Source organism: Diaphorina citri, unplaced genomic scaffold (genome assembly GCF_000475195.1).
Source record: "Diaphorina citri unplaced genomic scaffold, Diaci psyllid genome assembly version 1.1 scaffold134, whole genome shotgun sequence".
Classification (NCBI taxonomy): domain Eukaryota; kingdom Metazoa; phylum Arthropoda; class Insecta; order Hemiptera; family Psyllidae; genus Diaphorina; species Diaphorina citri.
In genome coordinates this window covers 7,568-79,656 of record NW_007377571.1, presented here as the reverse complement: position 1 = coordinate 79,656, position 72,089 = coordinate 7,568, and the positions used below count along the sequence as shown (strand labels likewise).

The 72,089-nt window shown below is 38.1% G+C and overlaps 4 protein-coding genes and 3 long non-coding RNA genes across 7 annotated transcripts in view; 3 read left to right on the top strand and 4 right to left on the bottom strand.

Moving 5' to 3' along the window:
- Window positions 1-1,067, bottom strand: part of LOC103525048 (round spermatid basic protein 1-like protein) — a gene marked incomplete at its 5' end in the record, with an annotated part of 11,602 nt that extends 10,535 nt beyond the window's left edge. The window contains 3 exons of the mRNA XM_017449848.2: window positions 211-353; window positions 754-894; window positions 1,038-1,067. Of these exons, the coding sequence (XP_017305337.2) occupies window positions 211-353; window positions 754-894; window positions 1,038-1,067 (314 nt within the window). The remainder of the gene's footprint in view (window positions 1-210; window positions 354-753; window positions 895-1,037) is intronic.
- A 2,588-nt stretch (window positions 1,068-3,655) lies between these two features.
- Window positions 3,656-6,242, top strand: LOC103525047 (E3 ubiquitin-protein ligase UHRF1-like). The gene has a single exon (XM_008490095.2). It carries the CDS (start codon window positions 3,808-3,810, stop codon window positions 6,100-6,102), a length of 2,295 nt encoding a protein of 764 aa, XP_008488317.1. The 5' UTR covers window positions 3,656-3,807; the 3' UTR covers window positions 6,103-6,242.
- A 1,537-nt stretch (window positions 6,243-7,779) lies between these two features.
- LOC103525046 (putative ankyrin repeat protein RF_0381) lies at window positions 7,780-10,340 on the top strand. Its single transcript, XM_008490093.3, has one exon. It carries the CDS (start codon window positions 7,838-7,840, stop codon window positions 9,770-9,772), a length of 1,935 nt encoding a protein of 644 aa, XP_008488315.2. The 5' UTR covers window positions 7,780-7,837; the 3' UTR covers window positions 9,773-10,340.
- A 2,229-nt stretch (window positions 10,341-12,569) lies between these two features.
- Window positions 12,570-14,203, top strand: LOC113465610. The gene is made up of 3 exons (XR_003390264.1): window positions 12,570-13,007; window positions 13,660-13,792; window positions 14,181-14,203. It is a non-coding gene; the product is annotated as an uncharacterized LOC113465610 (long non-coding RNA).
- Window positions 14,204-17,965: 3,762 nt separating this feature from the next.
- Window positions 17,966-18,347, bottom strand: LOC113465612. Its single transcript, XR_003390265.1, has 2 exons — window positions 18,268-18,347; window positions 17,966-18,178 (listed from the first exon to the last, which is right to left on the bottom strand). It is a non-coding gene; the product is annotated as an uncharacterized LOC113465612 (long non-coding RNA).
- Window positions 18,348-21,088: 2,741 nt separating this feature from the next.
- On the bottom strand, window positions 21,089-65,735 carry LOC103525056 (E3 ubiquitin-protein ligase UBR4). The gene is given in 53 exon segments (XM_026820258.1): window positions 21,089-21,142; window positions 21,379-21,718; window positions 22,499-22,737; window positions 23,170-23,388; window positions 26,697-26,888; window positions 27,471-27,563; window positions 28,764-28,847; window positions 29,186-30,547; window positions 31,103-31,325; window positions 32,173-32,411; window positions 32,891-33,123; window positions 33,658-34,468; window positions 34,641-34,797; window positions 35,320-35,426; window positions 35,729-35,932; window positions 36,169-36,205; window positions 36,689-37,729; window positions 37,911-39,135; window positions 39,282-39,503; window positions 39,638-40,877; window positions 40,879-40,914; window positions 41,129-41,619; window positions 41,666-41,977; window positions 42,022-42,868; window positions 43,075-43,503; window positions 43,506-44,822; window positions 44,855-45,017; window positions 45,280-45,440; window positions 46,168-46,381; window positions 46,544-46,729; window positions 49,541-49,685; window positions 50,198-50,511; window positions 51,072-51,244; window positions 51,603-51,658; window positions 51,937-52,030; window positions 52,391-52,621; window positions 53,269-53,418; window positions 53,832-54,054; window positions 55,033-55,271; window positions 55,976-56,107; window positions 56,665-56,895; window positions 57,460-57,677; window positions 58,022-58,211; window positions 58,890-59,141; window positions 59,144-59,922; window positions 60,201-60,249; window positions 60,668-60,827; window positions 61,101-61,282; window positions 61,938-62,134; window positions 62,419-62,691; window positions 63,733-63,851; window positions 63,980-64,110; window positions 65,517-65,735. Coding segments are annotated over 52 exon segments (16,995 nt in total). The 5' UTR covers window positions 64,090-64,110; window positions 65,517-65,735.
- On the bottom strand, window positions 36,155-36,705 carry LOC113465609. Its single transcript, XR_003390263.1, has 2 exons — window positions 36,600-36,705; window positions 36,155-36,205 (listed from the first exon to the last, which is right to left on the bottom strand). It is a non-coding gene; the product is annotated as an uncharacterized LOC113465609 (long non-coding RNA).
- Window positions 65,736-72,089: the final 6,354 nt, after the last annotated feature.

Genomic DNA, 72,089 nt, shown 5'->3' with positions numbered 1-72,089 from the left:
AATGGTGAAAAAGGGGGAGCCAAAGAAGTTGCCTTTAGAAGTAGAATGAATATCTAATAATGAATTGCCTTAGACGTGAGTTGTTTCCTCCTCAGTCGACACAACTTGAGCTATTCTTGCTGAAGTTTTAGAGGAGGAGGATTGAGTTCTAGGTTTATTGAGCCTGTGAAAGAAATGTTTGATGAAATAAAACAATAATAATTCATTTACCTTCGTCTGGTTGATTTGGTAGACGATTTGATTTCGGCCGTGGGTACCATTTGCTCTCCAGGTCTGATCCAGAGTATAGGGCCATCATTCGATTCCATGGGAGTCTTCATTTTGGCCGCAGCTAGGGGCCCCCAAGGCATTGTCTTTAGAGGCAAGAAAATGGAGATCAAGTAAGGAAACATTGTTTCGTGACGAGACTACACATTTACACACAAATTTTTATACTTATTCGAGCAGGATAAACAAGGTATGAATATATGACATGAATTTCACACGGACATGAATGCGTCACAGAAGATCCTAAGTTCAATTCCCGGGGGGAAAGGGAAAAAAATAGGGTGCCTTGGTTTTTGGGGTGCATTCCATCAGTGGGCAATTAGGTATTGCATATATTATTACAAATTATTAGTACTAAGAGTTAAGAGGGCTGTGGTACACACAGAATTTGCCCATTTTTACAGTGTCAATCACCACAAACAAACCCAAGATTTAGACCTGACATGTAAACAGTAAAGCAGCTACATTTTTTTCTTCTTTTTTTACCTTTTGAAGGAATGGATTGGCTTCGAGACGGCTCAGAAAGTCTGGGAAATATCCTCCTACTTCTTCGTTGGCTGTTCCCACGACACTGACAGAATTCAGAGGTCCGTACCTAAATGTTCCGCTAGAGAATGTTCTTACAACCTGGAAAAAAGGAGGTTCATTTGTGAAAATAAATATAGAATACATAGTAAATTAATATTAAAAACCTTAGCAGTTATACTGAGACGGTAGGAATGATTGTGAGAAGGAAGCAGTAAAAGAAAAAGGAAAAGCATTTCACTTACTTGTTCTCGATACTCGCCAAACGTGGTAAAATGAAAGAAAGTTAATCAACAATCATTTTAACGTGAATCTCTCAACCCAAACCTTGGACTATCGTTTAGAACAAAAGTCAATGTTTATGGCAAAATAGGTTTCTATATTTCTTAAACACTGTTGGGTTGTATTGAAACGAATATTCGAAGTTAGGAAAATGGAGGAAAATTTTATATGTTGAATTTAGGTGAAGATTGCTGATTTGTGACATAATACCACAGTTAAACAATTCTTTTAATCTTAATATTCAAAGTTAGAATGGACCTTCACAGAGTTACCGAGTCTTCAATCAAGTATTATTATAAACAGATAACCTCTCCTCCTTCTCTCATCGATTTGGCTCTCTCTCTCTCTCTCTCACTATCGGTCCGGTTCATCCAAAAATTTGAAAGTAACATTCCAATATCAATTTAGGAGGTGTCCTAAATATCGGAACACTTTAGGAGGTGTCCTAAACTTGGTAAACTAACTGTTCTGTTTCTCTCCTCTCTTCCAGAACTCTAACTTTTTTCAATATCACCAACCGTTTGCGGCCGAATTTTTTCAATATTGCGATAAATTTTTGATCCTTGATGTTAAAAGTCTTATCCCTGTTAATAGTAAGGAAAACATCACTCTATACAAATAGAATTAAAAATCTTCTGGGGGGGTTTTATTCAAATTAAAATACATAGAACAACGACTTTTTTTAAATTAATAAAATAAACTTTGAAAGTAATAAAATCTACGTAAGATATACGAAGTAAAAGTAATAAACATTATCAAGCGGCACATAACAATTACAGCAGAGAAACGGTTTATGCAAGAAATATGCATATGGGATGGCTATAGTAAAAAAAATGCAATGTGAACACTATACCTAGTGCTAAGTGAAACACAATTCCTTTAGTGACAATAGGTATCTATGGGTGGATGATATAGTGTAACCTAACCCTATAAAACACTGGTCACTGCTCATTAGTGACAGCTCCTTTTGCTAGCAATTTTCCATTGACATGACTTCTGAACAGGTACCATACTTTCTTCAAAATCACTTCCTTGTTGCAGAGAGTTTAAAATGATCAATTCTTCATCATATTTTTTAAGGTTAGAGAGAAATACTGATATTGCAATGAGTTGTGTCTGAAAATTTGTCAAAAGATAGATTTTCTTTACAGTCACCACTATTTTCAGTGTTTTTCAACAAATGGAACTTGTGCAGAAGTCACGTCCGTTGAATATTGCTACCAAAGGAACTGGCACAAACAAGCAGTGACCAGTGTTATTATAGGGTTAGGTTACACACAAGGAGTTTTCACAATTAGAGCAGTGTTTAGTGTTATTATAGGGTTAGGTTAAATACAAAAAGGAGCTTTTCTTTTCCACGGACGTGACTTCTGCATAATTCTGCGTGACTTCTGACAGTTTCATTTGTCCATACACGGTGGGTTTTGAGTCAGCTATGTGTGATACATTCCTAGGGTGTATCATGCCCATGATTAATTCACCGGGTATGGAGTTTGATATTCATACGCGACTTGAAAAAGTTCATACTGGATAAATTCATTTTGGCCGCAGCTAGGGGCCCCCAAGGCATTGTCTTTAGAGGCAAGAAAATGGAGATCAAGTAAGGAAACATTGTTTCGTGACGAGACTACACATTTACACACAAATTTTTATACTTATTCGAGCAGGATAAACAAGGTATGAATATATGACATGAATTTCACACGGACATGAATGCGTCACAGAAGATCTTAAGTTCAATTCCCGGGGGGGAAAGGGGAAAAAATAGGGTGCCTTTGTTTTTGGGGTGCATTCCATCAGTGGGCAATTAGGTATTGCATATATTATTACAATTTATTAGTACTAAGAGTTAAGAGTGCTGTGGTACACACAGAATTTGCCTATTTTTACAGTGTCAATCACCACAAACAAACCCAAGATTTAGACCTGACATGTAAACAGTAAAGATATCACGTTCACCTGAAATGATACTTTCCAAGGGAAAATCAAAAAAAAGATTAAAATAACAGTTTCTGACTGATTAAAAGGAGATTTTTCTTGATTTAAAATAGAAAATTGTCAAAATTGATAACTTTCTGGAAAATATTTTTGTTTTCATCCATAAACGCGGAATAAAAAAAATAACAATAGGTACCTATGCGACAAAAATGAATACTCCCCTCCCCTCCAGAAAACAGATTTCCCCTACTATCCCACATTTTTTCCTCTGTGATTGAGCGATTGAATTTTTCATTTTCTTTTATTAAACTGATTTTAATAGATTTCTAGGACATATTTTATGGGAAATTTGAAAGAATGAACTTTCGAGTAAAAAAGTAATAACTTGTATTGTACGTAGCTTTGGCTGTCTCTCTTTAAAAAAATGAAATCCAAATTTCTAGCTGCAGAACTCATTGGAGGGTTTGTGAACGCGGCTTTTTTCAGTCACGTACGCCACCACAGAGATTTTTAGCCTCACTTTTCCAGGTTCTGCTATCCATCGATTGTTTACATCCGGGAATTTAATGTCCTCTGTGCGAGGCGAAGAAGCGCGAAAACCTTTGAAACCATTTGAAAAACATAAAACGGTGTAGTTGGTAGTTGAGTTTGATGTTTGACCATTGACAATTTTTTATTTATTCAAGTACAAGTACATGGTGTAATTTGTGTTTTATATTTGAATTGATTGCTTTTTTCTCAAGTGATTGAAGTTGGGAATTCTCAAAACCTGTGTTAATTTGTTACTGTTTAATCATGTATGTAAAAATCAGATCTCTTGATGGCTCAAAAAATTGTGTCCTTGTTCTTTCTAAAAGAACCCTCATCAGTGATATGAAAACTCAAATAGAGAATACATTGGATGTTCCTGTAGACAAGCAACGTTTATTCTACAAAGGCAAGCAGCTTGAAGATGAGTATATGTTATTTGATTATAATGTGAACCTCAATGATGTCATTCAACTGATGATCAAAGCGGACATTGACAAAAACTATCAAAGTAGTGAAAGTAGTTCCAAGGAAAACATTCAGCCTAATGGACCTGCATGTAAGCCTAACATAAATACTGAGAACGCCTCTTCCAGTGGCAATAACACTGAGCCAGAGGACTTTGTTGACTTGAAACCAGCAGATAGTCAATATTACAAGGTTGGGGATTATGTTGATGCTATCTTAGAAACAGAAGGGGCTTGGTTTGAATCCCAAATCACACATATATTAGTTGACATAAACAAAGAAAAACCTTATGACGAGGATGATTTAATTTTCAAAGTTGTTCATTTGAAGTATAAAGATGATGGTAGTAGCACTATGAAATTTGATGATATAAGACCTTTACCAAAACACCTCATTACAGAGTTTAATGAAAATCTAATTGGGGTCAGAGTGATGGGAAATTATAATGCAGAAGAACCTAGGGAGAGAGGTTATTGGCATGACATGATTATAGAAAAGAAACAAGGAAAAAGACTTACAACAGAATTAATAGCAACTGTATTCATAGGAAAAAAAGGATTAGAGACCAGGTTAGAAAATTGCAAGATAAAGTTTGTAAAAGAGTTATACAAAATTGAATCTCCTAAGCTCTTAGCTGAAAGAACAGCTGAAGATGAAGATCACATGAGTACAGAACCAAAAACTTTGAGACAAATTGTACCTGAGTGTACAACATGTAATGATGTTGAGACAAAACATTGTAAAGATTGTGGTTGTTCTATTTGTGCAGGAAAAACTTCTCCTGATAAATTGATTGTGTGTGAAGAATGTCAACATTATTATCACATTTGGTGCCTTAAACCACCTTTAGAATCTGTTCCTGAAGATGATGAGTGGTTTTGTCCAAGTTGTAAGCGTGACACTTCTGAAGTGATTGCACCTGGTCAGAAACTGAAAGACAGCAAGAAGAAAGCTAGGATGGCTTCAACTAACTCTAAATCAACACGTGATTGGGGTAAAGGTATGGCCTGTGTAGGAAGAACCAAAGTCTGCACCATTGTACCATCAGATCATTTTGGCCCTATACCCGGAATAGAGGTTGGTCAATCCTATCTCTATAGATTTCAGGCTTCTGAGGCTGGTGTACATAGACCCCATGTATCAGGGATTCATGGACGTGAAGATGTTGGAGCTTTCAGCTTAGTGCTCAGTGGAGGTTATGAGGATGATGTTGATGATGGAGATTCATTTCTTTACACAGGTTCAGGAGGAAGAGATCTGTCTGGTAATAAAAGGACAAGTGTTCAAAGTTTTGATCAGACCCTCACACGTATGAACAAAGCTCTGGCTAGAAACTGCAATGCTCCTATTGATGATAAGAGAGGAAATGAAGCTGTTGACTGGAAGAAAGGAAAACCTGTAAGAGTTATGAGAAATTTTCATGGTGCCAAACATTCCAAGTATGCACCCAAAGAAGGTAATCGCTATGATGGTATTTATAAAGTTGTCAAATATTATCCTGTGAAAGGCAGTTCAGATTTTATAGTTTGGAGATTTCACTTGCAGAGAGATGATGAAGCACCTGCTCCTTGGACTGAAGAGGGGAAAAAAAGAATTAAAGATTTGGGCCTTCAGATGATCTATCCAGAAGGTTATGAAGAAGCACAAGCTGCAAAAGAAGCCAGCAAAGCTAACTTGAAAAGAAAAGTTTCTTCTGAAACTCTTGGTGAATCAAAAGTAAAGAAGTCCAAACAAGTATACACCCTACCCTCATCAGTGCTTGAACACATAAATAATGATACTGTGCATTCCAATGTTTGGGATGAGATAAAGGCACTTTGTAAAGAAGGCCAGAAAGAAGTTTTAGAACATATACAAGAAAAGTTCCTTTGTATAATTTGTCAAGAACTTGTTTACAAACCTATCACTTTAGATTGTGTACATACTTTTTGTCATGATTGCTTAAAAAGAGCATTTAAGATTGAGTCTGATGCATGTAATTCTTGTCCCTACTGTAGGAAAGAAATGAACAAATCTTGCTTAGAAACTCACTCAAATGATGCTTTACAAAGTATTCTCTCTACATTGTTTCCAGGATATAGTAGTGCTCGATAGCAATGTGTTCTGACTATGTAATTATTTTTTTCATTAACTTATTGACATCTTTTTAAATTTAGGACTTTAAGTATCAATATCTTATTTATTGCAAATTATTTTATAAGATCCAGTACCAACTTTTTCTGCCTTCCTTTTTGATGTTTTTACTATGAGATTTCATTTCCTACCCCATTACAATTCCTATGAGTTTGTAACAATAAATAAATTATTACTATGTCCTATGGTGTGTCCTTTGTTTTCCACAAGCCATTATTTACATGTCTCTTATTTTATTACTTAAATATAAATACATTCTAAATCTTGAAAGAAATTGTGTATTATTATTTTATTTTTTCTCTCAACTTGTCGGTAGGTACCTAGTTCTGGATTATTATTTTTATTTATTATTATTTTATTTTTCAAGTATTTTGCTTTAATTTTTATTTCCTGAGTATACCTAGTAATGAAAATGCTACCTATAGCCTCTTTGTGCTCAAGCTCAAAAAGTGTTTTGTAGTACTAAGTGCCCAATGTCCATTTGAATGGACAATTTTTTTTTTTTTTTTTTTTTTTTTTTTTTTTTTAATTTTTTTTTTGACAGAGGGTCTGTCGATAAAAAAATACCTAGTCCAACCTTTTATTTTTAGATATTCTTCTTATTTTGATAGATAAATTCTAACTTATCTACTATATCCTCTTCTTTACCCTTCATATTATATTTTGTTATTTTGTTCGATATTTATTTATATTATATGAATCACTGATTGTAAAAAGGGGATTAGTCCAAAAATGTAATTTTTCAGGAGAGACAAAAAACTGTTTTGTATGGAAACTTGTACCTAGACTAAAACAAATCAAATAAATATACATTACATTTTCACCGACTTTTTTTTCTTTTTACCGTACCCATTTAGAGTACAAGTCTGTATGATTATAATTTTAACTAGCTAGTGCCCTAGAAACAATGAGCCATCATTACTACTACCTTAGGAAATCAGAAGGGATAGTTAGTATTGTTTTTGTCATTTTTTTAAAACAGAAAAAATAGGCAATGACTGCAATTTCAAGAAAAATAGGTAGGTATACATGTTCTTTTCTTTATTAGGTATTTTTGAATAATTTTTAGTCAAATCGGTTTCAATAGGTACCTACTACTTTCCCTAGTAATTTTTTAGCCAAAATTAACAAGTTAGGTTTGTCAGACAACTCCCATTTTTACATAAAACGAAGACTTCTAGAATTAAGTAATCTCAGCCAATAACCCTCTTGTTTATATATTCAGGAGCATGCAAAGTCCATTGGTATCCATTCGAGCTAGCTTGCTGTGTAGAAATAACTACTTTAAGTAACCAAAATACAAGGATCTCTAGGTTCACAGTCACTTATTCATGGTGTTTCCAAAGTGCTGCAACAAGGGATACCTAACTTTTGGGTGGCTTTCAACAGGGAGAGAAAGGAAGGATTTCTGGACATGGACCAAGAGTAAAAATAAATATTAAATCAGTCTTAGAAGTACACTCTTGAAATTTGTTGCAAGGGTTTAAAGGCACCCTGTATAAGAAGGTACTAGATATTAAGCTTCTAATGATTAATTAGGTACCTCTACCAACTCCCTATTTTCGTATTTTCCATTTTAGTTGAGCAGTAATTACTATGTATATTAACATACTATTTCATTATTTTATTTTCAGGTTGCACTTAAAATTTGTAGACCTGTTTGTTAATTTCAATTTCTGAAAAACACATCAACAAAATGGAGAAGAGAGTAATCCTTGTCCCTAGACGTAGGTGTTATAAACGGATTGAAAGTCTGATGGATGCCATAGTATCAAATGATGTGGAGCTACTTAGAGGTATTCTGGAAAGTGGATTCAATGTGAATTTCAAATATGACTTACACACTCCCCTGACACTAGCAATTGAACTTGAAAACCTGGAGATTGTCAATCTTCTCATTCAGCATGGAGCTAATGTAAATTATAGGAATAGTGACAACCTGTCTCCTCTGTATATAACATGCTTTGCTAGCTATGACATTGCTGACATAGCCAAGGTCCTGATAAAACATGGAGCTGATTTGAATTTCAGAGACAAGTGTGGCTATACTCCCTTACATATGTCAGTCATTCGAAAACATGTGGTCATGTTTGATGAGCTAGTCCATAACTCATACACTGATCTCAATGCACAATCAACCAATGGAGTGACTGCAATAGCTTTAGCCACACAACGAGGCTATTATGAAATGGTATTAAAGCTTATGAAACAAGGAGGCAACCCAAACATTTGTGATATGAAAGGCACTACCCCCTTGTATATATCCTGCATTACAATGTGTAGCTATAAACAGATGATTATGGATCTGAAACAAAGTGATGAGACAAGCCCCAAATTGAGTGAACTCATTACTACATCAGAAGAAATTCTTAAAGGAGAACAGAAAACTCTTGCTGGAAAATTCAAAATCATGAAAGAACTTGTTGTGAAGTGTGGAATCAATAATAAGCCAGAGGATAAGTTCATGCCACTCCATGTTTGTATTCTAGGAGTTCTGCCTAATGATAGTAACTACTTTAGATTTCTCTATGAGAATATTACAGGGAATAACTTCACTCAGCCTCTTGAAAGCTATGAGTATGCATCTGGTAACGAACTGTGGTATTTGAATGAGAAAGTTAGGTTTTTACTGGAGCATGGTGCTAAGCCTAATGTAACAGTGTTAGGAGTGTCAACATTTCATTATGCTGCCTATTTTGGTTATACAAAAGTTATGGAATTACTGATTCAACATACCACAACTGAAGAATTTGGTGTCAACTATGCCATACCTCACAATGGAGCTACACCTCTTCATATTGCTTGTGCTAAGGGACATCATCAGATAGCAGAAATGCTCATTAATGCAAAGGCTAACATCAATGCAAAAATGAAAACCAATGAAACCCCACTATACTTTGCTGCCAAGAGAAATCACCCTGGTCTAGTTAAAGTCTTGCTTGACAAAGGAGCATTTATTGATTTGAAAATACATAATGTGAACCCCTTAACTGTTGCTAAGCAAAATGGCTATACAGAAACAGTAAAAGTATTAAACAAAGCAGAATGTTTTATAAAGGCTGTTAAGCGAAACCAAGTATCCCTGGTCAAGAAATACTTATTACTTGGGGCTCCAATCAATGTACGAAGTGAAAAGGCAAAGTCAGCTATTCACTATGCTGCTTCAAGAGATTATGGTTCTATGCTAAGTCTCTTGATAAACAATGGAGCTGAGGTAAACTTTGTAGATGAGTTAGACTATACACCCCTTCACTATTCTGCTAAACTTAATTCTTGTGATAATCTTAAAATATTGCTGAGCAATGGTGCTATCTATAATAAGAAAAGCTCTGTCACTGACAAAATGCCCTATGACTTGGCTACTAATGACAATAGACAATTTTTAGAACTAATTGATAGAATGTTCTTCAAAACAGAAAGAGGTGTCAAAGATGTTCTGGAGCTGTTGTTCTTGTTGAAGAGTAAGAACAATAGGGATGATCTCAACGCCATTCTGAATGCTGTTAATACAAATGAAGACACATTGCATCGAGTTGCTAGTAGTTATGGATACCATGAAATCTCGGCTGAACTCAATAGGCTGAAAATGCATGTATCCTCGAAATTCGATGACAATTCCACATGTGAATAGATATAGACTTCTAGAATTAATCTCAGCCAATAACCCTCTTGTTTATATATTCAGGAGCATGCAAAGTCCATTGGTATCCATTCGAGCTAGCTTGCTGTGTAGAAAGTCCCAGGTTCAATTTTCAGATTAGAAATTTGTTGTCAAAATGACATTTTAACGAGTTTGATTCTAGTGCTCTTGTCTTGTGTTGGAGCTAGAAACTAAATGAACCTCTTTTAGGTCCATCTAATGTCATGCTATGACACATGCGTTTATAGTTCTTATGAATGATAATTATTTAATTACCACTCTTGGCAGAATTTCGTAACTCCAGAAAAACTCGTTTATATTTGACACACATCCTCTATTGCTGGGTGAGAATGTACTATACATTCTATATGTTCATCAGGTTTCCTAAACAATATTAATAAGCTCGATTTTGATAACAAATTGCTTCAAAAGAACTGACTTCAAAACCAAAAATCTACATGTAGATACAAGACTCCTTTTTATTTATCAACAATACCCAAACCAACCTATGTCCTATGTGACCTAGGCTGGCAAATATTTTTTTCTTCCCTTTTGGAAACTATATAAATAAAATTCTAGATTTGTACATTCTATTTGTTCATCAGGTTTCCTAAACAATATTAATAAGCTCGATTTTGATAACAAATTGCTTCAAAAGTACTGACTTCAAAACCAAAAATCTACATGTAGATACAAAACTCCTTTTTATTTATCAACAATACCCAAACCAACCTATGTCCTATGTGACCTAGGCTGGCAAATATTTTTTTCTTCCCTTTTGGAAAAAATGATATACGTAGTTGGTTCCTAAAGTTTCCGGCCCGACCTAGATGGAAAAGGAAACTGCAAAATCTGACATAGCTATTTTTAACAAAGTCTTCCCTGACATCAATATACTTATTGGATCGCCTATCATCCTATGTACCAAACCGATACCCCTCAGAAGGTGGGCTGAGTCCCTGTCCTCCACATATCAAAAAACGATGTTTTGATGTCATTATTATTGGAAAATTTCCTGCCACGGAGCTCAGATTTGAATCCCTAGAGCAGATATTAACTGCTAGGGGTCTAGTCTGTACTATAGGGTGATGGTTGGAGTATATCTGTGAAACAATAGTCCAGCATGGCAGCCTTTGTAACGGCAGCGGTATGAACCGGAGTGCTGTCATGGAGAAGACGGACATTTGGGTCAGCTATCCGCGCCTGTTCTCGGTTTCACACGTTTCACCAACCTTCTTTGTTAAGCTTATACAAACCAAATGAACTACAACAGGTTTTTAGCTTAACAGGTCTTCTAGGCGCAAAAAATATTGGTGAAATCCACTGCTAATTTATTTTATTATTCTGCTTTGGGAATCGAACCAGTGCGGTGGGTGATAAAGGTAACTCGATTTGAAAATGAGTACACAGTTACCTAGCGACGATCGCAATATTTTTAATCGCAGAGGGAAATCACGCTGCTTTTCCCATGCTTTTCCGATGCGATTTAAGAAAATCAATTTCGGGTGCACTCATCAAAATCGCATCAGCTAGGCTGGCATAAAATCTGAGAAGTATTAAGACATGATATTATAATTTATAATACATTACATATACCACCACAGCGGATGAATAATCTTTTAATGAACTGATATTCTTGGTAGGTAGAAAGAGGTGCGTGACATTTTCGTGCATATTGCTGATGTCACGCACCTCTGCATGAGGGAATAAATGCGGGGAATTTTAAAAGCAAGTGGGACTTTTTTCTGAGTATCTCAAATGGCAACACTTTGGCTGGGATTTTTCCCCTTCAAAAAAAAAAAAGTTTTGGGGTGGGTTTCACACGTTTCACCAACCTTCTTTGTTAAGCCTATACAAACCAAATAATGAACTACAACAGGTTGTTAGCTTAACAGACAGGCCTTCTAGGCGCAAAAAATATTGGTGAAATCCACTGCTAATTATTTTATTATTCTGCTACGGGAATCGAACCAGTGCGGTGGGTGATAAAGGTAACTCGATTTGAAAATGAGTACGCAGTTACCTAAGCGACGATCGCAATATTTTTAATCGTAGAGGGAAATCACGCTGCTTTTCCGATGCGATTAAAATCAATTTCGGGTGCACTCATCAAAATCGCATCAGCTAGGCTGGCATAAAATCTGAGAAGTATTAAGACATGATATTATAATTTATAATACATACCACCACAGCGGATAAATAATCTTTTAATGAACTGATATTCTTGGTAGGTAGAAAGAGGTGCGTGACATTTTCGTGTCACGATGTCACGCACCTCTGCATGAGGGAATAAATGCGGGGAATTTTAAAAGCAAGTGGGACTTTTTTCTGAGTATCTCAAATGGCAACACTGTTCATGACTCGTGAGGTATAGGTAAATAAATAGGTAACTACAGTGATAAATTGATAAAATAGATTTTTTTTTAGTCCATTTGAATATCTTTTTACTTTTTCCTTTTCTTTTTCTTAAGTTTTATTTCAATCAGGAAGCAGAGGAACTTTGATTTTCCACTTTGGAAGAGAAAGAACTTTTTAATCCGTAACTTGTTTCAAGATTTCAATTTTCGTCTGTAATAAAATTCCCTATCGAGTATGTTTTGAAATCTGTACAAGTACCTAGGTACAAGTTTTCTCTCAAATTTTCTATAGACAGTCATCAATGTTGAATTTTGTTCCTAGATATTTTACTATTATAATTTACGCCTTTTTATCTGATTTTAAACTTTGCAAATTTAATAAATAGGTAACTACAGTGATAAATTGATAAAATAGATTTTTTTTTAGTCCATTTGAATATCTTTTTACTTTTTCCTTTTCTTTTTCTTAAGTTTTATTTCAATCAGGAAGCAGAGGAACTTTGATTTTCCACTTTGGAAGAGAAAGAACTTTTTAATCCGTAACTTGTTTCAAGATTTCAATTTTCGTCTGTAATAAAATTCCCTATCGAGTATGTTTTGAAATCTGTACAAGTACCTAGGTACAAGTTTTCTCTCAAATTTTCTATAGACAGTCATCAATGTTGAATTTTGTTCCTAGATATTTTACTATTATAATTTACGCCTTTTTATCTGATTTTAAACTTTGCAAATTTTGTTCAATTTAAACCAAACCAAAGTGCTTGTTAACATGAATAAGTGGTTTTATGAGTCAATTTATATTACATTTGAATGAATGTAGTCCAAAAGAATTTATCACATTTCAAATCATCTGTATTGTACATGTACAGGTAATTTAATTTCTCAAGCTATGATTTTTGTAATATCTATCTATCCTTCCTATTCAATATCTACCTATCTGTCAATAATTTTGATCCTCTTTTTTATATTCTTGTAGATAAGCACTCACCTATTAAAAAATTGATTTATTTATACAATCAATAAAAAGGGAGTGCTTCAAAATCAAAGATACATGAGATATTCTGTGGGTGTATTCTAAGGTGTTTTATCATTGTTTTAAGTACCTACCATTATAAAAGAAAACCCTTGGAAAATGTGCCATATTCATCATGTAGTTTAGTAATATGGTAAATCTTTTGTGAAAAATGTAAAGTTGATTTGTACACCCTAGTTCACAAAGGGTACAAGTGAATTTTTTGTGAAATCGAGTTATGTGTTAAAAAAGGGGTAATGAAAGGTTTATAAACACAAAGCACAAACAATACTTTGTAAAAATGGTACCTAGGTATACCTAGCTATCATTTTTATTTACCCATTTTAACACATAACTTGATTAACCCATTTTAACACAACTCAATTTTGCAAAAAACGTCACTTGTACCCTTTGTGAACTAGGGTGTACATTTCAGGATTGTAGTTTTAAGACCCTTCGAGGGTTCCATTCACATACCCTAATATTTTAAATTTATATCTCTATTCCAGATTTATATGATTTGCTCTGAGATCTTTCCAGTCCCAAGTACCTGCTGAATACTGCCATGGACAATAACCTATCCAAGTTATTCAACATCATTTCCTGATTATTCAAGTTCAGTGGTTGCTTGCAAGCAGAAAGGTAGGCAACTACTTTAAGTATCCAAAATACAAGGATCTCTAGGTTCACAGTCACTTATTCATGATGTTTCCAAAGTGCTGCAACAAACTTCAAGAGTTTTTTTTTTTTTTTTTTGGGGATATCTAACTTTTGGATGGCTTTCAACAGGGAGAGAAAGGAAGCATTTCTGGACATGGATCAATAAGTAGTAAAAATAAATATTAAATCAGTCTTGGAAATACACTCTTGAAATTTGTTGCAAGAGTTTGAAAGCACCCTGTATAAGAAGGTACTAGATATTAAGCTTCTAATGATTAATTAGGTACCTCTACCAACTCCCTATTTTCTATTTTAGTTGAGTAGTAATTACTATGTATATTAACATACTATTTCATTGTTTTATTTTCAGGTTGCACTTAAAATTTGTAGACCTGTTTGTTAATTTCAATTCCTGAAAAACACATCAACAAAATGGAGAAGAGAGTAATCCTTGTCCCTAGACGTAGGTGTTATAAACGGATTGAAAGTCTGATGGATGCTCACAGTGAATGACGATAGAATCTAGTCAAAGCCTTTTTATTTAGCAATTTTACGATTGAAAAAAAAAAGATATTTTTAATACTAGGTACCGCATGTGGTCGTATTTTCAGCTTTATTTTTTACTTTTTATTAATGAAGTTTTTTTTTGTATTAGCCCTCGTAAGGAAATATGTAAAACGAAAGGCATATAGGTAGAAAATATTGGATAAAATAAAGGAAGAAAAGATTGTGGCACCTAGGTATAATATAAACCTTGTATCTCTAGCGTTAATCCCTGAGACATATAACTTTCATTAATTCTATATTTTACATACATGCACATATTTCTATTTTGAACTAGTCTATATTGTTTAAAAATTTATTTTGAGTCTTGAATTATTCGTGGTGAAGCTTAGACAGCCTCTTCACATTTTTTGTGGGTATTACTTACAGCATTACTATGTCTTTCCTTTGCAAATAATTCTCTTTTTTCAATTAATATTTTTTCACACTGGTAATGATGCCACTGGTCGCACTCATTCAAAGTTGTACTCTCGAGGCCGAGTGCCCTCCCAAATTCCAAGCACATGGCCGAAAAAACTTGCGACTCCAAGCTCCGTCGGGAATCGATCCTGGAATCTCGGATGTGCAAACCGAGTGTGATACCCACTAGGTCTCGGAGATTGCATAGGTTAATATTTCCGGAAGAATATCTAAAGAAAGGGCAGCTATAGAGACAGTTAATAAAGTTAGTAAACACCTACCGACCATTTTTCAAACCATTAAATTTACTTACAAATTTGTGTTGATTGTCCAATAAATATTTTGCCTATTAAATTTGGAAAAAATAAATAAGTTCCAAGGCGTTTTTATGTATTTATTTTAGAGCTTTGTCGTCACCTTTGTATTTATTGTCCATCTATGAAGTAGAAAGAAGCCTACTGGAAAATTAAATAATTATGTAATTTATATCCTATATTAATTGATACATTTTGAATAGTACAGGGTGAGGCGCGGCAATTTCCTTTTTTGAAACGTCCAGTGTGCAGCCACACTTGTAATTAGACAAGTTATGACAAGTTCAGCAGATTCAAAAAAAGATGGAAATTTATGTTTCGATTTAGTTCAGTCCTTAAAATTGTTTTATCAAAGCAGCAGAAAGCATTTTATGTAGAAAGTTATTTTTCAAATGAGTCTAATAGTAACAATGTAGCGCGCGTTTTGTCTTCGTTATGGTGTCCTTCTCAGGGTTTGATGGGGCTACCTGAAGGCTGAAGTTTACAAAAATCGTCCGAGGACCGTTGAAGAATTGAAGCACAATATCCGACGAGAAATAGGCCGTCTACCTTTTGCAATGTTGGAGAAAGTAGAGAGAAACTTCAGAAATCACCTCCATCAGTGTATCGAGAATGGCGGTCGTCATTTGAATGGAGTACCGTTCGAAACCGTCAAAATTATTTTATCAAAGCAGCAGAAAGCATTTTATGTAGAAAGTTATTTTTCAAATGAGTCTAATAGTAACAATGCAGCGCGCGTTTTGTCTTCGTTATGGTGTCCTTCTCAGGGTTTTATGGGGCTACCTGAAGGCTTAAGTTTACAAAGATCGTCCGAGGACCGTTGAAGAATTGAAGCACAATATCCGACGAGAAATAGGCCGTCTACCTTTTGCAATGCTGGAGAAAGTAGAGAGAAACTTCAGAAATCACCTCCTTCAGTGTAACGAGAATGGCGGTCGTCATTTGAATGGAGTACCGTTCGAAACAACATAAAGTCAAATTTCCAACATTTTTTGATGCTAATCCATCAACAGAAGTGAAGAAGTATCACAGTTTTTTTTTTTTTTTTTTTTTTTTTTTTTTTTTAATATACATTCTCAAGGACTTTTTTGCGGTCATTTTCCATTGAAATTTTTAAAAATCGGCTTAGGAATAAGGCCCCTGGGGGGCCATTATAAAAAGTGGACTAATTCCCCTTTTACACTCAATTACATTTTCACCGACTTTTTTTTTTCTTTTTACCGTACCCATTTAGAGTACAAGTCTGTATGATTATAATTTTAACTAGCTAGTGCCCTAGAAACAATGAACCATCATTACTACTACCTTAGGAAATCAGAAGGGATAGTCAGTATTTTTTTTTTTTTTTTTTTTTTTTTTTTTTTTTTTTTAAAAAAAAAAAAGTTTTTTTTTTTTTTTTTTTTTTTTTTTTCATTTTTTTTAAACAGAAAAATAGGCAATGACTGCAATTTCAAGAAAAATAGGTAGGTATACATGTTTTTTTTCTTTATAAGGTATTTTTGAATAATTTTTAGTCAAATCGGTTTCAATAGGTACCTACTTTCCCTAGTAATTTTTTAGCCAAAATTAACAAGTTAGGTTTGTCAGACAACTCCCATTTTTTACATAAAACGAACTGTCTACCCATCAGGAATCTAAAACTGTAAAAAAGTCAAATTCGAAAATATGTGACTACTCCCCTTTTTACACTCAGCGATTCATATTATCAATTTATTATTTCTTTGTTCCGATTGTATCTTAACAAATTTACTTTTTTTTTAACAATCTCTCTCTCTCTCTCTCTCTAGGTATTGTAACATTTCTAAATAAAATCTATATATATTTATGTTTAAACTCGATTACATTTGTTGTTCATTATTTTTATGGTTTGATTAGTTCAGAACTAACATATTTTTTAGTACTGCTTGTTGCATCGAATTTCTAAATAACAGGCGTTGCTTTAGACTCGGAGATTCGTCTTTTTGGGCACTGAAAAATGCCTGAGGTTAGAATGAGAACAATGTTTATAAGAAAAAAAGGATAATTTCTTATTTATTTATTAGCTAACAGTTTATTTCTCTCGTTGCACAGAGGACAAGAATAGAAATATTAATAATTGATAATTTGAATACAATGCACTTTCAATGCATTGGGAAATAAGTAGAATTTAAGTTATTTGTTTTATTAATACCATAGTTTCGAAACCGCTTCGGAATATAAGCTGAAAGCCCAAATTTTACGGTCTATTTCAGCGAAGTAGAGATTTTGACACTAAATTTTGGGGTTTAAGCCCCTTATGTTCCGAAACTATGCCCACTTGAGATTTTTATGTTTTGATTATTTCAGAACCAACATTTTTTTTAGTACTGCTTGTTGCATCGAATTTCTAACTAACAGGCGTTGCTTTAGACTCGGAGATTCGTCTTTTTGAGCACTGAAAAATGCCCGAGGTAAGAATGAGAACAATGTTTATAAGAAAAAAAGGATAATTTCTTATTTATTTATTAGCTAACATTTTATTTCTCTCGTTGCACAGAGGACAAGAACAGAAATATTAATAATTGATAATTTGAATACAATGCACTTTCAATGCATTGGGAAATAAGTAGAATTTAAGTTATTTGTTTTATTAATACTCAAATATAGCCCAAGCACATTACAAATATCTGAAAAAGAGTAGAGCTAAGTATAAATTTAATTCAAGGACAAAAGTGATGACAAAATCATGAGTACTTGTTTCTGTATGTTCAAACTGATTGAAAATAATTTTTGAATATGAATCATGAACATCAAAGTTCACTGTCAGGTTAGATTTAAAAAAATATTTGGGAGGTACACAAATTCTAATTGAAAAATCATTAAATTACTAAAAGTTTCTAAATTAATTAAACAAAAATAATGGGATATGAAAAAATAAATATACGTTTTGAAAGAAAAAAAGAAAACAACAGGAAATGGTAGTAGAGGTACTTGAAATTATTATAGCTAAAATGAAAATTTGCATGTAGACAATACTCTGACTATGCGGTCATTGTCAATAACAGAACTATGCTTGACACTTCAAGTATGGATACACCCCCACAGAACACTTGAGAAGCAACGTTGTTATTACCTGGTTATGAAACATGTTGCTTCTGGGTTACACTCACCCTCGTGATAAAATACTTTGACTAAGTGGGGAATAGTATGCTAGGTTATTACCTGGTTATGAAACATGTTGCTTCTGGGTTACACTCACCCTCGTGATAAAATACTTTGACTAAGTGGGGAATAGTATGCTAATGATATACGTAGTTGGTTCCAAAAGTTTCCGGCCCGACCTAGATGGAAAAGGAAACTGCAAAATCTGACAGAGATATTTTTAACAAAGTCTTCCCTGACATCAATATACTTATTGGATCGCTTATCATCCTATGTACCAAACCAATACCCCTCAGAAGGTGGGCTGAGTCCCTGTCCTCGACATATCAAAAAACGATGTTTTGATGTCATTATTATTGGAAAATTTCCTGCCACGGAGCTCAGATTTGAATCCCTAGAGCAGATATTAACTGCTAGGGGTCTAGTCTGTACTATAGGGTGATGGTTGAAGTATATCTGTGAAACCATAGTCCATTATGGCAGCCTTTGTAACGGCAGCGGTATGAACCGGAGTGCTGTCATGGAGAAGACGGACATTTGGGTCAGCTATCCGCGCCTGTTCTCTTTAATTGAATCTTCTGTTTAAACGTGGATAATGAGGGAGAAGAATATCCATAAACACCACCTGAGCGATTTTCCATTTCACCTGGATTTTATCCCACTCTGGTGTAAAGAACTTAATCACTGCGCGATACTCAATTTTACACACTTTCAAAACCTATCTGACACGTCACCTTCTTTTACCCGCCAAACAAAAACCAGTTAACGTATTTGAGTGATTTCTTCAATAACCATCATTCAGAAGTCTTGTCAATGCAGACCTATCGTTGAAACTTCCAAAATATAACCCCTTAGGTCGGACCGGAAACTTTTGGAACCAACTGTTAATAGCTTTATTTTTACATTATTTAAATTTAGTATTTTTAGTTATTTATTCTTACTTGTTTTATCTTTGTGTTGCTGTTTTTTTTTATTTGCACTGATCAAACATTGATGTAATGTGGTTGAGATAAAGTATCTTTTTAAGTAGAAAACGAGAACTTATCAATAAGAATACTCGGAGAGATGCCACTTTCCTGAATTTTCTTTTCCACTATGAAATAACTTAAAAAAAAAAAACCCCGTATCGTGCCAAAGTGATAAACTGTTTTGAATCAAAAATTAAATCCTTATTTTTATGTCCTAATGTTTGAGTTATTCTGGTCCCTACACAAGTCGGAGGTGCCAAACGAAAACACTTTCGTTAGTTAAATGGCTGAGCCTCCGATGCTAAATTTCTTTTTCATCTTACTACCCATTTGGGCAAGTGACTACGTTCCCATTTCAATAACTTCTTCATTGAACAATATTATATAATTTATAAAATATATACGTTTTATTAACTAAACATTCGTTTTCCCGTTCTTTTACATAAATGAAAAGTTATCTCAAATATGCCATTATTTGTAAGCTATGAATAATAATTTAAATTACTTGTATATTCGGTCCATAATATTTTATTTTATGTTGTATTTTATCCTTTCTTTACATCGTCAATATGAGTTTCCCTATTTATATTTTAGTTTTATTTGTTTCTAGTTACCTACTTTTTTTAATTCGAGAATATTGTTTTATTATTTTATGTATTTCCTGTCTTGTTGAATAATATTATATAATACGTAACCGATGTTAGTTTCCATTAAACCCTTTGATTAATATTTACTTTTATGTATGTGCATGCAATATTTTGTAACAAATGAAAATAATGAAATGTAAAGAATCTATGTACCAGGGTTGGGGAAAATTTGCAAGGCCAAAATTAGATAAAACCAAATCTATAGTAGTACCCATCATGATTTTATGTATTTTTCCACAGTAAATAGTATGCTACAAACTAAATGGTTGTAAGCCAAGTTTTAATGGAAAAAATAAGCCAGAAATGAAGTTGGTTACAGATATATTTTTTGGGGGGGTAAAAAGTGGACTTTTAAAAGTAAATTATCTTTTAGAAACAAAAATAGAGATACCTAGTTCTGAAGATGTTATTAAAAATTTAAATTGTAAATCGCTTAATACTGGGGATCCTTGTTAACAAATGACTTTCTGAGGGATAAAAAACTACAACTGACAATCACTAATCAGTGTGTGCGAAATATTCCATTTGATTTCTAGCTATTGGTAGAATGTATTGTGTGCATATTTTCTAGTATAGCATGAGCTTAAACCAACTCATTCATTGATTTCTAAATACTTAAATCTTGCTTGGTATTTTACTATCTCTGAGCAAGTTTAATTAAAATTAAACAGAAAAAATAATGAGCTTTACTTTCTTTTGAAAGTTTATCAAGTATAACAATAAAAAATACAATTCAGCTAAAATCCAAAAAACACCTTATGTTTTGCGGTATTTCACTCGTATATTCTGAAATGACGAGTATTACTTTTTAAGGACATGGTATAAATTGATTACCTAATAATCTTTTTTAAATAAACATAGGGAAAACTTTGAAATTTTGAAAACTAAGGAACCTCGAATCACCATGTGCCTTTAGGTTACTGTATAAACATTAGTACAAAGAATTTTATTTTACACGCAATTTTGCTTTCATTGTTAACCCTAAAGCTATAAAAATTATAAAGACCTAAATAACCTGACATTAAACAAAATAATAATACAGTGAATTTACAATGGACGTAACAGGTCGGTCATAAAAGCGTCAATGTCAGAGATTTCTTTCTTCTCAGGATCTGCAACACAAATAAAATGATCAATAAATTAGATTTAATCTACCTTTGAATAATGTGTCGTTTTACAAGAGCTTGCGTCTACATTACAAACAACGGCTTTGACCGACATCGGTGTTTTTTTAGGCTATGTCCATCGACCATTGTGTATCATACGCTAGTTAATATGGTCGAATTTGAATCTTGAAATCCTTAGATCTTCACTTGATACCTGATGGGGGGAAAATGAAATTTTTACTTCTGATACAGGAAGGCCTAACCCCTGAAGCGCCTAACACATGAAGAACTCAAACATCTAGCAGCAGATCGAGACTCGAACAGAGCTGCAGTATCATCAGTTTTGGCAAGCAACGTTCTACGAAATAAAAACGGCGGTAAAACACTCATCTTTTTACTTTCTATTTTTTTTTTTTTTTTAATCTTTCACTGTGCTAAGTTACCACATACCTGTTCCAGTCGATGAATCACAGGAATACACCTATCAGCCACAGCCGTCTGCGTGGGTTCATGATCATAGGACAACCCGGTCAGCAAATACAGGACATACTTCAGCGCAGGTTTACTAATGAAATCCTTCCAATCATCCTGATCCGGCTGCGAGAACGAAATACAGGGTGATTTCATCGGCGCGTGGCTCAGAATATACTGGGTAGCCTTTTCGACGACTCCGAGGGAGACGATGTGATCTTTGAGGGTGTTCCCAAGCGGGGTTCGATCGATGCCGGCTGTCATGCTGCAGAATATGTTCATGAGACGAGACTCTTCCGATGAGTGATTTTGATCAAACCTGAAATCAGACATGAAATTTATTAGGAAGAGTAAAAAAAAAAAAAAAAAAAAAAAAAAAAAAAGGGTCTCGGAACACTCTTCATTCCAGTCTTTCAGAGCTGACAGCACAGCCAGTTCATTACGTAGCGGTGTATTCAGCTTGAGTTTTATAGTGAGAAGTACTTGCTGGGTGATATTGTCACATAGCTCACTTGTAGCCACCGGATCATCACATACTAGATAGCATATAATCTGCTTCACATCAAACTGATTCTCAGAGGTTCCATGCTTCAGACTATGATGAAGAGAGAAGAGGTACAGGATAGAAGAAAACCAGCCGTTCCGAGTTTTAAGTTCATAGAGGGAACTGCTAAGGTCTTATCGTCCGAAAGCGATGAGAGAAGGAGGACCAAGATAGGAGAAAGCCAGCCGTGCAGAAAACGAACCTAATATATTTTGGATGAAGTCCACCCTAGGCGAGCATTGAATCCCCGACCTAGCGCTTACAAGGCAGACGCGCTACCGTCTAAGCTAACTAGGCTGGCAAGCCATTTTAATTTTTTGTTATTATTATTTTTTGGCGATTATTGATTAGGTTTATATTAGACATCCTATGGCTCCTATGTATTGACATTATTGCTTACCGGCAAGTATCCAAAAACATATAACGGTAAGCAGTAATGTCAATTAATATTTTTTTTTTTTTTTTTTTTTTTTAATCAAAAAAAACACGTAGTTGGGTCCTTTTTTTTTTTTTTTTTTTTTTTTTTTTTTTTTTTTTTGTACTGGAAACACGTACTTCTCAAAGTCCAAATCCGGTATGAAGTATTCCGTAAGGAGACTCATCTTCTCCTTGTTTCCATACGTGAGGGCTGCAATAACGCGGTTCAAGTTCTTCATAATATTGGGCTTGATTCCCACCATGGTAATCCATTGGAGAAGCGATGCTACGTGATCTAGACCGCCAAATGTTTTTGAGAATTCCGCAAAGTGTTCGGGAGTTTCCAGGGCAACTTTGGAGATGGTGCTTTCCATGATCTGAAAATGTAGGAGAGAATATTATCAGACTTATAACCAAGGAAAAGTCTTTCAAAATGAACTGTAATTTTAATAACATACTGTTTATTAATTGTTATGCCATCAGTCTGGCTGGGGGACTTTAAACAGGGAGTAGACCAGCCTAGTCTGGCTGGGGGACTTGAGATCTTCGTGTTATTCTTAAAAAATTGTCAATAACATAATGTTTATTAATTGTTATGCCATCAGTCTGGCTGGGGGACTTTAATAAATAGGGAGTAGACCAGCTTAGTCTGGCTGGGGGACTTTAAACAGGGAGTAGACCAGCCTAGTCTGGCTGGGGGACTTGAGATCTTCGTGTTATTCTTAAAAAATTGTGGCTCAACCAAGAACGAACCCAGGCCCTTCTGCTTACAAAACAAGCTTGCCAAAGCAGAGACGAAAACAACTTACCTCAAGCAGTTGTTCAGTGAGGACCGAATACTCTCCTGCTACCTTGAGGCAAAGCTGGAGTACCCCTAGTAACACTCCCATTGCGTTTAGCTCGGGCTTGGCTAACACTGCCTGGTTGGATTTGACTTTGACACACAGGCGCAACAGTTTGAGGATCACTTGAAGCAGTTGTCTGTCGCGGTTTAGATCGGAAATGCGAGCCAGCTGTTCAACGATGATCTGAAAAGATAATTATATTGTGATGTTACATTATATTGCATTCAAATGAGGGCCCTTTCTTGCGGAAGACTCATGTCAATTTGAAAACGGAATTATATTGTGTTGTGATGTTACATTATATTGCATTCAAATGAGGGCCCTTTCTTGCGGAAGACTCATGTCAATTTGAAAACGGAATTATATTGTGATGATACATTATATTGCATTCTGGCTGGGGGACTTCAAACAGGGAGTATACCAGCCTGAATTTCCCTTGCTAAAGAAATAGCAAAGGTTGAGTGCGAAGGGCATCCATTATTTTACACGCAATTTTGCTTTCATTGTTAACCCTAAAGCTATAAAAATTATAAAGACCTAAATAACCTGACATTAAACAAAGTAATAATACAGTGAATTTACAATGGACGTAACAGTTCGGTCATAAAAGCGTCAATGTCAGAGATTTCTTTCTTCTCAGGATCTGTAACACAAATAAAATGATCAATAAATTAGATTTAATCTACAGATTTAATCTACCTTTGAATAATGTGTCAATTCACAAGAGCTTGCGTCTACATTACAAACAACGGCTTTGACCGACACCGGTGTTTTTTTAGGCTATGTCCATCGACCATTGTGTATCATACGCTAGTTAATATGGTCGAATTTGAATCTTGAAATCCTTAGATCTTACGTCAAGTTAATATTCGTAGATATTAATAAATTATACTTAATTTATTTCCTCTTACCTATGAAAGCGAAGAAGGATTCTAGAGAGTTGAGAGGTAACAGCTTGTCCGAGTAAACACTCATGACATCTTCAGAAGCTTTGAGTAGAGGTTCGTCATTGTTTCGAATATAATCCGCTAGAGCCGTGGGCCACTGGTCATCTGAGCCTTCAGGGACATTCTGCAATGTAAAGGAGGTTCACAATAGAAAATTATAGAAAAAAAAGAAGGAATTTTTAACTGTGTTAAGCATACTTCAATGCTTGTCACAAATATCGTTCCCTAATTATTACACCTAGATAAATTCGTAAAGGAGGTTCACAATAGAAAATTATAGAAAAAAAAAGAAGGAATTTTTAACTGTGTTAAGCATACTTCAATGCTTGTCACAAATATCGTTCCCTAATTATTACACCTAGATAAATTTTATGACCTGACTTGGAATCGGACTAACAACCTCCACATCTAAAGTCCAACGCGTTAACCACTGCACCACTGAGGTTGGTGCAAAGGCGACACTTAGTAATGCTGTGATATCCACAAAACTTGTTGAAAGGCTCTGCTTTACCACACAGTTAATTTAATTAATTAACAACCTCCACATCCAAAGTCCAACGCGTTAACCACTGCACCACTAAGGTTGGTGCAAAGGCGACACTTAGTAATGCTGTGATATCCACAAAACTTGTTGAAAGGCTCTGCTTTACCACACAGTTAATTTAATTTGTACTTACCCCGAAGGCGATGACATAAATCTGATCAATGAGCGCAAAGAATATGGCCGTGCCCCTGTACACTTTCCACGCTTTCACTTGCTTCTCCTCCGCGCTAAACGTTCGACTCATGGGCAGACTGTGGTGAACATTGCGCACATGACACGTGAACAAAAGACGGCGCAAGTGTTGCGCACGATGTTTGCGCCACTTGGAGTGAGAGTGAATGGCAAGAGAGAGCACGGCAAAGTAGTGAGGGCCCTCTGCCTCGTAGCAAGCGTCGATGAGCTTGTCTGTGCTACTGGTTTCCAAGTACGTGCTCAGGTTTTGATCTTCCCGCTTGAAGCTTCGGGTTCTGGAACAAGAGGAAAGCAAGATTGATTAATGTGTACTTTGGTTTAGGAAACCGAACCATTATCGAATTTCCGGCGGCATTGGGTTAAGATAGATTGATTGAGGTTTTACGTCATTGCACAACTACTACAGTTAAGGAAATTAGGATATATTGATGGAGGTTTTAGGTCCATCTCTCTATAACTAACTCAGTTTAGGAAAGCAAGATATTTGGTTGCTCCTTCCCTCAGAATAATTCAATTATGTCAACGCAACCGGGGTTTTGCTGTATAACTACTTCGGTTTAGTAAATCAAGATTGATTGATGAGGGCTTTGCTGTATAACTACTTCGCTACTTTGGTTTAGGAAACCGAACCATTGTCGAATTTCCGGCGGCATTGGGTTAAGATAGATTGATTGAGGTTTTACGTCATTGTATAACTACTACAGTTAAGGAAATTAGGATATATTGATGGAGGCTTTAGATCCATCTCTCTATAACTAACTCAGTTTAGGAAAGCAAGATATTTGGTTGCTCCTTCCCTCAGAATAATTCAATTATGTCAACGCAACCTTCATCTAGATTTAATGCGGCTTCACTCTTTTCCTATGTAAATGATTTCTAAAAGGTGTGTCCAAACATAGTCGAACGGCCGTTGATCGACGCGACGAGGCAGTGTGGACGGTTCAGTCGACATCGGTCGACGAACGGGCGACTATGTGTAAACACACCTTTACACTAGGTAACTAATAATCTCAGAGGCATTCACTTACGTATTAATCACATAGAGAGCCATATGGATGAGGTAGGGAATAAGGTGCATATTGGACTGAGGTCCACCACCGCCAGCATCTTCGTGGAAACTTTTCTCGTTAGCAAATCGCAGCAGGAGCAATTTCAAATCGTGGATCGTTGGTCCATACAGTATATCTCTGCAGGGAAAAATCAAAGCAAATGACGGATTAATAACTACAGATAAAAGTACTTTAACCTTGGTCCATACTGTAGTATACGAGTATCTCTGTAAAAGGAAATTAAATGTGAGAGATTAAAGAGCGAAATAGCGCCCCACCAAGTCAAAATTTGACCGCGCTACTAAGAGATATACGCCACAGACCAAGTAGCCGTTTCAGGTAGTTGTAGAGGAAATCACTACAAATGATAGTTAATAATATAAACAAGTCCTTCATCTTGGTTCCATTCGCAAATACTGTTGAGGACAAAATTCCATGACTCGGCTGGGATCGAACCCACATCCTCCCGATTACCGGGCGAGTGTCTTGACCATCGAGGCAGTTTTTTTTTTTTTTTTTTTTTTTTTTTTTTTTCTCCATTCTGGCTAAGGGACTTTAAACAGGGAGTATACCAGCCTGAATTTCCCTTGCTAAAGAAATAGCAAAGGTTGAGTGCGAAGGGCATCCACTCCTAAAATTTGTAGCCAAAACCAAATGTCTGCCCAAAGCATCACCCTAGTTAGGGCTGATTGAGAGGCTGACGAAAAACTCCGACCCCGTCTGCACACGGGAAAAGGCAAAGAAGAAGATTACACTTACATCTATTCCTCCGCACTCTGCCATCACGTTGGCCATCCGATAGACCTGCTCGTTATTCACTTCCTCTTCTTTCTTCGGGTCCAGATTCTCTATGAACTCTTCGGTAGCATCTCCCAGTAAACCTCGCATTCTGTACACGATCCTCATCACATCACCGTCACCACCATCTCCAGCCCATACTTTACGGTACACCTGATCGAGAAAGAAAAGAAACACAAGTATCATTTTATGAAGTCTAACTATAAAGTTCAAGGAAGAAGAACACAAGGAGGCGTCCCAAACTCGAAGAAAGGACAGAATAGGAGTTCCGAAACGAACATTATCTGTTTAGGATGAAGTTCGTCTAGCGTCGTAATCGAACCAACGACCTAGCACTAATAGGTATGTGTAAAGAAAAACAGGAAAAAACATACTTAAATTACGTTTGTAACGACTAAGTTAAGTTTTAACTTGACAGCAAATATGTAGATTGATTTTGTATCCAAGGTTGAATGGCGTGGGGGTAAGAACGGAAATGGGCTCAAGTTTCCCTCACTCTCCCTATTTTCTCAAATTATTTTACTATTTTACCTCCGGATAAGAATGTAATCTGCAAGCAATTATTATGAACGCAGAACATTTATTAATATGTCCTGGCCTTTCAAACAACGACAACTTGGTAGCAAAGTATTGGGATGCACGAGGGAAAATGACCTAATAGTCAACTCCGAGCATTTGAAAACAACAACAACTATTTTCTCAAATTGCCATTGAAGTACTGAGAACTCGTCTTACCTGTGTCACAGGCAAATCCAGACTGATGATCTTATTGTTGACTAGAAGTTCCATGCCATTGTCATCATCCAGGAGGGCTACGAGTTCACAATCCTTGTGTCGAGCCAGAGAGCTCGCAAACAGAGACTCAGGTACTTGGGGTCCCCACAGCGGCAGAATTCCATTACATTTGGTGTTGGCATTCTGAAGGGCGGCAGACTCCCACTCTTCCCGAGTTCTGGCCAATCTGTCGGGGAAGAAAACAAGTTCAATAATTTTTGTAATGATTCTTTATTTGTTTGTAATAATAATTTTACAAACACATATTAAATAATACAGTTTGAAAAACAAATGACTATTACAACAATACAATTGGCGATGATCTTCACATAAAAACCAGACAACTGTTATTCAGAGCTAGATGAATAGTCAATCCCATAAGGCTGCCAGGCCTAAAAACATTGGTATAGCCTTCTTCTTCCTAACCTTTTCCTACTGGGTCGGCGGTTCTTATCGGTCCCTTCCAGGCAGCCCTATTGTGTAAAAAAAAAAAAAAAAAAAAAAAAAAAAAAAAAAAACAAAAAAATAAAAAAGAAACGCTATCTCCTCCCTAAAAAAAAAAAAAAAAAAAAAAAAAAAAAAAAAAAAACAATAGATTATAAAGGAACGTAGTTCTGCTCCTTTTTTTCAATTTTATTTCGAGTCGGAAAATGAAAATCATTAGTGTAGGGCAGCCATCATATAAAAAAGCAAGTAATTATTATCACTTTCACATTTGTAACTTTTTTTATTCTTAACTTTCGTGGAACATGCTACCGAAAGCAAACTTTGGGGTACACCCACTTACCTCACAGCGGCCATATGACAGTCCGTGTGTACCACATTGAAGTGAGTCACGGTCGAATAGCCTACAGTCTTGCGAGTTTTTGATTCGTATTCCTCCACATTACATCGCTTGGTGAACGTATAGATGCCGAGAACCTTGTTGGGCTGATACTTGTAGCCTTCGCGACAAATGACGCACACCAGGCCCGTTTCTTCGCCTAGGTCTTCTAGTTGTTGCATGAGAGACGACGCTTGAGCGGTAACCTGGACAGAAAGAGAACAAGGTTAAGTTTAACGTTTATCATTTGATAGAAACCAGATTTAACACTTATTTCAGTCAAGTGAAGACCCATTTTTCTTCTTATTTAGTATAGTTTATCATTTGATAGAAACCAGATTTAACACTTATTTCAGTCAAGTGAAGACCCATTTTTCTTCTTATTTAGTATAGTTTATCATTTGATAGAAACCAGATTTAACATCACAATCCTGGCAGATCTTGTTTTTGATATCTCTCATCAGAGGCCCCAAACCAGGCTCCGTGCTCTTGTATGGGTTGCCCAACATTCGGCCCTGTAAAGAAATTAACGTTTAAGATTGGCTCTTCATAGATTCGTATAAGCTTAACCAATCCTTAGAGGCAGTTGCCCCTACACCTAGGTCTCAGAGTGGGCTCTTTGTGTGTGGAATTAAGCTAAGATCGACGCTTAAATGGGTTTGAGAACATTCGCTCTTTGTGACGGGAAAAAAATTATAAAAGTCATGAATGACTACACAATATTATTGTTACTTTTTTTTTTTAGTAATGGACGTAATAAAACGAAATTCAAAAGAACTTATCCCTTATATTGAGCTCATATATTTCAAGGAAAGAACACATTAGAGATAGAAGAATAATCATGATGGCTTACCTGTAGAAAATCTTCTTGTTGTGAATCTTTCTCGAGAGTCATGAGGAATTCTCCCACCTCGCTATCTTCAGGATGAATGATGGAGCAAAGCCTCTCGAACACAAACACAGGCGTCCTGATATCATTGGTAGAACAATTCCTTACTGTCTCGATACATATAGACATGAAGGATTTGGTCTCCTCTTCAGTCCCTGATGTCATCTCCTCCAGAAGTTCCAATAGTTTCTCCTGAGCCTTATCAACATGGTTTGTCCTCTGTACTACAAGTCGTCTGAGAGATAGATACCCATTCAGTACTGCAGCTACAAGACGACCTTTGAATTTGTTCTTCACGCTTTCCTCCTCTAGGAAACAAGCTACAATCTCTGTGAGACGATGTAGAACCAAACCTTGCGTGAGGTCAAAGTACAAAGTGGTCTCTTCTAATCCGTGTAAGATTTCGACTTCATATGTGAACAGGTCGGCTAGTTTGGTAAGAACGCCTTTGACAGCCATGTAGATTCTCCAGTGAGACACCACAAAGTATTCCATGAGAACCAGATACTCGATAGCAGAATCCCCTAGCTCAGTCAACTCATCCAGGAATCCTATCAACATATCCAGGATGTCTTTTTTCTTGTCTGTCGCCATACAGAAGATCTTGACCAGACTGCAAGCAGTTTCTCGTAGCTGAGGGGAATGAGGATTGAACAGGAGTTGTTTGAGCCAGTTCGGGTCTGGGAATTTGAACGCTAGTTGAGAACAGAAAGGATTTTTCCGTTCTATGATTCGTTTTCTCCACAAGCGCCAATATTTCTCCTGTATGTACAGGACATGCACTTCAGACGGGGTAGAGGGCAGAGGGAGCATCACTTTGTAAGGACATCGCTTCACCCAGGACTGATAGTGATAGTCAGGATCATTCTGTAACCATCGTACGAAATCTATTTCACATGCAGTTCCTACTTGTAGCATTCCCTTGGGAGAACCTTTGCTACCCAATACCTCATGTGTTGATCTGTTGGGATAGTTGACATCAGGGTACACGAGGTTGTGTATGATATCAAGTACATTCTGTAGATAATGCTCAATGCTAATGAGTGACTCTGGTTCCTCATTGAGTAACACGAAGAACAACATAAGTACACAACGGACTTTGATCTCGGAACATTCTTCATTCCAGTCTTTCAGAGCTGACAGCACAGCCAGTTCATTACGTAGCGGCGTATTTAGCTTGAGTTTTATAGTGAGAAGTACTTGCTGGGTGATATTGTCACATAGCTCACTGGTAGCCACCGGATCATCACATACTAGATAGCATATAATCTGCTTCACATCAAACTGATTCTCAGAGGTTCCATGCTTCAGACTATGATCATCAGTCAGTCACTCAGTCAGTCAGAAGTAATTTGAATTTAAACGGGGTAATAGACTCTCTTCCATTTTTGGTGTATGCTACTGAACAGCTGATTCAAGATCACAGTAAGGAGAAAAAAAACATTGCCTATTTTCTTGGTGAACCTAATGCTTTATTTTATTAATATTATTATTTTAATTTTTTCAAGATTTTTTACCAACCCGAGAGAAACGAGGATTTCCCTATACTTAATACCCAGGCCATCTTCGGATTGAACTCAATCCTGAGACAATCCACGGTGGTAAAACTCGACCTTAAGGGAAGACTCTATAGAAAAAGAAAGCAGATCTTTACCTTGGAACTATCCAGTGGTTCAAGATTCTTGGTGAACCTAATGCTTTATTTTATTAATATTATTATTTTAATTTTTTTAAGATTTTTTACCAACCCGAGAGAAACGAGGATTTCCCTATACTTAATACCCAGGCCATCTTCGGATTGAACTCAATTCTGAGACAATCCACGGTGGTAAAACTCGACCTTAAGGGAAGACTCTATAGAAAAAGAAAGCAGATCTTTACCTTGGAACTATCCAGTGCATTGTGAGCGTTGGTATGTTTCAAGATCTGATAGGTAAGTCGGACTAGAATTTCAGTCAGCAAATCGGGATAGCTCTCGAAAATATCGTTGGTGTGATTCTTGACGTAGGATTTCAAGAAGAACGGAGTGAAATCGGGCAGAGGCTGCATGGAACGCGGTTTAAGAACGTTCTTGACCGGGGTGTCTTTCTCTTCGCTTTCTTTCCTGAGGGAGGGCAGAAACAAAGGATTACATTAACCAGGGTTGAGTGGTAGTGACAGGATATACCTATCCTTGCCCTGGTGCATTCGACGGCATAACTACATTATACCATAATAAATACAGTGAGCTAAGATCTGAAGTAGAACGTTCTTGACCGGGGTGTCCTTCTCTTCGCTTTCTTTCCTGAGGGAGGGCAGAAACAAAGGATTACATTAACCAGGGTTGAGTGGTAGATATTGCCTCTGGCAACAATTTTGCCCTTTGCTTGAAATTATTGCATTTTGTACATGATGATAATCATAACCATCTTATTATTATTCGTCTTATTATTATTAACTAGACAGACGAACAAAGTCGGTCCTTATTTCCCTCTTATACTCGATCTTACCACAGAGTTTTCAGTTGATTGTCGAGCTTAAGAAATACTAGCCTATGTAAATCAAATGGGTGACGTCAAAACTCTTCACAATGTGTAAACTCTCAGAAGATCGACCATTATAGAAATTATGTAACCTAGGTAGGTAGCTTGGACGGTAGCGCGCCTGCCTTGTAAGCGCTACATTGCGGGTTGGATTCTCGCCCGGGGCGGACTTTATCCTAAACAGATGAGGTTCGTTCTAGGAACGGTTGGCTTTCTCTTATTCTGTCATCCTCTCTTTGATTTCGGGACGATAAGGCTTTCGCTATTGCAGTTCCCTCCATCAAACCTCTTTGAAGAGAGAGAGAGAGAGAGAAAAAAATCACCTGATTACATTACTTTCCTTGACACGATTACAGTACCTTCCTGCCTATAGAATAAGGAAAGTAAAAAGGTACTTCGTACTTCTTTATGGTACAAGATTTAACTTACTCTCTCCAGTATCGCAGTAGATCAGACAGCTGATGTTTGCTGAGACTCAGGAAGCCCTGTCTGTACAGCTTGGTAGCCGTCATCATGGCTGTGTCATTGCCACTCTTGTTCTTAGACCGCATCATAAGGACCGACAGGAATCGAAGCAGGACTAGCAGGGATTCGCGCTCGTTCTTCATGGAGGGCGTGACTATGTCGGAGAGCATGTCGAGATCTTGACTGGCCACCATGTCGGAGACCTGGAAAAGATATTATATAGAAGAAAAAAAATTAAAAACTCCCTTCTTTTCTGACGAAAAAAAGATTGATCTCCTAGAATTTGACCACATTTTCCCGGTTTATAAAAAGTCTTAGCCAAGGGTCCAAAAACCAGACCCTAAAACTTAGCATCTTTCTTTCTTCCTTTCTTTGGTGGTGGCGAGGTTCCACACATCGCCCAGAGAAAAACTGGAACGATTTTGGTAATGTATGTTGAGAAAAAATGGCTAGGGCACTCTAAACAGGGGATACCAGCCTGAAATTTCCCTTGCTAAAGAAATAGCAAGGGTGCGAAGGGCAACCACTCGTAAAAAAATTGTAGCCAAAACCAAATGTCAGCCCAAAGCAATTACTTTAGGGCTGACTGAAAGGCTGACGAAAAACACGATTGAAGAAGTCGTGACGAAAAAAACGACAGGAAAAGGTGAAGAAGACCAAAATGTTACGAAAGAAAACATACCTCTGTGATACATCGCGTAATAAACTCCTCCAGAACAGCCTTATCCTGGGCATCCTCACAGTCCAAATCCGAAGCCAGCATAAGAACCACCTGGAGGAATGGTATGACTTGCACTCCCGAGTAGTCCTTCAGTTTGGGTATCAGGTCCAGAAACTTGTTCAGGATAGCGATACGCCAAGTGTGAAGTTTCTTTACGATGGTTTCGTTTTCAGGTTCGTTGTCAATGTCGACGTCTGTGGAAAAACAACAACAATAAGATTTTGTTTAGACCGCGGGAGTAAAGGGACTTTTCAGTCTCATTCTGGCAGTATAAACAGGGTATATTCTATTCTAATAATTAAGGTATAAAAGGAATACGTTATTAAATAAACGACCGGTATAAGTATATAATTATGATCTTAAAACTGCCCGGATGATACAGGAAAGTCATTTTACACACAAAAGACGAAAATCTTATACCTTTGGATCATTTTTGGAATCTGAATCCCTTTTTTATTATTATTATTATTACTATGTATTGATTTTGGCCTGAAGAAAGAAAGGCCGACCATTCTTGCAGAATGAAGTTGTATTGGCAAAGGAGGAAGAATGAGAGGAGTTAAGAATATCGTGGTCCCTAGATGATCGAAACGAAAAAAAAAAGAAGAAATGTATTGATTTTGGTAATCACGATTGACTTTCGGCCAATTTAGGGCCCAAGAGAACACCTTAGGGTAAAGAGTAGGAGAACCCTGTCACATAAAGCCGAAAAAAGATTGTAACTTTACCTGTAGTGACCAAGGCAGCGGCAGAAGTTGAAGCTCCTTCCCCACGTCCTTCGCCTTTTGGTGCCTGAGAGTTCTGATCCTGAGGAGTGTCCCCATACGCTGAACTACGTCCTGATACGTTCTGCTCTCCTGTGATGCTGTCTGCACCACTGCCACCACTCGCATGACATAGGAACGGATCTTTCTCATCATAGTTGATAGCGCGACACTTGTGACACTGGAAAGCATTCTCTCCACAGTTGCTGCATACACCTGGGTTAGCAGGGACAGTAGCAGAGCACCGTGGACACTGTAGATTCTCAGAGTTGGCTTGCATGTTCTCATAGAACTCGTGGTATTCTATCATCAGGTTACACGCTACTATTGGCAGCGGGAATTCTATCTTCACTTCTGTTTGTCCACTTTCCAGAGTGACTCTCTTGGCTTTGTTCCATGTCGTTGTACGATTCTTCAGTTCAATCACAGCCTGTACACTTTTGTTATTGTAGTAAATATTGATTGTTTTCACCATCTTGGTGCGCTTGAGATCCGCGATTCTCAAACTAATCTTACTAATCGTATGAGAGCCAACCAGTTTGACTATTTGAGTGTTGGTTGTGAACTTTGAGTCTATTTTCACGGCCGATAGTTTGATATTGGTGAAAGATATCTCAGGATTATTGCACACAGGACATGGGTTAGTTTCCAGATAAAATCCTTCTAGCTCCATGAATCTGGAGAGTTGACTATAAATGTAATTGTTCGGATGATTAGCAAGCAGTTGGTTTTGTTTTCTCAAGCTTTCCACTGCGTTGGTAACAAACTCGAGACTCTGAAATCAAACGAAACCAAAACTTATTATTAGTATACGACGATAACAACTAACATAATAGTCTAAGAAAAACAAACGCCGAACTATTGAAATGACGGTGATGCTCAAACACGACATAATCAAGGAAGGTTTCCTAGACCTAGGTTCTGGAGATATAGCGAGTTTGGCTTACCCTGGCAGGATCATTATCCTCATTCCGGATGTATTGCATGGTGAAGTAGGACAGGATATCGGTGAACTGAGCTGCTTTACGTCCATAAGCGTGTAGACTAGGCCAGAGTGACCAGAGAAGATCCAACATATTCTCCTGGTCTATTGTATCACAGTTTCTGGGGGGAGAGAACAAACATAAGATATAAGTTTCGGAAAATAATATCTTTAAGGGCCATTTGATCGGTTTTAAATCGGTTTGGAACGATTGTAAATTGATTGAAATGGGCCATTAAATTCGAAATTCCGAAACAAATAGGTCCTCTACCTGCCTCGGTGGTGTAGTGGTCAAGACACACGCCTGGTAAATAGAAGGGTGTGGGTTCAATCCCAGCTGAGGTATGGAATTTTATTTATTTGAAAATTCGATCACGTAATAATGGAGCTCTAAGAGACCGCTCCTACTTGTTCAGATAAAAATCGTGTCGTGTGTAGTGGGAACACTAATTTAAATTACATTGCCTACAGGACATTCGGGAAAAATCGGATGAAACTCACGACCAGTGGGAACGGGCTCTAAAGATTAGGTGGTTAACCTCCAACGGCGGTAAACAACTCACCTAGTGGTTATCTTCCACTCAAGAGTCCATTATTACTAGTGGTTACCTTCCACTAAAGAGTCTATTATTGTGTTTACTTACTGGTAGAGCGCTATAGCGAGAGAATGACACTGCCATCGAATAGACACGTTGTTTGACTCCAGAAGGAAAGTTTTGATAAACGCCCACAATACTTCAATACCTATCACCTGAAATACGAAAGAAAATAATTAATCCACCATAGCTAATTGAACAAGCCCCAAAGATCTAATTACATTGCTGGGACAAAGGTTTTAAATAATAATTATTCCATCATAACCTCAAGGGCCATAAAAGATCTTAGTTGGATTGCTGAGACAAAATGATTATATTTTTTTTACACTGGTATTGCAGCCACTGGTTGCTCTTATTGGAAAGAAGCTCGAATTTTCTCAAGGTTGAGTGCACAACTGCGCACCAAGTTCTAAGCAAAGAGCCGAAACGAGTATAGTCGCTAGAAAAAAAAAAATACCTTGTGGATTTGTTTGACAAGTTCCACAGAGAGATTGACATCGGATTCCGCTCCCTCCTTACTGGGAGGGGCAGGAGGGGTAGATGTAGAAGGAGAAGGGGAGGGGGTGGGAGCAGACACCACGGTAATTTGAACAGTGCCCTCTTTCTCCTTGATATTGCTGGCGCTCGCTTTCTCCTTGTTCAAAGCGTCCTTGTCTTTTTCCTGGAAGAAACATAGAAATGTGAGCTCACGTGACGTGATAGTGTGGCTGTCCTGAACGAGATGAACTATAATACTATGGGAAAACTTTGAACTACATCTTTCTGACTCCCCCTGAGCTCAAGTGACGTGATGGTAGTATGTCTCTACCTTTAGAATCAAAGCTCATCAAAATCGCTATAAAATCATGCAACATCAAAATGGACCTCGCATTCTGTATACGATCCTCATCACATCACCGTCACCACCATCTCCAGCCCATACTTTACGGTACACCTGATCGAGAGAGAAAAAAAAAACATAAGTATCACTTTATGAAGTCTAACTATAAAGTTCAAGGAAGAAGAACACAAGGAGGCGTCCCAAACTCGAAGGACAGAATAGGAGTTCCGAAACGAACATTATCTGTTTAGGATGAAGTTCGTCTAGCGTCGAAATCGAACCAACGACCTAGCACTAATAGGTATGTATAAAGAAAAACAGGAAAAAGCATACCTACTTAAATTACGTTTGTAACGACTAAGTTAAGTATTAACTTGACAGCAAATATGTAGATTGATTTTGTATCCAAGGTTGAATGGCGTGAGGGTAAGAACGGAAATGGGCTCAAGTTTCCCTCACTCTCCCTATTTTCTTAAATTACCATTGAAGTACTGAGAACTCGTCTTACCTGTGTGACAGGCAAATCCAGACTGATGATCTTATTGTTGACTAGAAGTTCCATGCCATTGTCATCATCCAGGAGGGCTACGAGTTCACAATCCTAGACTATGATCCATGAGTTCCTGTACTACATTGAGATCTCGCATGTATTTCCTAGCCAGTCTGATGTTGGTTAAAGCTCGGATTAGTGTGAGACAATGTTCAGACACGGCAAAGCAACACGCATAGCATTGTCCTGTTAGTTGAGGGACATTGTAGAAGATATCCAGAACCTCTGACGTGTTTCCTTTACCCACAGTGAGCTTATCATACTTGAGTAGTTCTTTACGTGAAGCCAACACTTGCTGTAAGGTTCTACTCAACTCTTCAAAAGCATTCTTGCAGTCTACCGAGTAGCGATGTGCTAATACTTGGATCACTTTGTTCACTGAGGTAACATTGATAATATGGGATTGTGTATTCCCAGCCGCTGCTGCAGCTGCTACTACTGATGCTGTCACTGAGTTGATCTGATTAATATCCTCAGGGGGAGTACTATACACTCTATCTTCCACTCTGGTTAGCAGAGATACCAGGGCTGGCTTCAGATTAGTGAGCTGTCTGTAGCACAGGTTGGCTTTGTCTAGTTGACTATTAATGGTAGTGATAGCTTTCGCTCTCTCCTCATCATTGGTTATGGCGTCTACAGTACAGCAAGGTCTTGCAGTTATCACATAGTCAAACTTGGCGTACTTACAGAATCCACATGCATGACATAGGAACGGATCTTTCTCATCATAGTTGATAGCGCGACACTTGTGACATTGGAAAGCATTCTCTCCACAGTTGCTGCATACACCTGGGTTAGCAGGGACAGTAGCAGAGCACCGTGGACACTGTAGATTCTCAGAGTTGGCTTGCATGTTCTCATAGAACTCGTGGTATTCTATCATCAGGTTACACGCTACTATTGGCAGCGGGAATTCTATCTTCACTTCTGTTTGTCCACTTTCCAGAGTGACTCTCTTGGCTTTGTTCCATGTCGTTGTACGATTCTTCAGTTCAATCACAGCCTGTACACTTTTGTTATTGTAGTAAATATTGATTGTTTTCACCATCTTGGTGCGTTTGAGATCCGCAATTCTCAAACTAATCTTACTAATCGTATGAGAGCCAACCAGTTTGACTATTTGAGTGTTGGTTGTGAACTTTGAGTCTATTTTCACGGTGCAGTGGACACTACTTTGACTACATCTTCTACATTATCACTCATGAGAAGTTGCTGCAGGACATCTACCATAGCATGGATTACTGATTCCACATGGGTGAGGCCCCTTACCACCACACTTGAGATGGCAGGATTCTTGGGTCTCGCCTTGAGGAAGAACCACATGGTATCGCGGTGGACACTACTTTGACTACATCTTCTACATTATCACTCATGAGAAGTTGCTGCAGGACATCTACCATAGCATGGATGACTGATTCCACATGGGTGAGGCCCCTTACCACCACACTTGAGATGGCAGGATTCTTGGGTCTCGCCTTGAGGAAGAACCACATGGTATCAAGGAGTTGTAGTACACAGCCTTTGGTTCCTACTTGATTCCAACGTCCTGGGGTCACGTGACTTCCGTACAGACTGAGGTGGTGCATGCGATGAATTGCTATACTTCGCACCATTAGGAGGATTCTGAAGAACTCTTCAGAGTCAATACCTATGCTTCCGTCTAGGTTGAAAGTGTTTAACTTCTCGTAAGCGTACTTGAGCATGATTTCATCAATAAAGTTATAATAAGAGACTCTGGAGGTATGCACACAAGCTAGGAGAGATTTGGCTCTGAGCACTAGACTAGCGGACACTGGCATGACCATGATCTCAGAGGCATGATCAGATATAACACTCTTCAACTGAGACACACTGCTACTCTCCTCTTCCGCAGAACTCATCTGACTCTTTAGTTTCAACGTGACATCAATAATGTGAAGGATATTTCCCATGACTTTCTCCACACGGTTCATTTTCAAGAGGAAAGAATTACTATCACTTGAAGCAGTGGGAACGATAGCGTTTGCATTGATTGAAGTCACATCCTCTGCCTCGTCAGGCCAGCCGAACTGATCTTTGGATTTTCCGTACACTGTGATCGAGTCTATGATTTGAATACCATGAATATCACCAGAGCAGCCAAACTTCAACGTCAAAGACTTGTCGGATTGTAAGCTCTCTTCCCGTGTGAGGGGAATATTGTACCAGCGGTTACGTTGGGAAGTTACTGTGATGGTTCTATTATACACTTCTATGAAGCGAGGACTCTTGGTAGGATCATGGGCGCCTAGTAATACACGCACGCCAGTAATCACCATAGAACTGTCGGAATTCTTGATCTCGATAGTAATGGGAGGTACAGCCTTGCTGATGACAACATAGAGACCTGTCGTGTTGAAGCGAGTCTTCACCTGGGCTGCGTTATACAGCTGCAGCAGATCCTTGCCACTAAATTCAACATCACCGAGGAGAGTACAATGCTCAAAGAAATCAATAGGGAATATGGGAGAAGAACCTGAGGGTTTGGATGACTTGGCTGTCTTCTTCCTCTTCAAAGGTTTAGGAATGGTGTGATTAGAGGTGGCCTTGAGTTCTGGTCCTAACCAGAAGTTGGTCTCTGCAGGATTGTCATTGTAGATTCGGGGAATATGGGAGAAGAACCTGAGGGTTTGGATGACTTGGCTGTCTTCTTCCTCTTTAAAGGTTTAGGAATGGTGTGATTAGAGGTGGCCTTGAGTTCTGGTCCTAACCAGAAGTTGGTCTCTGCAGGATTGTCATTGTAGATTCTCAGACTCCCATCTTCACAAAGCAAGATGAGGGTGGTACGATTATTATGATTGATAGCTACCATATCGAGGAATTTAGATTTGCTTCCGAATGGATGTAGTTTGATCTCTTGTACTTTGACGATGTGAGGTTTGATTGTTAGAGCTACAGGTGTGTTACATTGCATCATGGCAAATAGTTATGATTGATAGCTACCATATCGAGGAATTTAGATTTGCTTCCAAATGGATGTAGTTTGATCTCTTGTACTTTGACGATGTGAGGTTTGATTGTTAGAGCTACAGGTGTGTTACATTGCATCATGGCAAATATGAGGCCTGGATGGTTGGGAACTTCCATCCACTGGTACAGAGGCTGTCCATTGCCTTTGCTAATAGGAGTTCCAGCTAGTCTTGATGAGCCTATGATAAGCAAGGTCGGCTGTGACACAGCAGTCTCTACAGGTTGACCCTGGGGTATAGGAGCCAGATAGCTTTTGCCGTTTGAATAACTGAAGAAGAGAAGCCGAAGTGTGTGAGAGAAATAGATGGAGACACCACCACAGTTCATAGCACCCAAGTCATCTGCGATGTCATCTAGCAGGGTGTTCATAGTCTGGGTCACATAAAACTGTTGTTCAGCAGAGTTCTCAGAGGAGTAAGGCATCACCTCATGTAAGTTCTGAGTATAGATCACTCCTATGGATGACATGATAAGGATAGCACATGCTCCATTATCCTCACACACAAATGTTGCATCTCGGATTTTCCCAGTGGGGAGGACAAAGTACAAATAAGGATGAACGACGTCTTTGTCTAACTGATAGATCTTGATATTGAGAGCTGTCACAATAGCTAATGTACTCTGACGTCCTGGTATCCATAGAGCTTTGATGATGTAGTTGCTAGTTTCACAATGAGGATTGATAGTGATACTGTCAGTAGCTTGTGACATGCCTGATGTAAAGCTAAACACAATACATTCCTTGAGACCACACACAGCAAGTAACTCTTCATTACAAGGATTTGCTTCCACTGACAGAATAGTGATGGGTAGAGACACAGATGCTAGCTTAATCAAAGTCAGTTTCCTCTTTGAAGAATCAATTTGTTTTAGCAGACCACTAAGTTGTAGCAGAGTTATCTTTCCTTTCTCGTGAGACACAGCTACCAAGTGTTGTCTTTTACTTTGAGGTGATGACAGAATACACATGCATGTTCGTCTGATGGAATTGTTTGAGATAAGCTGACGTATTGTTTGGCCTTGGTCGCCGTTCAAGTTCATTCTAACATTTTCAAAAGCTCCTTCTTGAGATCCCATCACAGGGACCATGAGGTTATCTGTATTCTCTACAAACTTGTGTTGCATGTTCTGCAGTTGGAACAGTCCATGACTTACTCTATCAAATACACCTACTGGTGACGTTTTCGCAATCCCTGCCTTCAGTGCTGGTGTCATTTCCTTGAACACTTCCAAGATAGGTGGCAAAATCTCCCATGCCACCACTCTCTGAACCAGCGCTTCCCACCTGAAACACCATAGAAAGAGGTTTCATCATTGACACTGTCCTCAGAGTACCTCAATTGGGGTTGAAGAAACGAAACAATGGGAAAACCATGTCTGCAATGACTCTATAAGTCTATAGTGGGTTTCACTCGCAATACTAATTGTGATACATAATTCAATACCCGCGTTAGGTTAAATAATGTTTTTCATTTAAAATAAAATAAATAATCCCTTACCTGTTCAGCTGGCGAAGTACGTAGTGTGCTTCCATCAGTGGCAGCAGTAGAGCCTTCATCATCATCAGATCCCCCTGGTGATGCAGTAGTGTCTGAATAGTGACTGTAGTTGTGTAGGGAATTAGTCAAGTTAGAGACACCAGAGCGGTTCAAGCTTTGAGAAGACAGAGCTTGCAAACTCTCATTCATACTCTGCAACTCTGCCTGCACAACATTTCGCCTCTGCTGACTCTCATCCCGTGCTTGCTGCGCTTCCTGTAATTCCTGTTGTACTTCCTGTAAGCTCAGAGCAATGGCAAGTTCCACCATAGCCTCATCATCTGCATCAGGCGGGATGTCTATGAGTGGAGGGAAGTTACCAGCTCCTAGGAGAGCTTCTACATTCACTGACACATCATTACCAGCTGACATGTCAGGCCCTAGGAGACTGATGGGTTCCACAGCGTCAATATCATAGTGAGCCAACCCTGATTCAGATTCGGATACTTCTTCTTCTTATGTTGTCCAGAATAACAGAGTTCAGTTCTGCATCATTGCCTTGGGCGATGGACTTGAACCCTGGATCTGCAGTAAGTGAGTCCTTGATAGATTGCAGCCACTTGGTGGCCGCTTCAAACAATAACTGATGTCCTCGACCATCCACAAAGTCTGCAAGCTTGGACAGAAGACTTATTAGTTCTGGGAATTGAATAGTTTGAGGATCTTTGTTTGTCAAATGAGTGAGAGGTATCAAATGTTCAAGCAGACATAACGCCTCATTGTGAAGTTTATACTTGATCATATAGTGCACCATGTTTCTTAAGAACTTTACATTCTCAGTCGATTCCTCTCCTATGATTCTGGTCTCAACTGATAGATCTTGATATTGAGAGCTGTCACAATAGCTAGTGTACTCTGACGTCCTGGAATCCATAGAGCTTTGATGATGTAGTTGCTAGTTTCGCAATGAGGATTGATGGTGATGCTGTCAGTAGCTTGTGACATGCCTGATGTAAAGCTAAACACAATACATTCCTTGAGACCGCACACAGCGAGTAACTCTTCATTACAAGGATTTGCTTCCACTGACAGAATAGTGATGGGTAGAGACACAGATGCTAGCTTAATCAAAGTCAGTTTCCTCTTTGAAGAATCAATTTGTTTTAGCAGACCACTAAGTTGTAGCAGAGTTATCTTTCCTTTCTCGTGAGACACAGCTACCAAGTGTTGTCTTTTACTTTGAGGTGATGACAGAATACACATGCATGTTCGTCTGATGGAATTGTTTGAGATAAGCTGACGTATTGTTTGGCCTTGGTCGCCGTTCAAGTTCATTCTAACATTTTCAAAAGCTCCTTCTTGAGATCCCATCACAGGGACCATGAGGTTATCTGTATTCTCTACAAACTTGTGTTGCATGTTCTGCAGTTGGAACAGTCCATGACTTACTCTATCAAATACACCTACTGGTGACGTTTTCGCAATCCCTGCCTTCAGTGCTGGTGTCATTTCCTTGAACACTTCCAAGATAGGTGGCAAAATCTCCCATATTCTATCAAAGATATTGGGGGAAACAGGTCCCAGCTTTTCTCTTAGATTTTCGATTTTGATTTGATTGTAGCCATAATAATTATCATCGTACATGTAGTGGTAAGAGTTACTGAGGATAGGTTCGAATGAGGACCTTTGTCTCAGGGAGCTGGGCATAGAGGAGCTTTCCTGATGTGATAGAGAGGCAGAGGACATGGCAGCCGAGCTTTCCTGAAGATATTGGGCGAAACAGGTCCCAGCTTTTCTCTCAGATTTTCGATTTTGATTTGATTGTAGCCGTAATAATTATCATCGTACATGTAGTGGTAAGAGTTACTGAGGATAGGTTCAAATGAGGACCTTTGTCTCAGGGAGCTGGGCATAGAGGAGCTTTCCTGATGTGATAGAGAGGCAGAGGACATGGCAGCCGAGCTTTCCTGAGGATTTCTCTTCGTTAATGCTAAACACTGTCCATTCTCTTTAGCACCACAATCACAGAAGAAATTACCAAACTTGGAGTAAGTAATATCGTGGTTCTTATGGCAAACCTGAGCGCACACAGAACATACACCGACCCCGTCTATCATCTTACACGTGTGACAATGATACCAGTGCTGGTTCATGAATTCTTTCTGTGTTATCGTGTACGTACAGAGTTTATTACAAAGACTATCTTCATCTGACTCATCGCCAGCACTATCCTCGTCATCATCATGTGTGACGTCATCATTCCATTCAATATCCAGATCTAGAGGAGGAGGGAATGCCTCAGACTCCCCTACACACTCTGCTAGGGATTTGTTCAAACCTTTCGGGAACAAGGCTACAATGAACTCTGACATGTATATCAATAAGTAGCTTATGTTGTTAGACTATCTTCATCTGACTCATCGCCAGCACTATCCTCGTCATCATCATGTGTTACGTCATCATTCCATTCAATATCCAGATCTAGGGGAGGAGGGAATGCCTCAGACTCTCCCACACACTCTGCTAGGGATTTGTTCAAACCTTTCGGGAACAAGGCTACAATGAACTCTGACATGTATATCAATAAGTAGCTTATGTTGTCCAGAATAACAGAGTTCAGTTCTGCATCATTGCCTTGGGCGATGGACTTGAACCCTGGATCTGCAGTAAGTGAGTCCTTGATAGATTGCAGCCACTTGGTGGCCGCTTCAAACAATAACTGATGTCCTCGACCATCCACAAAGTCTGCAAGCTTGGACAGAAGACTTATTAGTTCTGGGAATTGAATAGTTTGAGGATCTTTGTTTGTCAAATGAGTGAGAGGTATCAAATGTTCAAGCAGACATAACGCCTCATTGTGAAGTTTATACTTGATCATATAGTGCACCATGTTTCTTAAGAACTTTACATTCTCAGTCGATTCCTCTCCTATGATTCTGGTCTGAATAGAAGTGTCTGATACAGTAGGAACCACAGCTGTTGTAGATTCAACATTCTCATTCTTCTTGTCATCCGCTTCATTAGAACTAGTGGTTGTAGTGTTACTAGATGATATCCCCAGTGTTATAATGGGAGTTGTCTGCGCACCTAGAGCGGACTGCTTGGCTGCTTCGTCCACATCTTTACTCTTTGATGGGAAGTTAGTCATGATTTGTTTGAGGAACGGGGCACAGTTCTCAGAGTCCAGTGTCAAGTGACATATGGAGAAGCAAAGCTCGTACATTGTTTGCTCATTGGGGATATCTTCAGCCAGACAGAATATCTGATTCAAGAAGAGAATGACGCGGTTTGTGTAGGCAGGTTTGTTTGCTAGGGTTGGGCTGTTGATTGAGAAAGCAATGGACAGGATGTGTTTGTCCTGCTCCGTGAGGAAGAACCGTTCTAAAGCCATCAGCTTGGAAGATTCACTGACTAGAACCATACTTCTGAACCAGTCCAGACTGTAGAGGAATATCTGTTCATCTATATGACCTGTTGTATCTCCCATACCATCAGGTTTAGTCTCGTACGCATGGTTCACAATCAATCTGTATAAATGTTTAGCATATATCAGATGAGAATGATACTGGTGTCCCTCCTTTGTTACATTGGTAGCTACTCTATCAATGTACAGTTTGCTCACTTGCTCTAGCTGTCCTGAGCATGCATCATAGCTCAGAGGTAGAAACAGACTGATGATATCTTCTTTGAGAAATTTTTTCAGACTTTCAGAAGGACATGCCCTGTAAAATAAAACAAAGAATGAGAGTGATACTGGTGTCCCTCCTTGGTTACATTGGTAGCTACTCGATCAATGTAGAGCTTGCTCACTTGCTCTAGCTGTCCTGAGCATGCATCATAGCTCAGAGGTAGAAACAGACTGATGATATCTTCTTTGAGAAATTTTTTCAGACTTTCAGAAGGACATGCCCTGTAAAATAAAACAAAGTATACATGAAATATGTACTGTGAAAGCAGTTATCATTATAATACTACTATATTATAGGATATGGGCTAGTTGGTGCTTGGATTTTGAAAGATTCACGCGTCCCATTCCAGAAGTAGAACAGAACAAGCTAAAATAAAAATTTACCGTTCTGTAGAGTACCTAGTAAGATTTCTCCCTTCAAAAGACTCATTTTGTTTACTTTTTAGATCCTATATAAGGAGAAGGAAAGCTGTCCGAAACTTACAAAGCAAACTCTCCAATGAACGTGATAAGCGTATAAAGTAAAGACTTGAGCGAAGGAATTATCTTGTAGCAGATGCCCAACTGAGGTACTTGTGACATGTGAAGTTGAATCTGAGCCATGATGTTGTCTTCGAACACTTGGCCAATGTGCTTGTAGGTCTTCTGTAAAATTGAAATAAAAGGAATCATGAATTAGTAATAGATAGAAACAGTAAGAAAACCATCTAGTTTATTGATAGCCTGTTATAAAACAGACTACGGTTTCTATAAATACCGAATCCCTCTAACCTCAGATAGAACTATTTTTATGGCCAAATTCACAAATCATAAAATCCACACCTTCCTTGGGATTTGAACCTCCGTCCTCCAGCTTATGAGGCGAGAGTCCTAAAGGTCTGTTGCCACTGGTCGCGAGTTTCATCCGATTTTTTTTTCCCCGAATGTCCTGTAGGCAATGAAATTCAAATGAGAGTGTTCCCACTACACACGACACGATTTTTTTTTTTTTTTCGAACGACACAAAATGTCCTTGTAGGCAATGTAATTCGAATGAGAGTGTTCCCACGACACGATTTTTTTCCGAACGGCAAGTGGGAACAGGGCTTGCCTGCTAAGCTACCAAGGCAGACATAAATACTTACCACTTCCCGTGGCTTGTAGCTGGCCAAAGTCCCAAATCATTAAATCCACACCTTCCTTGGGATTTGAACCTCCGTCCTCCAGCTTATGAGACGAGAGTCCTAAAGGTCTGTTGCCACTGGTCGTGAGTTTCATCCGATTTTTTTTTCCGAATGTCATGTAGGCAATGAAATTCAACGATTTTTTTTCCGAACGGCAAGTGGGAACAGGGCTTGCCTGCTAAGCTACCAAGGCAGACATAAATACTTACCACTTCCCGTGGCTTGTAGATTTCAACGGATGACCATTTTTCGATCACTTTCTTCACGGTGTCCGGCAATTTGGCGTAAAACTCGGCTGACACTTGGTTCAAATAGCGTGCCGTGTGACGATTGGTAGCTACGGGGATTATGTTACGTAGAGCCAGCAGATCGTTGTCTGTATACGAGGGCGCGGTGTCTTGAATGTCGTGCAATATCGTAGAGCTGAGGGAAAAACAAACAAATGAATAGGATAGAATAGAGTATACCTTGTTTATCTGCTGGGATAGAACTGAAAAGTACCTTTACTCTCACAGTCTAACTAAGGTATTGTATACCTGAATACGAAAATATATACCACTCGGGCACAGGAGTGGGAAATAGTACCTGCAGAGAAGGAACATTCGCTGGAACAGCTTAGTGACCACAGACAGGAACCCCTGGTCAGCCACCAGCTTCTCAATGAGACCAGAATTAGGGTCCTCATCTGGAGGCAAAGGTTTGGCGTAGTTCTCCACAGATGAAGAGTCAGAGGATTCATTATCCGAACTGAATTTGCCTGACGAGTCTGACCTGTGAAAGAGAAATGACAAAGTTGATATTAAAGAAAAATCCAAGTTATCTACATATAATACAAAAGCCCCTAAAATTATCACCCTAGTTAGGGCTGATTAAGAGGCTGACGAAAAACGCCGATCCCGTCTGTACACTGGAAAAGGCGATGAAGAAGAAGATTGAAAGGCTACTTACAGATTAGAGGAGCTCTTGTTGACTTTGTTCACTTCAATCATCTGCTCAACAAACAACATGGGGGCACCTCCCCGTGACAGTAGATATTGCCTCTGGCAACAATTTCGCCCTTTGCTTGAAATTATTGTATTTTGTACATGATAATAATCATAACCAATACTTAGAGTCTTATTATTATTAACTAGACAGACCAACAAAGTCGGTCCTTATTTCCCTCTTATACTCGATCTTACACACAGAGTTTTCAGTTGATTGTCGAGCTTAAGAAATACGGGCCTATGTAAATCAAATGGGTGACGTCAAAACTCATGACAATGTGTAAACTCTCAGTGGTAAGATCGACCATTATAGAAATTATGTAACCTAAGTAGCTTGGACGGTAGCGCGCCTGCCTTGTAAGCGCTACATTGCGGGTTGGATTCTCGTCCGGGGCGGACTTTATCCTAAACAGATGAGGTTCGTTCTAGGAACGGTTGGCTTTCTCTTATTCTGTCATCCTCTCTTTGATTTCGGGACGATAAGGCTTTCGCTATTACAGTTCCCTCCATCAAACCTCTTTGAAAAGAGAGAGAGAGAAAAAAATCACCTGATTACATTACTTTCCTTGACACGATTACAGTACTTTCCTGCCTATAGAATAAGGAAAGTAAAAAGGTACTTCGTACTTCTTTATGGTATAAGATTTAACTTACTCTCTCCAGTATCGCAGTAGATCAGACAGCTGATGTTTGCTGAGACTCAGGAAGCCCTGTCTGTACAGCTTGGTAGCCGTCATCATGGCTGTGTCATTGCCACTCTTGTTCTTAGACCGCATCATAAGGACCGACAGGAATCGAAGCAGGACTAGCAGGGATTCGCGCTCGTTCTTCATGGAGGGCGTGACTATGTCGGAGAGCATGTCGAGATCTTGACTGGCCACCATGTCGGAGACCTGGAAAAGATATTATATAGAAGAAAAAAAATTAAAAACTCCCTTCTTTTCTGACGAAAAAAAGATTGATCTCCTAGAATTTGACCACATTTTCCCGGTTTATAAAAAGTCTTAGCCAAGGGTCCAAAAACCAGACCCTAAAACTTAGCATCTTTCTTTCTTCCTTTCTTTGGTGGTGGCGAGGTTCCACACATCGCCCAGAGAAAAACTGGAACGATTTTGGTAATGTATGTTGAGAAAAAATGGCTAGGGCACTCTAAACAGGGGATACCAGCCTGAAATTTCCCTTGCTAAAGAAATAGCAAGGGTGCGAAGGGCAACCACTCGTAAAAAAATTGTAGCCAAAACCAAATTCCTTTGCTAATAGGAGTTCCAGCTAGTCTTGATGAGCCAATGATAAGCAAGGTCGGCTGTGACACAGCAGTCTCTACAGGTTGACCCTGGGGTATAGGAGTCAGGTAGCTCTTGCCGTTTGAATAACTGAAGAACAGAAGTCGAAGTGTGTGAGAGAAATAGATGGAGACACCACCACAGTTCATAGCACCCAAGTCATCTGCGATATCATCTAGCAGGGTGTTCATAGTCTGAGTCACATAGAACTGTTGTTCAGCAGAGTTCTCAGAGGAGTAAGGCATCACCTCATGTAAGTTCTGAGTATAGATCACTCCTATGGATGACATGATAAGGATAGCACATGCTCCATTATCCTCACACACAAATGTTGCATCTCGGATTTTCCCAGTGGGGAGGACAAAGTACAAATAAGGATGAACGACGTCTTTGTCTAACTGATAGATCTTGATATTGAGAGCTGTCACAATAGCTAATGTACTCTGACGTCCTGGTATCCATAGAGCTTTGATGATGTAGTTGCTAGTTTCACAATGAGGATTGATAGTGATACTGTCAGTAGCTTGTGACATGCCTGATGTAAAGCTAAACACAATACATTCCTTGAGACCACACACAGCAAGTAACTCTTCATTACAAGGATTTGCTTCCACTGACAGAATAGTGATGGGTAGAGACACAGATGCTAGCTTAATCAAAGTCAGTTTCCGATGACAAAGTTGATATTAAAGAAAAGTCCAAGTTATCTACATATAATACAAAAGCCCCTAAAATTACATTTAGAGGGGCGTCAGGAAAGTTTGTCAAGTGTAGGAAAAATAAAATTCCTATTTTATTAAGTGCTCTACAGTGGCATGTTTTCTGTGGAAACTAGGAAAGCAGCACTTCCTCTAGTTTTTTCCCCTTACTCCTACATTTACCGAAATATTATATATTAAAGTGATTATTCAGCCTGGCTTCTAATGGTAAAAGCAGATCGGTATACTGTATAAAGGGTTTGTACACCCCTTTTTTTTGCAAAGCTCACTACACCGCAGGCATGATTGATCAAACAAAGCTTCAAGTTTGTATGAATGTTATGTAGGTACTATCTAATCTGGGGTGTCAGAGCCTCTCTGTCCAACTATAAGTGAAGAAAAAAACTGGAGTATTGAAAGAATACTTCCCTTGCTAAAGAAATAGCAAAGGTTGAGTGCGAAGGGCATCCACTCGTAAAATTTGTAGCCAAAACCAAATGTCAGCCCAAAGCAATCACCTTAGTTAGGGCTGATTAAGAGGCTGACGAAAAACGCCGATCCCGTCTGTACACTGGAAAAGGCGATGAAGAAGAAGAAGATTGAAAGGCTACTTACAGATTAGAGGAGCTCTTGTTGACTTTGTTCACTTCAATCATCTGCTCAACAAACAACATGGAGGCTTGCAGTCTATGAAAGATGCCGTCCAGTAAGATCACTTTGTTTAGAGGCGGGAAAGTGTTGGTTGGCAGAATTAGATTCACTGAAAAGAAAAACAAATCACAAATAGTAGGACCATTTGGAACTTGAACCTCGTATTAATCGAAACGATTACGACCGAGATTAGTTTGAAAGGAGATTCTAGGATAAAATTTATCTAATAAATTAGGTACTATAAACATGTACCATGTTATTTCCCATACAATGTAAGAGACCTTGTTCAGAATACCGGGATATAAGGCTTCTTCAATACTTATTTTACCTTGTTTAGATTGCGGGACTTTTCAGACTCATTCCGGCAGTATACCTATTCTATTCGGGCAGGAAAAACACAACGTATATTCTCAATTCGTCTAACAGAACTGGGTCTGTCGGACAGTCGGAACGTTTGTGGAGGAAAAAACTCATAGGTCTCTCAAACGGTCCAACAGACCTAGGTCTGTTGTTATTGCCGCCATTCACGGTCTAGATCTGTCAGATGACTGCTGGGGTAAAGGGACTTTTCAGTCTCATCCTAGCAGTATAAGTACATAATATAAAATCTATTCTACTTACAGCAACCAGCATCGATAGACTTGTCCGTCTCAAACGTGTCAAACACGGGCACAATCGAGCGAGACAACTCGAAAATGAACTTCGGATCGTTAAACTGGGTGGCAAATTGGGTCAAAATCGCGGCGTACATTTCCTTATGCGATTCCTCGTTCACTCGGCGCGTCATTTCACACAGCCAACACTTGTAGTTGGGCAGAGAGGCTCTGGCACCCCAGATTAAGTAGTAGAGAGTGCTCAGGTTCTGAGGTGGTGTGAAAGAGGGGCGTGTTACCTCGACCAGATGATCGATGGAAGGTGGCAGCGCCATTAGTAGTCTGAAAATAAAAGTATATTGGTTACATTACATTAAAATGGGGGTCTTGTCTTCTCTGACGAAATTCCTGTGTGCGGAGTCCAGTATGTAGGACTGTTGCACCCAAGTAAAATAGTTTGAAGTAGCCTTAGGTACAGAAATGGGGGTCTTCTCTGACGAAATTCCTGTGTGCGGAGTCCAGTATGTAGGACTGTTGCACCCAAGTAAAATAGTTTGAAGTAGCCTTAGGTACATTCATTCGGTGATTAGCTGATTAGGGATGTTCTGCCACACTAAAAGAGTCACAGGAATAAAAAGTGTAGGTATAACTCTTCCAATTTTATTTATTTCAATTTCTCATTATAAAATATTAGGTGCCTTTCCATTCCCTACAAAGGTACGGGCCAAATCCTATTCTAAAAGATGAAAATCTTCTTTTTCTTCTTTTTTCCTTCACCTTTTCCCGTGTACAGACGGGGTAGGCGTTTTTCGTCAGCCTCTCAATCAGCCCTAACTAGGGTGATTGCTTTGGGCTGACAAGAAGGAAATAACTCTTCCACTTAAAATTCTAAATCCACTTACTTCCAGGCAAAACTGAAGCAATACTCAATAGCCATGGTATGATTCGAGCTCATGGCTGCATTGTCCCGTATGATGGGCGTGAGAAGGTCATTGACCTCGACCAAGAAGAAAAGTGAGTCGATGATATCTTTGTAGAGCACTTTGGCACTGTTACCAAGCAAAAAGCTGCAAGCCTAAAACACAGAGGAAAAAGAGTTTGAATAATCTCACTGCTGGTAAATAGGTTCATCTTCTAAGGATACAACTAATCAGCCTAGATAGCTTGAAATTATGGCCAACCTGGTTAACTTGGAGGGTAACTGGCCTGCCTTGTCGCGGGTTCACTTTCCGTCCGGAGAGAACTTAATTCTAAGACGATAAGGCTCTTTCTTGAAACGGCTGGCTTAAACCTATTTTGTTCTTCCATTTCGGGGCGGTAAGACCTCCTTTCTTACAGTTCTCCCTTTCAAACACCTCTTTTGAATAATATTGGTAATAATAATAATAAATCTGTGGAACTATGTACTATTCAATGGTAAGAAGAGGACTTACCAAACCATCCAGTTTGGGGGTTTCCCTGGGCCCGGTCGTGTCCAAAGCCAAAACGTCGCAATGAGCAATGTCCAAATGAACAATCGGCGAGTGAAACCTTCCACCAAAAACACACGGAAAGTCAAAATCCCAACCGATCACAGCGGGGGTGAGGACAGCTCGCTATCTTCTCACACTTCTGTAAAACAACGGGAAATTGAAACTGAAGATCAAGACGAAGAGGACTATTCTGAATCAAATGACGAAGAAGATTGTGCGAAGTTGCGAGAGTTGCTCGCATTGTTTAACAAATGTAAAGCGAAAAACAAACTAATGAATGTCAGAGCCAAAACGTAAAACTTGGACTCCACTTTAGGCAGCTCTTCATTGATACCCGTGGCAGAGTGATATGTTTTGATCTTGTCGTGATTGAGAAGAAAGTCGTTCATCTGGAAGTGAAGAAAAAGACCAAATTATTTGCTTGATGAAATTCAAATTAGAACTAAAAGAACTAAAGAAAATTCCCACTAGTTATAATACATGACTGGTAGGTGTTCTTAGTTATCAAGCGGTCCCCTAATCCGGAGGTTGCTTGTTCAAAAACCATCCAATCCATGGAACTTTGGGCTCAGTAATTTGAAAATCTAACCAGAAATAATAGCAGAACTTGATAATTACTACAATTCCTATTATTTAAATCTATACCTATAACATAAAAAAACTTCTCTTCATTACTTGTTACCAGGGTAAACTAACAATAACCAATAACAAAGTGATTCGTTAGTTTAATATTAAACTCTCTGACTCACCAATTGTATAATTCGAGCAGGAGGGTCGTACAAATGCTTGAGCATATAGTCGAACAACTGCAGGAGACGGCAGATTGAGAAGAGCTGAGCTTCACTCACAGTCTCCACAGCAAAGTCAATAGTCTGGGCAACCTGGAAAATAGCATGGTTCATTTTAGGAGAGCAAAACAAAAGTATATCAATAAAGAGGTACTCTAATAAACTGTTGGTAAATTTTAGGAGAGCAGCTTCCTAAGAGTATTGGTAGAGATCCGTAGAGAATTTTAGGAGAGCAAAACAAAAGTATATCAATAAGGAGGTACTCTATTAAACTGTTGGTATAATGAAACAACTTGCTCTAAGCTGACAGTCGAAATAAAGCACTACTTATACTTATACCTCCGTGGCTGAGTGGGTATCACACTAGGCTTGCCGAAGGTCCCAAGTTTTTTCAGCTCTATGCTTGGAGTTCGCGACTTATTTATTTATCAAATCATTACTAAAAAAGAAAGAAAAATAGGTCTTCACTTGACTAAATGAACTACTTTATTAATGGAAAAGCATCAACATGTTTCAGGATCTCATTAGTTTTCTTCTTATTTAGAATTAATTACTACTTGACATGGTATCCCAAATGTTTATTAAATCAAACCATTGTTTGTGGTTAACACAGTTTTTATCACAGATTTACAAGTGCCTCCTTTGCAATCGATTCCCATTTTTCCTTTAATCTTTTTACACTGGTAATGCCATCAATGGTCGCTACTCAATTGTCCTCACGAGGCTGAGTGCGCCCTATTTTCCAAGCACAGAGCCGAAAAAAAACTTTTCCACTCTTCCACCGAACCCGGGACCTCCGGTTTGCAAGCCTAGTGTGATTAACTTATTACATCTCTCACCTTCATATGGGATTCCAGAGCGTGGAAGTCTCGGTAGCGGCGGTATTTCTCCTTCGTGCTACAAATGAACAGGAGCAGTTTTCTCACTTGACGTCGGATCTGTGTGTGTTGAATCATCATATACTCACATAGGAGATAGTACCACGAGTTCTGAAATAATGGGATAGGAGAAGATATTTGAGAGTTGCAAAAGACCTTCTATACAAAGGCAGCAAATACCGTGAAATCATGAGCTATGAATAGATTTACGTACATCCATCCATCAGTCAGTCACTCAGTCAGTCAGAAGTAATTTGAATTTAAACGGGGTAATAGACTCTCTTCCATTTTTGGTGTATGCTACTGAACAGCTGGTTCAAGATTCTTGGTGAACCTAATGCTTTATTTTATTAATATTATTATTTTAATTTTTTTAAGATTTTTTACCAACCCGAGAGAAACGAGGATTTCCCTATACTTAATACCCAGGCCATCTTCGGATTGAACTCAATTCTGAGACAATCCACGGTGGTAAAACTCGACCTTAAGGGAAGACTCTATAGAAAAAGAAAGCAGATCTTTACCTTGGAACTATCCAGTGCATTGTGAGCGTTGGTATGTTTCAAGATCTGATAGGTAAGTCGGACTAGAATTTCAGTCAGCAAATCGGGATAGCTCTCGAAAATATCGTTGGTGTGATTCTTGACGTAGGATTTCAAGAAGAACGGAGTGAAATCGGGCAGAGGCTGCATGGAACGCGGTTTAAGAACGTTCTTGACCGGGGTGTCTTTCTCTTCGCTTTCTTTCCTGAGGGAGGGCAGAAACAAAGGATTACATTAACCAGGGTTGAGTGGTAGTGACAGGATATACCTATCCTTGCCCTGGTGCATTCGACGGCATAACTACATTATACCATAATAAATACAGTGAGCTAAGATCTGAAGTAGCAACCACAAAGTGGTGGGAGAACCATCAACCATTTCGCCAGCACCTGAGAGCTCCTCACTGGAGGGCTCGTCAGACTGTGTTTGGCCGGCGCTCAGATTATTATTGACGGTAAGATCTACTTTTCATTTTCCTTCTAATTCTCCCAGGGTCTTGGATCACCTTTGACTATTTTGAATACTATTCTATCTTGTTCAAATGTCTCAATAATAAATGAACAAGTAGCTCATCTTGAATTAATATTAACTTAATAAATATTACTCATTATAATAAATCACCCCATAATAAAACAAATAACTGTTCATTAATTTCCTCAATCGAAGTGTTTTCATTTATCCTCTCGCCACGGGCCAAATAACCCCGTGACAATCTCGAGAAGTACATAACGTAACTGAAAAATTTTTGCGGTGTAATTTTTTAAATTTTTTCTTCTTTCATATGAGTAAATATTTGAAAATCATGAGAATTGTCAATTACAGTAAAATATCTAAAAGACTCGATTTTGGCCATGGAAACTGAACGGTGGGTGGTGGTGGGGGTGGTGTTGTCGCTACATTGCGGGTTGGATTCTCGTCCGGGGCGGACTTTATCCTAAACAGATGAGGTTCGTTCTAGGAACGGTTGGCTTTCTCTTATTCTGTCATCCTCTCTTTGATTTCGGGACGATAAGGCTTTCGCTATTACAGTTCCCTCCATCAAACCTCTTTGAAAAGAGAGAGAGAGAAAAAAATCACCTGATTACATTACTTTCCTTGACACGATTACAGTACTTTCCTGCCTATAGAATAAGGAAAGTAAAAAGGTACTTCGTACTTCTTTATGGTATAAGATTTAACTTACTCTCTCCAGTATCGCAGTAGATCAGACAGCTGATGTTTGCTGAGACTCAGGAAGCCCTGTCTGTACAGCTTGGTAGCCGTCATCATGGCTGTGTCATTGCCACTCTTGTTCTTAGACCGCATCATAAGGACCGACAGGAATCGAAGCAGGACTAGCAGGGATTCGCGCTCGTTCTTCATGGAGGGGGTGACTATGTCGGAGAGCATGTCGAGATCTTGACTGGCCACCATGTCGGAGACCTGGAAAAGATATTATAAAGAAGAAAAAAAAATTAACTTTTAAGTTTTCGCCCTTCTTTTCCGACGAAAAAAAGATTGATCTCCTAGGATTTGAACCACATTTTCCCGGTTATCAATAAAAAGTCTTAGCCAAGGGTCCAAAAACCAGACCCTAAAACTTAGCATCTTTTTTCTTCCTTTCTTTGGTGGTGGCGAGGTTCCACACATCGCCCAGAGAAAAACTGGAACGATTTAGGTTATGTATGTTGGGAAAAAATGGCTAGGGGACTCTGAACAGGGAGGATACCAGCCTGAAATTTCCCTTGCTAAAGAAATAGCAAGGGTGCGAAGGGCAACCACTCGTAAAAAAATTGTAGCCAAAACCAAATGTCAGCCCAAAGCAATTACTTTAGGGCTGATTGAACGGCTGACGAAAAACACGATTGTAGAAGTCGTGACGAAAAACACGACAGGAAAAGGTGAAGAAGACGAAAATGTTAGCAAAGAAAACATACCTCTGTGATACATCGCGTAATAAACTCCTCCAGAACAGCCTTATCCTGGGCATCCTCACAGTCCAAATCCGAAGCGTACAATTTATATTATTTAAATCTATACCTATTACATAAAAAAAAAACTTCTCTTCATTACTTTTTACCAGGGTAAACTAACAATAACCAATAACAAAGTGATTCGTTAGTTTAATATTAAACTCTCTGACTCACCAATTGTATAATTCGAGCAGGAGGGTCGTACAAATGCTTGAGCATATAGTCGAACAACTGCAGGAGACGGCAGATTGAGAAGAGCTGAGCTTCACTCACAGTCTCCACAGCAAAGTCAATAGTCTGGGCAACCTGGAAAATAGCATGGTTCATTTTAGGAGAGCAAAACAAAAGTATATCAATAAAGAGGTACTCTAATAAACTGTTGGTATAATGGAACAACTTGCTCTAAGCTGACAGTCTAAATATCTAAATAAAGCACTACTTATACTTAAACCTCCGTGGCTGAGTGGGTATCACACTAGGCTTGCCGAAGGTCCCAAGTTTTTTCAGCTCTATGCTTGGAGTTCGCGGTGCACTTAGCCTCGTGAGGACAATTGAGAAGCTACTTTAATCCAGTAGTGAACTCTAATCAAGTAATGACATTACCAGTGTAAAAAGATTGTTGAAATATGAGAATTGATTGCAAAGGAGGCACTTAGTAATGCTGTGATATCCACAAAAATTGTGAAAAAGCTCTGCTTTATCACAAATAATTCATGATTTGATTGATTGATTGATTGATTAATGCTGTGATATCCACAAAAAAATGTGAAAAAGCTCTGGTTTACCACAAAAAAATTCATGATTTGATTGATTGATTACAATTTCCTTATTATAAATTATAAGTCAAGAAAAGTAAGACTTACCTTCACAATGCTCGTAGCCAGGTCGAGAAAGATTGACTTGCGGTACATCAGATCCAGCAAGTGGAAAATATAAATGAGGAACAGACTATGCTCAAAGTTGAGATCTTCATATTCCAATTCGTGCTGGGAAGTGTACTTGTTTAGGGCGTTGTCGGTAAGTGTGGTGATTACACGACGCAGAATGAGTAAGATGTCTACTTGCTTCGTCTCGTTGTCTTTCAATAGGAGGGACTGAAAACACGACAGAAAGGTTGAAATGAGGAAGAGTTTAAGGGCTGAAATCTTCATATGATGTTCCCTCTATCAAACCTCTTAAAAGTGAGAGGAAAAAAACTAAACTTATCCCCCCTTTTTTTAAGTTTCAGCAAGGTTTTTATTTTAAAACTAGCTGAATTCCGTCGCTTCGCTCCGGAATCCCGCTAGTTCATCCCGAGGCATGGCCAAACTTGTGGAAAAGGCATGGCACATCTTACCCTTTTTTTAAGTTTCAGCAAGGTTTTTATTATAAAATTTACACCTATTATGTACCAAATACATAAGACCTTGTTTAGACTGGGGGGGTAAAGGGACTTTTCAATCTCATTCTTGCAGTATAAACAGGGTAGGTATATTCTAATCTTTTCTACTTCTGTACTTTTACTCAATCTTAACTGTAACAAGATACACATCCTTACCTGTAACAAGATACACATCCTTACCTGTAATAAGATACACAAAGCCCGACGATAATTGACCAATGGCCAAGGTCCCGAGTCGTTCGGCTAAACTTAACTGTAACAAGATACACATCCTTACCTGTAATAAGATACACAAAGCCCGACGATAATTGACCAATGGCCAAGGTCCCGAGTCGTTCGGCAAAACATTGAGTTGGGCCAAGAATTGTCCCTCTTGATTCCCCTTGATGATTCTAGTGGTCATCAAATAGTCGACGTAGGTCTTCAACGTATGGGACAAGTAGAAATCATCACTGCCCAAACTATCCATCGAGGTTTTCTCGTCATCGGAAAGTCCTGTAAGGAAACGATTTAATTTAATTAAAATAAAGAACTAAAGTTGAAAAATATTGTAGAAAAATACTGGGATGCTCAATACCTTTATAAACAACAACACATAAATATATATAGAGTAAAACTAAAACGCCAGGAATACAAGGAGGGATCCAATCAAGGTCTTTTTTATTCAAACAATTTGTGGAATGAAGATCAATTAACTTTTTCACCTTTTTTCCAAACTTTGAGGGGGTTTTCGACGCGATTTCTACGATTTAACCGTAGCACCGTCATCTTCCAAACAGAATGATATATTATCTTTTCCATCTTTCAAGCTACACACGTCACAAGCAAACTCGTTTTACCTGAAGAAGAGTTGGCCTTCATTTCAGGTTCGTTAAGCCACGAGTCCCTATCCAGACTGTTGATGAAAGCTGCAAGTGTGGCCGTGTTGCTACTGAAGTACTCCGCTTCGTATTGAATCAACAGGGGAACAGTTGTGGGGCTGAAGTTCTTCATCAAGGACTTCAGGATTTGAATCGCCAACAAGGTGTACTGAAATTGAAAGACATCATAATATGTTTATATTGATTTGAGTTGTGGGAAAGGTGTGAATTTCAATTAACATCTTACCATAATATTACACTAGGATCACGTGATTTAACCAACTGGGTTACACTTGCACCTTACTACAAGGACCAATCTCACTAATCTCTTGAGTGATAATATTCGTACATAATAGCGCTATGATGGAGTTCTAAAACACTTGAAACGGCTTTTCTAATGTCCTAATCTTATTTTCAGTGTCATAAGAAAATGAGTAACACTAACCTGCACAGGCTCTCCCTTGTCGTGAATGTAAGTTCCAGAATCGAAAGACATGATCATATGTATAAGTAGTGTTTTATTTAGACTGTCAGCTTAGACAAGTTGTTCCATGATCCTAAGAGTTTAATAGGGCACCTCTTCATCCCACAGAAATATTTGAGTTGTGGAAAAGGAGTGAACTTCAAGTAACATCTGAGCATAACATTACACTGAGATCGCGTGATTTACCCAATTGGGTTACACTTGAGCCATGCTATAAGGACCAATCTCACCAAACTAGTATTCTTTTAAGTGATACTATTCGTACATCATAGTGCCCTATGATAGAGTTCTAAAACACTTGAAACGGCTTTCCTAATGTCCTAATCTTATTTTCAGTGTCATAAGAAAATGAGTAACACTAACCTGCACAGGCTCTCCCTTGTCGTGAATGTAAGTTCCAAAATATTTCTTGGATCCACTGGACGTCGTATCTCTTTCTCTCTCCTTGGGTCCACTACTCTTGTCGTCTCCACTCTTCTTGCCTGTATCTTCCGATAGGTTGGCTATAGTCTCTTCAAACCATTGTCCAAGGATAGGTTCACTGTCCTCATCTTCCTCTATAACACTCTCATCAGACAGTTCAGCCAGGTAGTAATTCTGTTTGCTGGAGCTAGATGAGAGCCACTGGACGTCGTATCTCTTTCTCTCTCCTTGGGTCCGCTACTCTTGTCGTCTCCACTCTTCTTGCCTGTATCTTCCGATAGGTTGGCTATGGTCTCTTCAAACCATTGTCCCAGGATAGGTTCACTGTCCTCATCTTCCTCTATAACACTCTCATCAGACAGTTCAGCCAGGTAGTAATTCTGTTTGCTGGAGCTAGATGACTTGGATAGTTTTTTGACTAGCAGAGACTTCTTGTACGAGAGGAACGCCAAGTCCAGCAGGAATTGCATGAACGGGATCTGCGAGAGAATGATGTTGATTCGGTTGATCGGGTTCAGACTTTTCTCCAGAATACACAGGGGGACTTCATCGCTGAAAGGCACTTTCGAGGGATCGCTGTTCTGTTCGAGTATCTCTGCTATCTTCTCCGAGCTGTAGGTGAAGGAAGCGTCAGACACGAGGACATCAAAGATATACAACGAGTGGGAAGCGAGCGCCACGAACAAGTTGTTGAAATTGAGCAGAAGCTTCTGACTCAGACCACGGACTAGTTTATTCGGAGACTTGGGTTTCTCTTCTTTGTTCAAACAGGTGTGAAGCCCAGTGAACAATACCCAGGCGCCCAGGAAGAAATGATTCTCGATAGCAGATTGAAAGATTCTGTATGAAGACTTGAGAATACCGTACGTGCAGTCGAATAGCTCGGTGGATTTCTCTACGATGGTGAGGGCGTGTTGTTCAAACACAGAGTCTGAATCTCTGTTGGGAGTAGACACGGCAGTCTCGTTCAGACCTGAGAACAAGGAGGGAAATAATAAAGGCTCACAGTTTTTATAAATAAATAATTTTTGTCATACCTAAGTATTCAATCTAACGATTTGAATCAAAACTAATTTTAAAATGATCACCAATGAAATGAAAGCCTCATTACTACACTCACAATATCTGCCACACAAGTGTGGTGGTAAATAAACGTGTGTCTATGCCACAAAGAATGTTCTAAATAGCTCAGGTACACTATTACTTGGCTATCTTCAACTGAAATCAATACAACCAGTCTCTATTACTCACCGCTGACGTTTGTGTTGGAATTGGATTTGGGTATCACTGTTGTAACGCCGAAACACAGAGGAAAAAGAGTTTGAAAAATCTCACTGCTGGTAAATAGGTTCATCTTCTAAGGATACAACTAATCAGCCTAGATAGCTTGAAATTATGGCCAACCTGATTAACTTGGAGGGTAACTGGCCTGCCTTGTCGCGGGTTCAATTTCCGTCCGGAGAGAACTTAATTCTAAGACATTAAGGCTCTTCCTTGAAACGGCTGGCTTAAACTTATTTTATTCTTCCATTTCGGGGCGGTAAGACTTCCTTTCTTACAGTTCTCCCTTTCAAACACCTCTTCTGAATAATATTGGTAATAATAATAAATCTGTGGAATTATGTACTATTCAATGGTAAGAAGAGGACTTACCAAACCATCCAGTTTGGGGGTTTCCCTGGGCCCGGTCGTGTCCAAAGCCAAAACGTTGTAACGCCACTCAGAGAACAGACCTGCGCTGTATTCAACGCACAGTACAGACAGGCCATGGACACTAGGGATAACTTCTCAATAACTTCCAGAGACAGGGGTTCGAAAATGTCTTGGGTCGAGAAGAGGTTGAGAACGAACGTCAATTCCTCAGCCAATGCTGCGAAGCTGAAAACAAGGAAACATAACCAACAAGTTAGGTAGGCCCCAAAAAGCAATAGAAAATGTGATCAGTAAGTTGGGTAGGTAGATATATGCCACAAGAGAATATTTGGAACCATCATGGGAAATTATCAGATGTTCTGAAATAGCACCTTATCTCTTTAGTTTGCACCAAGCGGGAACCAAACCTCCGACCTACATAGCACATATGTACGACCTTACGAGGCAGGCGCCCTACCTGTCAAGCTAACTACACTGGCTATACAAAAGAAAGTTCACCTGTTTTTAATCTGGTTTGCTTCATTAAGACTTGATGCAAAAGAGAAGGTCTTCTTCTCGGTAGCCTCCTTGAACTTGCTCACATATTCGGAGAGCAGAGGTAAATCCAGACAGGCTCCGGCCAAAATACTGGCAGCGTTCGAACGTAGCATGAATGACAGGGCATTGCTTTGAAACAGTTGCTGGAAAAAAGAATGAGAAGAAAATGATAAAAAAAGTGTTCATCATGTTGATATTTGACACAATGACACAGTATGACCCTCTGGCACAAAATGAAAGTGTCGAAATAGGGCTTTTATGTGTCAAGTTGTCAATATTGTATCTATTTATGTTGCAAATGTCAGGATAGGAAAAAAATGAGAAGAAAATGATGAATCATAAAAGTGTTCATCATGTTGATATTTGACACAATGACACAGTATGACCCTAGAAAAATACTATATCTCTGGCACAAAATGAAAGTGTCGAAATAGGGCTTTTATGTGTCAAGTTGTCAATATTGTATCTATTTATGTTGCAAATGTCAGGATATTTGACCATTAGGCCATTTTTCCTATCACATCCCAATATTGTCATTGCTGGCTTCAAAGGTAGGTTAGAAGTTAAGGTGTGAGATTATGGGGGCATTTAAGGAACATAAAGAACAGATAGGTGTTGATTATCTGCTGTAAGTCACATTGAAAATAAACAAAACTTACTTTTTTCGAGGCCTGATGAATGTCATGAGAGGGCAGAAGTTAAGTAAGGTGTGAGATCATGGGGGCATTTAAGGAACATAAAGGACAGATAGGTGTTGATTATCTGCTGTAAGTCACATTGAAAATAAACAAAACTTACTTTTTTCGAGGCCTGATGAATGTCATGAGAGGGTGTTTTCAGTGATTTCTCTCTGTTGATACCATAGAAGCACATTAGGCTGGCTTTGTGATCCATGAATTTGAAGTCGTACTTGGGTTTCATAAGAGACTTATTCAATTTCCTCAATTCTTTCTTATCAAGCGAAACATGCTTTGAATCCTCCTCTGTCTCATTATCTGCAAATATTAAAAAAAAAAACATTAATTAACGTTATACTTCTGTAGGCCCACAGCTCCCCTTTTTTTCTTCTCAAGGTAAAAGAAGTGTCTCTTTCTTCTTTCACCCCTCTTTTAGTGTCTCCTTTTATTTAGTTCTTGTGCTCTCCTTCCCACAAAATAGAATACTTTACACTTTACATTTTACAAACTTTACATTTTAAAAAGAAACAACCTGGTGTCTTGTAAGAATTGACTAATATAAAATCTTTATCATCTTGTCAAGAAATGAATAATAATCTCACCTCCATAGATCATGTGCTTTCCAATTTCTTCCCAAGATTTTTCCTGTTCCACAGATGACATGGGGTACACTTTGTCCAGAGCACTCTTCATGAGATTGCCAAGTTCAAGGGAGTCTTTTCTCGACATGAAAGAAGTGTCATATAAGAATTTTCTAATTGGTAGAATGAGGAGACGTTTCGGTACAAGCTGGACATCTTTCAGCTTCATATAGTTCAAGATGACTGTCATATAGGTGGTACAAGCATCCAAGTGAAGTGAGAAGTGATCATCATCTGCAAACAAAGAAATTAGAACCAATTGTTTATGTACTGTAGGACATGGTGTTATATCAGAAATTGTCAAATCCTGCCCACAGGGATTTCAACCTAAGTGAAACTCCTAGCATGCCTTGTCATAACAAATCTTAACATCTGATGATACACATACAACAACTTTTCTCTTGATCAGATGGAAAATTGCACTGGATGGAAGCACTGCACAGATGGAAAAAACAGATGGAGATCAGCTTGCACAGAATGCCTGTGTAAGGTATATTTGCAATTTAAGAAAATTTGACCGGGTATCTGAACATTACCTCGGGCTGGACTGGGTGAGGTTGGATACTCAGCGAGACTTACACATGTTGCTACTGTTATACAATATACTACATTCCCAAGGGCCTCAATATTTCCAGGATACTCTGCTCTATCTGCAAAACATAATGCAGTATAGCACCAGAGCACATAATCTGAATATCCTGAAAATTCCAAGCCATAGGACCCAGGCATATTTTTTTTTTTTTTAAATGGGTTAGTCCCTTTTTAATGGGCCTAACCGCTCTTCCCATTTTAAAAAAAAAATTAAAAAAAAAAAGCAAAATTGCAAAAAAAAAAAAAAAAAAATAGTACATAATAATTAATTAAGATAAAAAGAAAAAGGGAACATAGAATAAAATAAAATCAATCAGGTTAAACATACCTATGAATTACATACCTAGTCTGGTTAGGGGGAAATCTAATGGAAAGGCAGTATTTTGGATTCCACCAATCTAATAATGTTGAGGACCAAATGTATCAGAATCTATTCTGATACATTGGTATATGGTAATTCTTACCATGTATCTGCAGTTAGAATATGGAATTCTCTTCAGAGGGATATAACTAAGAGACTCACAAAGTCTAGGAGCATTCAAGATGTCCCTGGTGAAATATCTTAAAGGCTCACAGTGAAAGAAAAATTTAGTGGTTGGGTGGATGAACTCCTTTAGGAGAACCCTGCCACTTAAAAGAAAGCCGTAAAAAATAATAATAATAATAAATAAAATTCTGACTTACCAGTGGAGGAAAACACATCTACTTGTTTGTTTAAAGCTAGTGCTGAGAAACTAGTGTACAGCTGAATAGCATTGGGGTCTTGGATTGGCTCTTTGAAAGCTTTCAACATCTCATCTTTCCTGGAATGGTAAACGAGACATAAAATAAATAAAATGTGAAATAAACCTTAACATGATGGGGAACCAGTATCTGTATCAGAATAAGTATTATCTAACAATGGACAAACTGTTGATGTCAAAATACTTACATTGAAAGTGCATGCTTGGATAGTTCACAGGTGTTGTCATGACTATGGTACCACGGGAACTCGAGAACATGATGTCTCCAAGCCATTGCACCATCACTGTTCGTACCCATGCTCCCGAACTTGTTACTTTTCTGAAATTAGAAAAATACATAGAGGGAAAAAATCAATATACTCCTTCATTGAGAAAATTTTGAGGAACTAATGGTTAAATATCAATTTTATTGACTTGAATGTAACCAATCCAGTATTGCTCTACAAAACTTTTAGTATTCTAAACTCTACATATGAATGATTTGATTGGTTGGGTAAAAAATACAAACTGTGAGGACACACTTCAAATTAACAAGATTTCCAGTGTTACATCATGCAATCCTAAAATAAACATGTGCAAAATGGAAGTATTGTATCTACAAAACTTTTAGTATTCTAAACTCTACATATGAATGATTTGATTGGTTGGGTAAAAAATACTAACTGTGAGGACACACTTCAAATTAACAAGATTTCCAGTGTTACATCATGCAATCCTAAAATAAACATGTGCAAAATGGAAGTATTGTCATGGAATAACCCTCTAATAGCAGAATAAGCAGAGTGACAGAGAAATTTTGGGCTTTGAATTTTGGAAATATCATACTGGCCAGTATCAATAATTTAAATGAAATTTTCTCCATAGCCATTTTCATTTCATAGAAAAGACCAATACTTGTGTGTAACTACAGAATAAATAAGTAAAATTGATAATAACCCATTTACACCTGACACTGTATTAGATTTCCAGGCTAATCATATGAAAAATTCCAAGTACCTACTGCCGATATTATCTAAGAAGGTAGGTACTACTTAGTTCATAAGATGGTTAGGTAGGTACCTAAGTAGGTAAATAGGTACTAGTTTTCAGAAGTTTGATTTGAAATAACATGGAATTTTTGATTCACCATTTCAATCATAAGCAGAACTTTGAACTAATTCAAAAACAGGATGTAATGGAACATACAATGGTGATTATTCATTCTCCTTGTGTGTAACTACAGAATAAATAAGTAAAATTGATAATAACCCATTTACACCTGACACTAGGCTAATTCCAGGCTAATCATATGAAAAATTCCAAGTACCTACTGCCGATATTATCTAAGAAGGTACTACTTAGTTCATAAGATGGTTAGGTACCTAAGTAGGTAAATACTAGTTTTCAGAAGTTTGATTTGAAATAACATGGAATTTGATTCACCATTTCAATCATAAGCAGAACTTTGAACTAATTCAAAAACAGGATGTAATGGAACATACAATGGTGATTATTCATTCTTAAATATCAGACTGATGAGTGACTGATGAGTACACACCAATGAGGTCTCATACTGACACAGGAGGGAGCCCCACATTGATAAGAATTTGTCTGCTAGTTTGATCAAAAATAAATCTCTTTTGACACTTGAAAGAGAAAGGAATGATGTAGAATATAGTTCAGTTTTAACCCTTAGTATGTACCTGGCGAACTTTCAAGTTCAGATAGCAGATAGTGACTTCTTACCTTTGAAATGTTAACAGGGATTACTCCATTCTAGATTCGAAGAAGAAACCGCAAGTACAGATTAGCTACCCTCGATTTCAAATGATGTTTAGGTTAAAAGGAATAGAAGCACGTTAATCACACTCACAATCGCTTAAATTAATATCTACTAATAGCTTTTTCTAGAAAGTTAAAAGAACTGAAAATTGACGAATGATGTCAGACATGAAAGAAAGAAATGAAAAATGAAAGATGAAAATGCAAGTTTTCCACAGAGTACCAGAGAGTGATAACACAGAGAAGTTATTTATTAAAAGCCGGGTTCACACGATGCAATTTTTCTTGCGTTGGAGTTTTTTTTTTAACAAAAACATCAGTGTTTCACCGCAGTTTTTATTTCGTAGCGATGAAACAACTGCTACATTAGACTCGTGTAGTCTCTTTCGTAGTATGCCTCTCATCCTGTGGGCGACCAGAGACACAATTCACACAATACTTCCCATTTAGGTGCTGGCGGTCAACTCGAGAAACCAAAAAGTATTAGGTACCGTTACGCATTAAAATATTTGCAATCGAAAAACGAGTACAAATTTTTGCCGATGGTGGGCATCTAACCCAGGACCTTCTGCATGGCGAGAAAGCGCGCTACCAGCACTGGGTTATAACGGAGTAACCGTGCCCCCAGATTTTTTTTTTTTTTTTTGTAGGGACCGCGATGTCATCATGTGGGCGACCAGAGACACAATACTTCCCATATAGGTGCTGGCGGTCAACACGAGAAACCAAAACGTATTGGGTAGGTACCGTTACGCATTAAAATATTTGCAATCGAAAAACGAGTACAAATTTGTAACGCGCTTACTTGACATGCAGAAGGTTCTGGGTTCGATATCCAGAATCGACAATTTTCTTTAATTTCGATGGGTTCCTTTTGGGTGTTTACAGACAGAGACTTCTCGTATAGGTATAGTGACTCCACCTAAATGAGACGTATTGTATCTCTTATAGCAGTCATCACTCATCTGTTGAGGAACATAGATTCGAGGTAGGTACTTCGGGATGGACTATGTCTATACTCAGCCCCCGAGCTCGTCAGAACGTCGAAATAATCTCGCCAGGGGCGGGCTGACTTTACAGACCTTTCATAATGCACATTTTTATGCACAAATGTGACGCCCATTATGCACAATCTGCACAGAGAAAAATCACTTTTGGGTGTTTACAGACTTCTCGTATAGGTATAGTGACTCCACCTAAATGAGACGTATTGTATCTCTTATAGCAGTTATCACTCATCTGTTGAGGAACATGTCTATACTCAGCCCCTGAGCTCGTCAGAACGTCGAAATAATCTCGCCAGGCTGACTTTACAGACCTTTCATAATGCACATTTTTATGCACAAATGTGACGCCCATTATGCACAATCTGCACAGAGAAAAATCCAAAGCTGGATAGAGGCGCTCAGAATGCCACTAGCGGGATAATCTGGAACTTCTATTTGTTTCTCTCCAAAACATCAGAGCACCATTCATCAAATGTCTTTCTGAAACCCAAAATCTCGAGTTTGTGTAGAATTTTGTACACAGAATAACTTTGGACTTTGAAAGTTTAGGTTGTTTCTTCGGTATCCTTTTTATTTTCGGATAGTTAATTTTTTAATGTGGAATTTCTGAAACCCAAAATCTCGAGTTTGTGAAGAATTTTCAGAATTTTGTAATTTGTACACAGAATAACTTTGGACTTTGAAAGTTTAGGTTGTTTCTTCGGTATCCTTTTTATTTTCGGATAGTTAATTTTTTAATGTGTTTAAATTATGTTTATCCTAATTTGTTAAAACTTTAGTTATTACTGAAAACTATTAGAATTAATTTCACTGAGAAGGTACTTTGTTCTTGTGGTAGGTACTTCGGTAATTTTTACTTTTTTGAACCAGTTCTTTAGTGGTAAAATACCTTTGAAGTGTTTGAAATTAAATGTGTTTTTTAAAGTAATCCTGACAAGTTTGGACTGGTTCGGACCTCCATTTACTATGCTGTCTTATTGGATTATTCAGTATTTTCACATGAAAATACTGAAACTCTCTTTAAAAGAATTCTGAAGTCGGTGTTTGAAATTAAATGTGTTTTTTAAAGTAATCCTGACAAGTTTGGACTGGTTGGGACCTCCATTTACTATGCTGTCTTATTGGATTATTCAGTATTTTCACATGAAAATACTGAAACTCTCTTTAAAAGAATTCTGAAGTCCAAACCAAAGTCTTTCCTTTGGATCAAGATATCAAGAATGCAGTACAGGTAAGTCATGATAGGTACTCGTGATAGATATAATAATATTAGTAATCATTACTTCATTTCCACTTTCATTCATGTGTGCTCTATACATTGTGTTATTATTTGAGTACCACTTGATCATTACCTCTCCTCTAATGGTGGTTTCTTTACGAGGAAGGTATGGGTAATGGACTGCAAATGCTACCTAAAGGAGAAAAGTCAATTCAGTGAACATGCATAGTTTTAGTACTAATTTTTCAGCTGATAAGTACTTATTTATATTGGTATTTGACAAGCGTGATGATAGATATAATAATATTAGTAATCATTACCTCATTTCCACTTTCATTCATGTGTGCTCTATACATTGTGTTATTATTTGAGTACCACTTGATCATTACCTCTCCACTAATGGTGGTTTCTTTACAAGGAAGGTATGTGTAATGGACTGCAAATGCTACCTAAAGAAGAAAAGTCAATTCAGTGAACATGCATAGTTTTAGTACTAATTTTTCAGCTGATAAGTACTTATTTATATTGGTATTTGACAAGCGTGTTTAGATTACCGGTTCTTAGAACGGCTGGCTTTCTTTCTTCTATCCTGTCCTCTCTTTGCTTTTGGGATGATAAGACCTTAGAAGTTACAGTTCACTCTATCAAATAGGAAGTTACCAAATACAATAAAAAGTTACTATTATGATCTGATTCTGAAATACAGACTGTATGGTCAAGCAACATCAGTGTTCAATGGACAGGTCTTTTCTTTCAAAACATGCTAATGATCCCATGTTAATTTTGTACTTTATTAGTAGGAGGTAGCTATGTCAATCTTGCATCATTTTTGACAGCAGAAGCAGCAGTGTTTTGAACAATATTTTGATTTAGGCCAGTCTCAAGCAAATATCATTGGTTCTATGTGGATTTCTTGCATCTAATATCAATTTTTATATCTTGCATCATTTGTCCTTTTGCTTGTCTTGCATCTTGCATCAATGTAGGTATATTTTTATAAATCTAACTGGTAAATTTCTATCAAGTTGAACATTTCATCCAACAAGGTGGATGAAACTCAAGTAGGATTTGGAACTAGCTTGTCTTGCATCTTGCATCAATGTATATTTTTATAAATCTAACTGGTAAATTTCTATCAAGTTGAACATTTCATCCAACAAGGTGGATGAAACTCAAGTAGGATTTGGAATAAATGATGTACTTACCTATCCAAAGAAAAAAGTAAAAATATGGTAAGCACAAACAACTATTTACCTAGGATGTCTAATATAAACTTAATAAATAATGATAATGCACATCTCATTTTCTATAAGTAGGTGGGTTAGTAAATCGGGTAAATCCCTTCTTTTTCAGTTAGCATTCAAAGCTAGGATATTTCCATTTTTTAGTTCATCCCATGGAAAACCTGTTCCTATAAAAAATATGGCCTAACAAGATGGTATCATTTCAAGAGAAAATCCCTGTCCTCTCACATTCCTCTTAAATCTTAAAATAACCTTACTCAGCAGTTTGTATTCTACATCTTTTCTCACCCACAGAATTTCAATAGTCACTAAACACCCCCAGTTCTTTTTATTTTATTACCTAATTTCGATTCTCACAGCCTTTTTTTTTACCCTTCATTATAAAGTAGGTACCTAGTTGTGGTTGTATACAACCATTCCTACTAGCCATGTTTATCACACTTTTTTTTTAGTAAGGAATGTAGGTATGATCCCCCCCCCCTGACAAGTCAGTACCACCTACCTACCTACAATGCTTCGAACCAATATTGCTTCCCTAGTAGATGATCTGCACTCAGCATTTTATCCCATTTCCCCCTGTTATTACTTGGGCTTCTGTAGACAAAAACACCAGGTTTATGAGTGAGCAGTGGGGAAGGTAGATATTCAAATACCACAAATATTTTTTTGTTCTTGATGTACCGTACCTTTCTCTCTATCAAAGCTTATTGACAGTGTGTCAAGTAATTGTGCTTCCTGACTCAAAGGCGTCGCTAAAAAAATTGGTTGGTGATGATCATTATCATTACTTTTTTGGATTTACTTAATACCTTTTTACCCTGCTTTCTCTCTCTCTCTCTCTCTCTCTCTCTCTCCCTCCCTCCCCCTCCCTCCACCTCTCTCTTTTTGAAGGCCAAGTTATTGTGCTTCCTGACTCAAAGGTGTCGCTAAAAAAATTGGTTGGTGATGATCATTATCATTACTTTTTTGGATTTAATACCTTTTTACCCTGCTTTTTTTCTCTCTCTCTCTCTCTCTCTCCCTCCCTCCCTCCCTCCCTCCAGGAGTGTGTTTTTGAAGGAATATAGTCAATCTTACTTTCATGAAGGTCTATCAATCCCCTTCATCTATCTACATCAAACAGTTTTAGTATAATATTATTCTCCAATGGAAATAGATGAGAGATGCTCTTTTTTTATTATTAACTTTCATAGTTGTTTTTAAAAAGAACCCTTTTGTTTGAACTTTTTGAAACGGAAGAGAAAATAGAAAGTAAAAAGTTGTTTTCTTTTCATATTCTTTTTTCTGCAAATCTTTTCCAAGCTACTTATTATTTGAGTAGGAATACAAAATGATTATGTCAATCTCGCCTTTGAAAGGAAAAGTACTTTTTATCTAAAACTTTACATTCGAAAAGAAAAGAAAAAGAGAAGTGTTGAAAATTATTTATCATGGTTTCTTTTGGCAACGTGCATACCTTTAGATTGTGTCTTATCACTACATGGTTGGCTTCTGTTATTCTAGATTAATATTTTAGACAAGAAGCTCGAACATTAACGTAGAAAAGTTGAAACTTTCTCTTAAAAACAGCAAAGAACAACTCCTACTCGGGGCACATTTGAAAATAATTTTATTAATTTGAAAATAATTTTATAAAATAATAATTGGGGTTGGATGGAAGAGAATGCCCAAGGCATTAATCCCGCCCCTTAGTTGGAATATTTTGTAGATAGTTTATTTTATTATTTATTTGTACAAATGTAAGAGATTTTTTTCCTTTCAGAAAATAAATCCAGCGAACACTTGAAGCAGTGTAAATACGAAACCTAGCTGTCCTTTCTTGTTTTCCCTTGCGCTCTGGCAAAGTAAAGTTCAGGATTTTTGCGGTCTCTGAAGTTCGAAGGTGAAATAATAATAAAAATCCGGAGAAAGAAAAAGAACTAGGTATATCTGTCTAGAAAAGACTTGTTAATGTTTATTTTATATTTCAAATGCTCGAGAAAATTCCAAGTTTTCCACGTTTGCGTGACTTTCATATGCGTTGTACTGGTATTAATACCAGTGAAGTGTGAACAATTTGCATTTTTATTTTATATGAAATTCGGTAACGATTCAAATTATTACATGCCGTGTCGCTCTAGTCATTCAGTCGGTTAGTTGCCATGGTAACATGTAGTTGAGGTTTTTATGTGTCGAGGGGGTTTAGGTTTAACAAAATTGGTAGTGGCGGTAATTAGCAGTTGCATTAGAGCAAGACAAAGACAGTAAGCCTGTACGCACACATTTCACCAAGTAGGTATTAGAGTTGACAGACTTGACAGTATTATCACCAGTAACATTGCGCCTTTGTAATACATACGGACATGCCTCCTCTCGTGAGAAATTTGTTTATTCTTCTACTTACTGTCCTTTTAACGCCCATCAGCAGATACGTAAGATGTATACGCGTTTGTAGATTTTCATATGAAATTTCCAATTTTAGGACCATTTACTGGGACTAGTTAGAGTTGACAGTATTATCACCAGTAACATTGCGCCTTTGTAATACATACGAACATGCCTCCTCTCGTGAGGAATTTGTTTAGTCTTCTACTTACTGTCCTTTGAACGCCCATCAGCAGATACGTAAGATGTATACGCGTTTGTAGATTTTCATATGAAATTTCCAATTTTAGGACCATTTACTGGGACTAGTTTTTCCATTTCAATGTGTGTATCTTCACTACTGGCTCACTCCTTGGGTAGCCAACTCTTGACAGTATATTTATCGCTGCACTCACTAGTTTTTACGTGCAATATGAGCTATTTCAGTACATGTCATCATCTGAAGATTCCAAAGTCACAGTTTATGTATTCCTTGCCAAGACCGGAGACAAGTTCCAAGTGAACACACCTCAGTCTAGAATACAGAACTAGGGAGTCTAGTACCGAGTACTGAGTCATTGTTCTATTATCAGCACTTTACTACCTGAGCACGGTAAAGATCTAAAGCTGAGCACTGAGGTTAAAGGTTGCGGGAAGTTACGTACCTGTGCACAACTTATCAAGCTGACAGATAACCTATGGAATGATTAAAAGCAAATATTCA

Bases quoted from the DNA above. Each gene is read 5' to 3' on its own strand.
- LOC103525047 (XM_008490095.2), top strand. From the start codon at position 3,808: ATGTATGTAAAAATCAGATCTCTTGATGGCTCAAAAAATTGTGTCCTT.
- LOC103525046 (XM_008490093.3), top strand. From the start codon at position 7,838: ATGGAGAAGAGAGTAATCCTTGTCCCTAGACGTAGGTGTTATAAACGG.